The following is a 60,948-nucleotide window of genomic DNA, read 5'->3' on the forward strand; positions in this document are numbered from 1 at the left end:
AGTTTTAGTCTACAATCATCTCGCTAACTGTAGTTACTTTTATTTTTAAAGTGTTTCTGGTTACGTCCGCTTCCAAAAAAGGAATGGACCACGTGACTTCCGTTTTTGGTTTATAACCGAAAAACGAATTGACAGAAGTTCAAAGACTCACTTCATTCTTTGTTCAAAAATGAATAACGATAAAATGGTCCCCAAAAACGAAAAACGGGCAGTTTTTAATTGGTTTTTCGTTTTTTGAATCTGACACCAAAAAACGGTTATTTGGTTTTTCTATCTGAAACAAAAAACAGAAAAACGGTATTTTCGTTTCATAAGTACAAACGAATTACGGATTATCCAGAGATCCCCTGACCTTGAACTTCTGTCAATTCGTTTTTCGTTTATAAACCAAAAACGGAAGTCACGTGGTCCATTCCTTTTTTGGAAGCGAAACACTTTCAAAATAAAAGTAACTATAGTTAGCGAGATGATTGTAGACTAAAGACTATCTTTTAGCGTTTTTTTGGGGTTTAATTCTGTTTGATGAACCACCGGGTAAAGGCAGTGCTCTGTACTTTTGGTACTTGTGTAAAGTAAAATAAAAGTGTTTAGTTTTTTACTTTTAGTTTTTTAGCATTTAGTTTTTCTCCCTGGTACTCGTGTCAGGGCCTCCCAAAGTTTCCCTAATACCTCTCCTGGAGGATGTGTGTGACGATCACCAGTTGGAGTGCCCCAGAGAATCACCAGAGGGCACTCCACATCTGAACTGATCACTCCCACCAGAACTCCGTTTCCCATAATGCCTCTTCCCTGTGACTGATTACACACACACCTGCACCTCATTTCAGACTGCCTATATAAGCTACACTCATACAAGGACTCTTTGCGAAGTATTACATTGCCACGGCCTGTAATTTCTGAGCGTTTATCCTGTTTCTGGTTTCTCTGGTTTTGATCCTGGTTTGTTTCCTGACTTCTGCCTGTTTGCTGCCTGCCCTGATCTTCTGCCTGTTACCTGACGACTCTCTGCGCTCACTCTCTGATATCCCTGTTTTGCTGTTTCCTGACCCCTGCCTGTTTGATGATTCTAAATAAAGCTGCATTTGGATCTTTATCTACAAGCCTCAGAGCAGTTCGTAACAGAAGACTTCGCCACACCGAGATCCAGCAGTGTTACCAAAATGAATCCAGCAGCCCAAATTATGCGTCTCCGCCAAGGAAATCAAACAGGCAGGGGTCAGGAAACAGCAAAACAGGGATATCAGAGAGTGAGCGCAGAGAGTCGTCAGGTAACAGGCAGAAGATCAGGGCAGGCAGCAAACAGGCAGAAGTCAGGAAACAAACCAGGATCAAAACCAGAGAAACCAGAAACAGGATAAACGCTCAGAAATTACAGGCCGTGGCAATGTAATACTTCGCAAAGAGTCCTTGTATGAGTGTAGCTTATATAGGCAGTCTGAAATGAGGTGCAGGTGTGTGTGTAATCAGTCACAGGGAAGAGGCATTATGGGAAACGGAGTTCTGGTGGGAGTGATCAGTTCAGATGTGGAGTGCCCTCTGGTGATTCTCTGGGGCACTCCAACTGGTGATCGTCACAATGTGAGCCTGTGCACTGTGTGCAGGGTTTAAGGACTGATGATAGTAGCAGGACGGCCCCTTCACCTACCGTCACTCTCTCTTCAAATAAATGCTGGACAAGCAGGACAAAGCAGAACACCAGTCCTTCCTCTGGCACCATAAAAGGGCCTTGTTGTCACTTTCAGATATGTATGGTTTATGTTAAGCCACATCTTTGTGGATTTTGTGGCACTACTTTTGTGGAATTGGATGATGTCAGCTTATGACTTTAATCACAAATGTACATCTTAATGTACAACGGTACAGTGAATCTCTGTATTGCAACTCTTGCACACACAACCAACACCACACTTTATGTGCACACACAACCAACACCACACTTTATAAAAAAGATTGGAGAGCATTATTTATTATCTTTAACTTCAGTAGATGTAAAACACTACAAGGGGAATGTGTTGCTCTCAGGAGGAGGCTGTATTTGTACAATGACATCCTGGCTCTACATCTGTCCACTACAGAGGCTAATAACCACAACCTGGAGGAAGAACTATATAAATGTGTAAAAGTATAATATAACCTTATAACATTTACAGTAGGTTAGTCTTCACTCACCCACTATGCTTGTAAAACATGTTAGGCCATATATGCTAGTGAAAGAGTTTCAATGCAAAGCCCTGCTCATGCATAGGCTACATAGCTGTAGGCCCTATTCACCAATGGTCTTACAAATGTTTAATTCTCCCTAACAACCAGAGCAATTATTTTATAGTTTAAATTTTTATTTTAGTTAACTAAAGTGTTTTTCACCCAGTGCTACTTTAGTTGTACTAAAAAAAGTATTATTATTTCAGTTTTAGTCTACAATCATCTCGCTAACTGTAGTTCTCTTACGAGAGGTTCTCTCGTATTGCGTAAGCTAGCTTGCGCTATGGGAAAGATTCATCTTTGCTGAGAAGTTGAAGCCAAAAAATTATTCCATAATTTTGTAATCATTGTCAACGCAGTCTCTTCTGAGGCAGACCATGAGCGGGCTAGCTAGCGGCTCATCGGTTCGCTCAGAGAGAATGCACGAACCTATGGGAGAGCGTCGCTGAGTCCGCGGCCAATGAGCGGACGGCGCTCGCTCGCTGCGTCAGAGCCCGCCAAAGGGGGCGTGGCTACAGTGTATAAAGGTAGCTCTCCCAGGCTCGTTCGTCGATTCTTCATCATTCAGCGAGCTACACGCATCCGCTGTCCTGGGAAGAAGCCGCCGTCGTCGAGAAGGCATCTTCTAGCGAGCTCCGGAGTCTGAGGAAGGAAGCCGACTGCAGGCGGTCAAAACCGCTCCCGCGCCGCCTCTCACTTCGCCGCGGAAGAAGAAACGCCGCTCCCAGAGGCCGCCGGAGCCCCCTGCGGATCCATGCGGGCCGCTGCCGCCGCCCACCGACCGCTCTCCCTCTCCGCCCCAGCCGGACATACAGTTGCCGCCGAGTGGCCGCTCTGTCGCCTCCGACGACACCGTGGATGAGAAGGACTCCTGTTCGCTGCACGCTTCTGACAGCGAGGATTGGTCGTCGATCGGCTCATCGACGAGAGAGTCTGCGGGGACCCGCGCCGGCATCTAGGAGGAACTAACGCGCCTCCTTTCACAAGCCGTCAACCGCCTGGGTCTCGAGTGGTCTCCTCCCCCCGAGCAACCACCGAACCGCATGGATGGGAAGTTCCTGCACCGGCGCCCGGCCCCCGCCTGCAGCCGGGCTGCTCCATTCCTGCCTGAGCTACACAACGAGCTCACGAAATCCTGGAATGCCCCTCTTTCGGCTCGTAACAGCTCCGATGTGTCCGCTTCGCTGCGCTCAGTGGACGGAGCCGCTGAGAAGGGTTATACTGTCGAGGACCTGGTCGCCGCTCATCTTTGCCCGCCCTCTGCTAGATGGCGTTCTTCCCCTACGCTTCCTTCTAAAGCGTGCAGAGCGACCTCTAACTTTCATGCCCGCGCCTATGCTGCCGCCAGACAGGCCGCTTCAGCGCTGCATTCCATGTCAGTCCTCCAAGTGCTCCAGAGCGACATCTTGTGAGAGATGGCGAACAGCGGTAGGAACCCGGCCATCCTCTCGGATCTGAGAAGCGCTACGGATCTTTCCCTTCGCGCCACTAAAGGCGCCGCACAAGCCCTGGGGAAATGCATGGCCGCCCTCTGTGTCGCTGAGAGACACTTGTGGCTCACGCTTACCGACATGGGAGATTCAGAACGCGCCGTGTTCCTCAACGCGCCTATCTCTCCGACCGGTCTCTTCGGATCTACCGTCACGGGCATCGTTGACCGCTTCTCCGAGGTACAGAAAGCGACTCAGGCCATGAACTTGTTCCTGCCCCGCCGCGCTAGCTCTTCGGCAGGCTGCTCTCACGAGCCACCTGCCAGAACCCCACATCAGCGCCCGCCTCAGCAAGCTCAGCAGCCCCAGCGTAGACAGGGCGGCCGCCCTCGCTCTCGCTCTGACAGCCGCCGCAGACAGCCTCCTCCCCGGGGGCCTCGACCCAAGATCGCGCTGAAGCCCGATCAACAGAAGTCTGCCTAGCACAGCTGAGAAAAAGGCGGCTCTCTCCCGCTGCGGCCGGGCCGCCGTCAAAGCTTCGCCCACTGTTAGTCCCCGTCTCATCGCCGACTGCAGTAGAGTTCACCGCCACAATCAAGCCGGTTTCCCTGCCCGCTTGCGAGCGACTAAAAGCCGTTTTCACGGCTACCCAGAGAGTTCACAAAAAGAGCATAAAAGCCTCAAGTGTAAAAAATGTGCCCACAAGCATGTGCTCACGTATACACACAAGCACCCTATGCCCCGGGTCTCACACAGAGCCCATTCTCACGGAGCGAGCACTATCCGCTCCAGTAGCAGAGAACATAAACACGCCCACGAGCTGGTGCGCGTGTCCCCCCTCTGCCCGCTCTGTCACGGCCCATAAACTCCTCTCTGAGTGTAAGTCCCGTTGCCAACCACATTATAAGCGCGCCCACACCCAGTGTCCAGCCCGCTATGTGCAGCAATCAGGGCGAAATCGCCATTCAACCGCTAGCCGCATGCTGCGAAGCGTGGGAAGCCATCCCTGGCATCTCCCCGTGGGTTTTAAGCAAAATAAAGAATGGCTATCGATTACAGTTTCGTCGCCGCCCGCCACGCTCGCGCGTGCGGCTCGAATCCACTGTCAGCCCGGCTGCTATGAACACGCTTCGCTCAGAAATAGCCAAGCTACTGCAGAAGGGCGCTATAGAGAGAGTCCCGCCATCTATGACCGAGTCGGGGTTTTACGGCCGTTATTTTCTGGTTCCCAAGAAAGACGGCGACCTCAGGCCGATCTTAGATCTCAGGGCTTTGAACAAAGCGCTCATGAAGAGACCGTTCAAAATGCTCACAGTCAAGAAACTCCTCGCGCACGTCCGCCAGGGGGACTGGTTCATCTCTCTAGACCTGAAAGACGCCTATTTTCAGATCCAGATAAACCCTCATCACAGGCCATTCCTACGTTTCGCCTTCGAGGGTCAAGTTTACCAATATGCCGTTCTCCCGTTCGGCCTATCCTTAGCACCCCGTACGTTCACGAAGTGCATGGATACAAGTCAAGTCAAGTCACATTTATTTATATAGCGCTTTTCACAATACAGATTGTATCAAAGCAGCTTCACAGTGATAACATGAAAGTAGCACAACACAGATCAACAACATTGCTAAACACTAAATAACCCCAACTGAGCAAGCTCAAAGCAAGCCAAAAGCAAGGCGACAGTGGCAAAGAACCAAACTCCATCAGATTGGATGGAGAAAAAACCTTGGGCTCAGACCCCAGGCTCAGTCGGGGGCCAGTTCTCCTCTGGCTTACATTCATATTGTTTAAATATAAATATTAAATATAAATATTGTTTATGAATCAAACGGCGCCATAACATATCGTTAAGTACATAGGTGCTAAACCATTTAGGGCTTTATAGGTCAGTAGTAGTATTTTGTAGTTGATGCGGAACTTAATAGGTAACCAGTGTAGAGATGATAAAATCGGTGTTATATGATCATATTTTCTTGACCTAGTAAGAACTCTAGCAGCTGCATTTTGTACTAACTGTAGCTTGTTTATTGAGGATGCAGGACAACCGGCTAATAAAGCATTACAGTAATCTAGTCTCGAGGTCATGAATGCGTGAACTAATTTTTCTGCATCAGAAATAGATAGCGTGTTACTGTCACGGATCCATCTGCGTCAGCACCAGACACCTTCACTCCGCCCACTCGTTCCAGCTCCCCAGCCTTCTAATCACTGTCACCTGCCCGCTTCAATCACCGTCCCAATCATCCTCCCTTTATAAACTCACTCCTCACAGTCACTCACCGTCTGGTCGCGTCGACACTTCGGCTACAGACTCCCGCTACGCTACTACGTACTACAAGGAATACTTACCCGCTTCATTCAGCCCCGTCTGCTTCTCTTCCGCTCCAGATCCCCGGTTTTCCTCTGGTCATCCGTCCGCTGCCTCCGCTCACCTACTTCCAGCCCTGCTAAAGATAAGAATTCCATTATCAGACTGTTTCCCGCTCCTGAACCGAACTTTATCCATTTCCTACTTACCAGCTGTCTATCATACCACCTGTCTCAATAAACCTGGTTATACTCATCCATCTGTGTCCTTCTAGTCTTTGACAGTTACGTAGCTTAGCAATGTTTCTAAGGTGGAAAAAGGCTGTTCTTGTAACATATGAAATATGATTTTCGAAAGACAAGTTGCGGTCTAGTATAACACCCAGGTCTTTTACTGTAGTGGATAAAGTAACAGGACATCCGTCTATATTAAAGTTGTATTGTGAGAGGTTTTGTGAGTAGTTTTTTGGACCAATAAGTAATACCTCCGTTTTATCTGAATTTAATAGCAGGAAATTACGCGTCATCCAGCATTTTATATCTTTGAGACACTCTGTCATTTTAGATGAGTTAGTGTTTTCATCTGGTCGTGATGAAATATATAATTGAGTGTCGTCAGCGTAACAGTGGAAATTAATTCCATGTTTTCTTATAATATTACCAAGTGGCAGCATATATATTGAGAATAGCAGAGGGCCTAAAACCGATCCTTGCGGTACTCCATAGTCTACTGACGTTATCTTTGATTTTTTCCCATTTAAACAGACAAAATGAGAACGGTCCGATAAGTACGATCTAAACCAGCTTAATGCCTGTCCCTGGACACTGGTGGAGTTTTGTAGTCGACAGGGGCGAAAATTTTATCAAAATGTTGGGGGGGACAATAAACATAACAATTCTCAAGAGCAAATTTTGAAGGGGACACCAATAATACAGGGGCAAAAAAAATACAGAGGAAAGCCTTACTACTATTATTAGTGTAGCATGGAGATCATTTCATTATACTTCTTAAAATTTCTTTCTGGTTTAAGCCAGCGGCGAATCTGTTTACATACTCTCCTCACGCAGCGCAGTGATTTCATTTCATTCATTGACTAATTCTTTAACTATATTAAATGATATAAACCAACTAAATCACAGTGAAAGCGTTATCTAAATGCACAGCGCACCCGGACTTTCTCATCAGTGTATGGCCAATATTGTAATGTTTAATGACATGATAGTTATTATTGTTATGTACAATTAAATACAATCGTTGCTGAGTCTGCGGTCTGAAAACTTTACCTCAGAGCATCCGTTCACTGAATGAATTGAGAATCTCACCTGAAAAATCCAATAACATCAGCAATTGTCATTCAAGCAGCTGATTTCTGTAAATTAATGCAAAACTAAATGTATATTGCAGCATATAGGGCGAAGTCAGGATCCATCAGCACCGATTTGAGAGAAAAATAATTTAAATTGTTTATAAAACTATGTAAATGGCGCTCTGTGGCGCAGCAGGGTTTTGAACACGGTCCTGAGCCGTCGCTGGGCGCCGCGGACAGACGCCGAACGGCGCCGCCGGTGTGTGTACACTCATAGAGAATAATGTGTTCGAATTGTAAAGACGTGACGCTGCGCGACGCGACGCTTCTCGTCCGGTGTGCGACCCCTTTACTGGAGTTCCACAACTACTCAAAAACTATGTTTTTCTCTCCCGCTACCGGAATGTGTGTGTCTGAGGTAAAAGGGACGGAGGCGGTGGACCCACGCACTGTGAGGCAAGGGAGGGGGGTCTCAAAATGTTTAGAACGCTTTTTTCGTAATTGCCCCGTTTGCATTTGTGTTATTTTATTTCTTAATTATTTTAAGAATATATCATTACATTATTTACAATATACATATTTTAATGGTTTTTTGGGGGGACAACCCTCAGATAGGGGGGGTCCTGACCCCCCCGACCCCCCCGCGATTTCCGCCTATGGTAGTCGATCCAAGAGTATTATATGATCTATAGTGTCGAACGCAGCGCTAAGATCAAGTAGGACTAGTATTGAGATACAGCCTTGGTCAGAAGCTAAAAGTAAATCATTTGTAATTTTAACTAGCGCAGTTTCTGTACTATGATGCGCTCTGAATCCTGACTGGAATTTTTCATAGATATCATTTTCTTGCAAAAAAGAGCACAATTGAGCGGACACTACTTTTTCAAGTATTTTGGACATAAATGGAAGATTTGAAATGGGTCTGTAATTTGCCAAGTTATTTGGATCTAATTGCGGTTTCTTAATGAGCGGTTTTATTACAGCCAGCTTGTATATTTTTGGGACATGACCTAAAGATAAAGACGAGTTAATAATATTGAGGAGAGGCTCTTCCACTACAGGTAATAGTTCTTTCAGTAGTTTAGTGGGTATTGGATCTAATAAACAAGTTGTTGGTTTAGATGCAATGATAAGTTTATTTAGCTCCTCCTGTCCTATCGTTGTAAAGCGGTTTAGTTGTTCTAGAGGGTCCATAATTGAAGCTGAATCATAAGACACCATAGCGGATTGTACATTTATAATTTTGTTTCGGATGCTTTCTATTTTCGCATTGAAGTAATTCATAAAATCATTACTACTAAACTGTAACGGTATATTTTGCTCTGGTGATGTCTGTTTATTTGTTAGTCTAGCCACGGTGTTAAATAAAAACCTTGGATTATTTTGGTTATTTTCGATTAGTTTGCGGAGATGCTCAGCCCTGGCTGTTTTTAGTGTCTTTTTATAACGTGACATACTGTCTTTCCACGCGATTCTAAAGACCTCTAAATTAGTTTGTTTCCATTTACGCTCTAAGTTGCGAGTTTCTCTCTTGATAGCATGCGTAGCACTGTTGTACCATGGTGCTTTAATTTTCTCTCGAACCTTTTTTAATCTAATTGGCGCAACAATATCTAATGTACTATGGTGCTTAAACTGCTAGTCATTTCCTCTAATTCATCTGTTTGTTTGGGTTCACTTTGCAGCTTAGATAGATCAGGTAAGCTATTTGAAAATCCATCTATAGTGGTTGGAAGGATTGTTCTGCCTGGTCTATAACGTGGCGCAACATGACATATTTCAGCAGTACGTATTATGCAAGTCACCATGTAATGATCAGTGACATCATCGCTTTGCGGTATAATATCTATATCAGTTGGATCGGTTCCATATGATATAATTAAATTTCCCACATAGCAAACAGACTTGGCCCAAATGTGGCCTCATCATGGCACTGCTGGCGTGTTGCCGGCAATGGCATGCATCATGTCAGCCAACTGTGGGCCAAGTGTGGCAATGATGGCACTGCGTGCATGACGGCAGACAACTTCTGGGCCGATTGTGGATGGGAGGTGTGTGGCCCACATCTTGTCAGCCAACTGTGGGCCAAGTGTGGCAATGATGGCACTGCATGACGGCAGACAACTTTTGGGCCGATTGTGGATGGGAGGTATGTGGCCCAGATCAGTGTAGCGATTGTGGGCCATATTCTGTGTACTGGACAATAAGCCTGCTACTATATTTTCAAGGCAAGATTATACCCCACCCCGACCCCTCTGAAAAAGGTGTTAAGATTTTAATAATAAATAATTATAATATAAATTGACTTAAATGAGTCAGTGAAAAAATATATGTCCAATTGTTTAAAAAATGATTAATAATGAATAAATATAGCATTTAGTTTTCAGCAATGTTTACAAAATGCTGTATCATTAAAAAATATACATTTACTAACATGATAAGTATTAGACCTATGATTTTTTTAAGTATTAAACCTATTATTTATTTGAATTTGTTTTTTTTTTTTATAAATTTGTAATAAAAAAAAAAATCCACATCCAAGTCTAAGTTTTCCATACTTTTTATTTTAAGCACCACAAAATCATGTTAAAAATGTAATATCTGGATTTTTTTTCTCGAAATAACAGTTTATTTAAAACAGCAGTCAACTATGTTTTATTTCGGCGCGATCTCCATGGTAACAGCAGCTTTTCTGGTTGGTTCACGTGATGCGTCTTTTGAAATTTCTCCCGCTGAAGATTGAAGAAGAAGACGACATCTCAGACAACCGCTGTACGGGTAAGTGAAGTTCACTCTCTTTTTGGCGCTTTTTTAATACCTGATTTCAAACTCGGATGCCACTTTTTTTCTTTATTGAAGTGAACTTTTGCCTGGTAGCTGATTCAGTTGCCCCTGAACATGAGAATGCCTATACAGACGCGAACGGGGTGCGATCATGTGCGATAGACCGGTGCGGAACGTCCTAGGCGAGGCGTGGTGCTTCATGTGTGCGAAACAATGTAATGTTAATGCTTTTAAAATTATAGGAAGATCACAGCAAATCCAGTAACCGCAATTGACTTAAAGCTGAAAGTGATTCAGTGGTTGTATAATTGTATGATATCTAAATCTAATCGTGGCTTGTTTCACATGAAAAGTACATGTTTTTTTTTATTTGTGATCACAGACTGCTTATTTATTTTTGCTTGTCATGTATTGCTAGTCATTTCAGTATGCTATATTTGTAGGCGATTGAGAGAAAATAATAATACTGTACTATTAAAATATCTACATTGAATGAATGAAATTGATCACATAATTTTTATTTTTTGTCTAAAACAATAGTTCTCAACCTGGGTAATGTTTAGAGGTTAATTTAAATGCAATAAACAATTGGCAACTTTTCAATTTGCTAACCATTGACGCATGGCAATGTTTTTCTTCCAACATATTGGGCATTATAAGGAATGAACGACTCTATAAAGTTGTCTTTTTCCCCTCCTTTCATATTGTTTAATTATTGATGATATGTACTGTAAGTTGCTCCCCCATTCCTGTCTGTTTGTTTGAGTGGATGTTATTTTATTTCTAAAGACTATAAGGAGTTGAAACTCTGGCCTAAGGCACTCACTTTCCATGATCTAACAAGATGATTAATACAAATGAGTTTTAGAGCTACATTAGTATCCTATATTGGTAAATCTGGAATAGTTGATGCATTTTCAATGTTAATTTTTTTTTTTTTTTTTTACAGGACTGGTTGGGCCAGAAAACTTGACAGACTGTTGGTATGGCTGGTAATTGGAGTTACAATGAGAGGAGCAATAAGAGAAGAAGGGCTTTTACAGGTTGTAATAAGATGTTACACTTGGAATGTACAAAATAAAATAGCCTTCACACTGTTACACAATTCTAGGTGTAATATTTATTTGTGGTATTATTGTTAAATAAAATTTAAATTGAATAAAATATAGAATTTTTCTGTGACTTATTTGTTCACATGGTTTGGGTAAGGTTAGGCTGGGATATGGTTCAGTTTGGGGGTTTGAAAAGGTGGTATTGAAACGGTTAGCTTAGAATTGGTACCAATAATAAAACCAGTTTTGGCCCAGTTCAGGGCTAGTTAAGGGTGATTAACTGGCTGAGATTCGGGCCAGTTATGGCCCATGTGTGACCCTTGTCTTTAAACCAGTTCTGGGCCACTTCAGCGCCGTCATTCTTTGCGGTACTTGGGCCGAGGATTGGGTTCACATGGTTTGTGTAAGATTAGGCTGGGTTATGGCTCAGTTTTGGGGTTTCTGGTTAAAGGGTGGTGTCGATATGGTTAACGTATGGCTGAGAATTAGTACCAATAATAAAACCTGTTTTGGCCCAATTCAGGGCCAGTTAAGGGTGATTAACTGGCTGAGATCCGGGCCAGTTATGGCCCATGTGTGACCCTTGTCTTTAATCCAGTTCTGGGCCACCTCAGCGCCGTCATTCTTTGCGGTACTTGGGCCGAGGATTGGGTTCACATGGTTTGTGTAAGATTAGGCTGGGTTATGGCTCAGTTTTGGGGTTTCTGGTTAAAGGGTGGTGTCGATATGGTTAACGTATGGCTGAGAATTGGTACCAATAATAAAACCTGTTTTGGCCCAGTTCAGGGCCAGTTAAGGGTGATTAACTGGCTGAGATTCGGGCCAGTTATGGCCCATGTGTGACCCTTGTCTATAATCCAGTTCTGGGCCACTTCAGTACCGTCATTCTTTGCGGTATTTGGGCCGAGGGAAAAGTGATTGTGTGGGCCGGAGCTGGGCCAGAAAAAATTTGCTATGTGGGTTAGTGTATGATTTAGACGACGAGTGGGACCACTGACGTTTTGTTTGACCCCAAAGGAGTTTAATAAATCTGTAAACGCAGCCCCTAAAGCATCATTTGTATTATCTACGTGTATGTTAAAATCTCCAGCAATTATTGCTTTATCGACATTTACCAATAGATCCGAGAGAAAGTCTGCGAATTCTTTTAGGAATTCAGCATATGGCCCTGGAGGTCTATATACAGTAGCCAGGGCTAGAGATAATATGGATTTCCTTCTTACATCTAAGAGCGTAACATTTAGCACAAGTACTTCAAATGAATTAAACCTGTGACCTGTTTTCTGAGAAATTTTAAAAATATCTTTATAGATTGTTGCAACACCGCCGCCACGACCGATCAGACGAGGCTCATGTTTATAACAGTATCCTGGCGGAGTAGATTCGTTTAGACCGAAATACTCATTTGGTTTAAGCCAGGTTTCAGTAAGGCACAGAACATCGAAGTTATTGTCTGTGACCATTTCATTTACAATAACCGCCTTAGGTGTGAGCGATCTAATGTTTAGGAGACCTAGCTTTAGAAATTGTTTTTGTTCACTGATATTTAGATTTTCTGGTTTAATTACAATAAGATTTTTGCTAGATCCTACACTAGATTTATTGTTTGGCTTCACTAAACGAGGAATAGACACAGTTTCTATATAATGTTCCACACTATGCTTATTAGTTAAGTTTGGACCGCAAAGGCTGTAATTTTGACTTTGACTCATTAGTCATCTGGTGCGTAGTGTCTTGGAAATGTTGTCCGACAGCACAGCCGCTCCGATTCGGCTGGGATGGAGACCATCTGTGCTGTACAGCCTCGGTCTTTCCCAAAACAGATGCCAGTTATTTACAAAGTGCCGTGTGTGGATAAGCGAGCCGTCATTGTGATAGAGTTCAAATCTATTCCAAGGAATGAAATAGTTTGACTGGGCTGGAGAGATCTCTTTGTCCAGTTGACAGAGAGTCCCAGCGCTTCCAGATGGTTGAGGAGAACTCTGCGGTGCGACAGAAGCTCCGTCTGGGAATCTGCTAGAATCAGCCAGTCGTCCAGATAATTTAGAATGCGCAGCCCCTGACTTTGCAGGGGAGCGAGTGCTGTATCCGTAGGCGAGAGACGCGTGCCCTCTCGCCTATTGATCGTCTCATTTTACACCCGTTTCACTGAATCCTGGTTATTTCCGACATTTCAATCCTAAATTAGTAGTGATAGTTGTAGTATCACTACTAATTTACTGATCATCCGTTATAATGGCGAACATATCAGATGTGTGTCTAACATTACCTTTGAGTGCAGGTGAAGACACATTCGAGCTCTTCACGGTGAAGCAGGAGCTGGAATACGTCAAGAAACAGATCCGCGGTCTGCTGGTGAAGCAAGCCGAGCTGTTGGATCGGCGCTCAACGCTTGAAGCATCACGCGCCGACGCTAACAAATCAAATCACTCTTTGACTCCGAGTTCATCTACTCCGTATGTTACTCTGCCGAGGAAGATGCGACCATCTCAGGCTTCATTCACTCCGGCACCGAAACAACATGGACCATGGATCACACAGCGGAAGACACGAGCCAGGACCAGAGCTGCCTCTCCGCCCCTCCCGGTCTTCGAGATCTCCACCCGGAACCGCTTCTCCCCTCTTCGCGAGCCGGAACGCGATGACGCCGTGATCATCGGCACATCCATAGTCCGCCATATCCGCGCTAATTCGGATAAAGGTAAGGTGCGCACTCACTGCTTTCCTGGTGCTCGTGTTCTTGATGTTGCTGCACAGGTTCCCGAGATCCTGAACGGGGACGAGCGCGTCGGAGCTGTTGTGCTGCACGCGGGAGCGAACGACATTAGGCTGCGGCAGACGGAGGTTCTGAAGAAGGACTTCAGGAGCCTGATCGAGACGGTACGCAGCACAGCGCCTAAAGCAGCGATCATCGTGTCTGGACCGCTTCCCACGTACAGACAAGGACAGGAAAGGTTCAGTTTGTGGGCCTCCTCCTCCACTTTTGTCAGATTTTATAACTTGGAAGTTCCCGCCTTACAGGCTAGAATTCTGGCGGTCTAGTACTATACAGCTCTCCTATAGCCACACTATCGGGAGTTCCATCACAACCGGCTCACCCCTTGTGTTCCCCTATGTGCTTATGCATTATACGTTCATGGCCCGCTACGCCGGCCGCCTTAGGGCGTTTTGCACTAGATGATAACGGCCGCTATGCTGGCCGCCTTATTGTCTTCGTCCACTTAAAGATTCCCCCGGTGTTGTTCCCCCCCTGGGATGCTTAGTGGTTACATAGCGTGCACGGCGTTGACCAGGTGTTCCCGTAGCGTAAGCTAGCTTACGCAATACGAGAGAACCTCTCGTAAGAGAACGAATCGGTTACCTAACGTAACCTCGGTTCTCTCTAGATGAGGGAACGAGTATTGCGTTCCCGGCCGTGCTTGCGCCACCAGCGTTTCGCTTCATGCTGACAGAATCGACGAACGAGCCTGGGAGAGCTACCTTTATACACTGTAGCCACGCCCCCTTTGGCGGGCTCTGACGCAGCGAGCGAGCGCCGTCCGCTCATTGGCCGCAGACTCAGCGCCGCTCTCCCATAGGTTCGTGCATTCTCTCTGAGCGAACCAATGAGCCGCTAGCTAGCCCGCTCATGGTCTGCCTCAGAAGAGACTGCTTTGACAATGATTACAAAATTATGGAATAATTTTTTGGCTTCAACTTCTCAGCAAAGATGAATCTTTCCCGTAGCGTAAGCTAGCTTACGCAATACTCGTTCCCTCATCTAGAGAGAACCGAGGTTACGTTAGGTAACCGATTCGTTACTTTTATTTTGAAAGTGTTTCTGGTTACATCCGCTTCCAAAAAAGGAATGGACCACGTGACTTCCGTTTTTGGTTTATAAACGAAAAACGAATTGACAGAAGTTCAAGGTCAGGGGATCTCTGGATAATCCGTAATTCGTTTGTACTTATGAAACGAAAATACCGTTTTTCTGTTTTTTGTTTCAGATAGAAAAAACAAATAACCGTTTTTTGGTGTCAGATTCAAAAAACGAAAAACCAATTAAAAACTGCCCGTTTTTCGTTTTTGGGGACCATTTTATCGTTATTCATTTTTGAACAAAGAATGAAGTGAGTCTTTGAACTTCTGTCAATTCGTTTTTCGTTTATAAACCAAAAACGGAAGTCACGTGGTCCATTCCCTTTTTGGAAGCGGATGTAACCAGAAACACTTTCAAAATAAAAGTAACTACAGTTAGCGAGATGATTGTAGACTAAAACTGAAATAATAATACTTTTTTAAGTACAACTAAAGTAGCACTGGGTGAAAAACACTTTAGTTAACTAAAATAAAAATTTAAACTATAAAATAATAGCTCTTGTTGTTAGGGAGAATTAAACATTTGTAAGACCATTGGTGAATAGGGCCTACAGCTATGTAGCCTATGCATGAGCAGGGCTTTGTATTGAAACTCTTTCACTAGCATATATGGCCTAACATGTTTTACAAGCATAGTGGGTGAGTGAAGACTAACCTACTGTAAATGTTATAAGGTTATATTATACTTTTACACATTTATATAGTTCCTCCTCCAGGTTGTGGTTATTAGCCTCTGCAGTGGACAGATGTAGATTTAGCCAGAGCGAGGATGTCATTGTACAAATACAGCCTCCTCCTGAGAGCAACACATTCCCCTTGTAGTGTTTTACATCTACTGAAGTTAAAGATAATAAATAATGCTCTCCAATCTTTTTTACATAAAGTGTGGTGTTGGTTGTGTGTGCAAGAGTTGCAATGCAGAGATTCATTGTACATTATGATGTACATTTGTAATTAAAGTCATAAGCTGACATTATCCAATTCCACAAAAGTAGTGCCACAAAATCCACAAAGATGTGGCTTAACATAAACCATACATATCTGAAAGTGACAACAAGGCCCTTTTATGGTGCCAGAGGAAGGACTGGTGTTCTGCTTTGTCCTGCTTGTCCAGCATTTATTTGAAGAGAGAGTGACGGTAGGTGAAGGGGCCGTCCTGCTACTATCATCAGTCGTTAAACCCTGCACACAGTGCACAGGCTCACATCCTCCAGGACAGGTATTGGGGAAACTTTGGGAGGCCCTGACACGAGTACCAGGGAGAAAAACTAAATGCTAAAAAACTAAAAGTAAAAAACGAAACACTTATTTTACTTTACACAAGTACCAAACGTACAGAGCACTGCCTTTACCCGGTGGTTCATCAAACAGAATTAAACCCCAAAAAAAAGCTAAAAGATCTGAAAGTCCCAGCTCATTTTTGACCGAGTAATGCTGGGTTTCACACACAAGTAGGTCTACATAACTAATGAGAACTACAAGCTGCATTAACCCTTGTGCATCCTTATGGACATTTTTGTCCTTTTCAGTTTTTTTATCACTTTACCTGTGTTAATGCTAATTTGGCACAGGTGTGTATTTTTCTATTACTATTTCCCCGCCATTTTCTTAAAAAAACCCCCGAAATAATAATTTTGCATTAGGTACAGAAAATATTCCGTATCAGCGCCTTTTGGACAAAAATGTCCCCATTAACCCATTGAAACCGCAATTTTTAATCCCAGGGCCATTTAACTATAAATGTATAGCATAACTATAAATTATGCAATCTTTGTTAAGAGGCTTTTATTTTGTTGCCAAGGCTCCAAAAATTTTATTTTTACTATTTTTCTTTTTTTTTACCAGATGGTTTGGCCTATAAAACAAATATTACTTTATTCCTGTTTTCTGCTTATTAACGATAATTGTGTGGGTGGATGTCAGAGTGTGGTTTGTATGTGTGTAATACATTTTTATGTGTGTTTATAATGTGTTTGTGTGCTTGTAATATTTGAGAGAGAAAAACTCAATTGCAAATCTAAAATCCAATCACTGTGTGCACCAGTGGAGTTTTGCTGACACCCAATGGGGGAAATCTGTTACTGCACCCAAACAAACTCTTACCGAAAGCTCATTTTTTTGAGATCCAACTCAAATTTGGAACACAACCTATTCAGATGCATGGCTTTGATTTTCTTGCAGTTTTAGAGTTCAACCTGATTTATAAAATATATATTTTATAAATCATATTTTTTTTATAAATAATTTTCATAAACTTATACCTAAGTATCAAAACTTTTTTGGATTTACTTATTATTTTAATTAAGCTTTAGTTTACGTCAGCAATAATCTGCCATGGGTCTTCTTTAAAATGATACCTGAAGTCTGTGCTCCAAGCTTAAAAAATTAACTTAAGTCTGTGCTCCAAGCTTCACATTTTTATGACAGTTTTTTGACACGGACATTTTTGTCCTCTATATAATTGATGCACAAGGGTTAAAAATAGTTCATCTACTTAACTAACATAATAATATTACACTGGAGAAAAATGCAAAGGAAAAATAAAACGTTTTAAAACTTTCTACATTTGTTTTGGAAGAGTTTTGTTTTGACACAGAAGGGGTAACAGTAGATAGTGGAAGCTACTATAGTAGCTTATAATAGCCCAGTGCTACTTTAGTTGTACTAAAAAAAAGTTATAGTTCAGTTTTAGTCTACAATCATCTCGCTAACTATAGTTACTTTTATTTTGAAAGTGTTTCCGGTTACATTCGCTTCCAAAAAAGGAATGGTCCACGTGACTTCCGTTTTTGGTTTATAAACGAAAAACGAATTGACAGAAGTTCAAAGACTCACTTCATTCTTTGTTCAAAAGGAATAACGATAAAATGATCCCCAAAAAACGAAAAACGGACAGTTTTTAATTGTTTTTTTCGTTTTTTGATTCGGACACCAAAAACGGTTATTTGGTTTTTCTATTTGAAACTAAAACAGAAAAAGGTATTTTCGTTTCATAATTACAAACGAATTACGGATTATCCAGAGATCCCCTGACCGTTCAAAGACTCACTTCATTCTTTGTTCAAAAGAAATAACGATATGGTCCTCAAAAACGAAAAACGGGCAGTTTTCAATTGGTTTTTCGTTTTTTAAATCTGACACCAAAAACGGTTATTTGGTTTTTCTATCTGAAACAAAAAACAGAAAAACGGTATTTTCGTTTCATAAGTACAAACGAATTACGGATTATCCAGAGATCCCCTGACCGTACACGGACCCTGTTAGCCTGATCTGGAGCAGGCTAGCTGCACAGAATAAATCGCCATGGTAATTTATGTGCTACTGCTTTCGTGAAACCGAGTCCCGGCTTAATTCAGCCAGGATATCTGGAAAATCCCGGCTTAATCCGCTATCTTGGTTTTGTGAAACAGCCCTCTGGGGCTCGTTCTTCGTACGTCGCTAACTCAGTTAGCTGGATTTGATTGTTGGCGATTTGCCATGATCTTGGATCGTTTGGTTCTTCGACGCTCATCCTGGACTTGCTGTCATAGCAACAGGTCCGTCAGTTTGAACCTGCTCGCGAGCAGGTTTATTTCAGGATTAGATCGCGGCTGATACGGGAAGTCCTTCAGCGCAGCGCGATAGTGTAGCCTAATTTCTGAGATTTATTTTTGTTTTCTCGTGAAACGATCGTCGTGAGGGTGTCGTTTAATACATTGTTATTTTGTTGGAAATGCACATTAATGTTCGATTCGATTCGGGCTTCAACAACAGCACAAAATGTTTGCATTGCCCTAAAATTATTTGCGAGTGGCTTCCTTTACACTATTGGAGATGCGGAGAACTTGATAAGCTTTCTGTTGTGCCATTCACAAAGTAGTGCTCTTAGTTTTTTTGTTTTGTTTTTTGCCAACTTAGGGTATATTATAATTTTTAATGAAGATAATGCAATCATGATGACCATGCGGATTATGACTTACAGTCCCTCAGGCTTAATTTACGTGATTGGTGCCATAGACTAGACTACACACATGTTCCCATCAAGGCCTCAATGAAGAGATTTTGTGAGCAGAAAGGGGGCTTATACAGTGCAGCCAAATTACTATTACAATTTTTAATATTCCAGATTTGGAATATTAATCCACTTTTTTAAAAATCCACTTTTTTAAAAAGGCATTTGACTGAGTAAAATCTTTTAGATGGTGTGTGACCATGTTCTATATCACAAATCAGTGTGAAAGCAAAATGGCCAGGATCTGTGCATGACTCAAGAATTTTAAGAGATTCACATTTATGAACATTATTTGAACATGGTAAGGAAAATTATAAATATCAAACTCACGGTATTACATACACTTACGCTGAGAACTGCATTTTTCCATTAAACAGGTGATTACAACAGGATCCTGCATGGAGACAGGTGTTTTATGACCCCATTCCCTGACCCAAACCCCAGACCAGTTACAATGCAGCTCTAGGGCACACAATGAAATGAGCTTTGGCCAACTAAAGGGAAGATTTCAGGGTCTGGGGTCTGATTTCAGGGTCTTTTTCAAAGCCTTAAAGGTTGCACCTGACAGGGCCTGAGACATTGCATGTGCCATATTACACAACACTGCCAACATCAGAAAAAGAAAAAAAAATGTTTAATTAAGCCTAAAATAAAAGACAAGACAAATTTGCAAAACTCTATTTGCTTAGAGTTTTATTTCAATAGTTCTTCGTAAAGAAAAGCCAGTTATTCAGTCAGCTTTTTAAAAGATATTATGCAAGGTCAGCAATAGTACTCTGTGTTATTTTTGTCACAGGTCGAGGGGAGGAACGCTCGGGTGACCAACCACCGCCCCTCTAACCGAGTCACCACCGTGAGGAGCTGACACCACAGGCACGCAACAGAGGACCCGGAGACAGAGATAAGTTTCAAAGGAGTAACAATCTTTATTAAACCAAGGGTTTCTCACAGTTTAAGATACTCTTGTTGATGCACGATAATGGAGCAGGGGGTTGCAGCTTACTTTTCCCCCAGCGGTGCTGCAGACTTCCAGACTCATACAGTAAGTATGGCAGGTAAGGATTCTTCACAGTACAGGGTACTCTCGTTGGTGCACAGTAATGAAGCAGTGGATTAAAAGCTTACTTTTCCCCCAGCGGTGCTGCAGACTTCCAGACTCATACAGTAAGTATGGCAGGTAAGGATTCTTCACAGTACAGGGTACTCTCGTTGGTGCACAGTAATGAAGCAGTGGATAAAAAGCTTACTTTTCCCCCCAGCGGTGCTGCAGACTTCCGGACTCATACAGTAAGTATGGCAGGTAAGGATTCTTCACAGTACAGGGTACTCTCGTTGGTGCACAGTAATGAAGCAGTGGATTAAAAGCTTACTTTTCCCCCAGCGGTGCTGCAGACTTCCAGACTCATACAGTAAGTATGGCAGGTAAGGATTCTTCACAGTACAGGGTACTCTCGTTGGTGCACGGTAATGAAGCAGTGGATTAAAAGCTTACTTTTCGCCCCAGCGGTGCTGCAGACTTCCGGACTCATACAGTGTAGAGAATCGAGGCGAATCAAACACAACTTAATCAAATTAATCTCTCATGGGAATTAATTCACATGGCTTCAACACTCCAAGTTCTGGAGCCCACATTCCAGAGTCACGGAACGACTCCGTGCTGTCTGCAGATAAGGACTTTTATTGCCCCACAGGCCCAAGAGATGGGCACTAAACAGGACGAACGTGTCAATATGCTAATGTTTTACTGGGACAGGTCAGCTCCAAAATGGTGGAACAGAGGCTCACAACAAAGACCTCTTTGATCTCCTGACAGAGATGTTACACAGAACACCTTCCTCTACCCCTACTCCTTGAACCTACCACGACCTCACTGTTGAGATCGGAGATCTCACACATAAAATCATATAAACTCACCACAGAACAATTCTTGGACCTATAACCAATCATAATTGTTGTTGTTCCTACACTTCATGTGTTATTATGCTTATAGTCTCGCGTAGCCAGACCTTCAGACTGACGGCTGAAGGTCTGGAATTCATAGCAGCTTTCTTTGGCCAAGGCCCGCCCATAAGGCCGTTTGACCGACATGTCAAACAACCAATTAGAGTTCGTTTCATTCAGCGTCACGTTTCGGGGCGTGTAAATGTCCCCACAACAACAGACCGGCGTGCAACAAGTCAGTCAGCAGTCAGCAGCAGTTACCGGAGGCGCTCGTTAACAACGCTCCGCGTTGATCTTCAATAATAGATAGGAGGGGACATACAACTACGTTTAGCTGATCTTGATTAATGCTCATTGTAACTCACATAGGTCACTCATATAAACACAACAGTTTTTATTCCGCAATCACAAATCTGCGCTTTTTTCCCGGCGGACCGAAAATAAACGCGACACTGACGCCCCCCGGAAATCCGATAAAATTCAACCAATCAGATGACGACTTCGACATTCCTGAAGTGTTTCCAGTTAAGTGTACCATATGCATCAGACGTTTAGCCAACGTTCCGTGGGCGTGACGTCTGAGGCTGAGACTATTATGCTTAGATCACATAATAACCATGTAATTGTTGTTAACTATTAACTCTTGTAATTGTTATACAACCATTAAAGTGTGAATGCCTCGTTTGCTCTTAAACAAACCGTATTCTCCTAATTCAAAAGATGGCTTGATTGAAATCTGCGTAAAAGGTTTTGTTTTATGATTATAATAATCATAAGGTTTAAACCATGGTCTTTTGTCTCTGCTAAGTGCTGGAGACCAGCTCACAGACCATGCATAAATTATGATAAGTAAAGAAGTAGATCCACCTCCTGAGATCATGCCATTACCCATTGGCCTGAAGTTTCTTGGAGGTTGGACTAGAGTTTAAGTTAAAGATCCGAACAAAGGAACAAGACCTCATGTTTTGTTTTTGTTATGTTCTTTCTTTTTGTTTGTGTTCAGTTCAGTTCGTTCAGTTCTGTAACTGTTAAGTTAGTGCCTCTCTCTAAAACCAGCAAGAGAGTGTTCTGTTCGTGCTTATCTCTGAAACAAAGAACATGTCCGCATGCTTCTACATCGACTAGACCAAATTCGACCCGCAGACGAATAACCCATCAAGATCAGGGTTACAATTCAGCTCAGTCAAGCCATCCGACTCGTCTTACTTTCATTTCTTTCCTTTATTTCCTTTTTCGTAAAAGTCTCGTTTCAAAGTTAAGTTTGCAACACGCTTCGAACTGGAAAAGACTCTCATTCGCTTGCTAATCACACGTGACCAGCGGCGAAACTTCCATCCCTGCACTTCAAAGACAACAAACCACGCAACGGACCAGGCCGGGAAACCCCCCTTTCGAAGCGACGCAGACAAAGGGAATTCCCTCAGCCACTACAAAGTGCAAGTACTCCAGGCTCTAACTGAACTGGTGCTTTAATGTTAATTGAATAACCTCTCTAAGAAATGAAGGTTCAAATTAATGCTTGGTGGTCCTTTCAGGTTATGTCTTACATGCATATAGAAAGTTAAAACTTTCTCTCTCACTCTTTCCAACTCACTCTTTCCCTTTCGCGACTGTATGAATGTGTGTGTGTGTGTGCGTGATTATGTTTAGACCTTAGAGTTGTGTTTAGAATAGCTAATAAAGTCTCCCATATATTTGAAAAGTTAAATCTTCTTGTGTCGTGTTTGCACATTTAATGTCTTGTACTGTTCGATTTAAAGTTACCTTGCTAAGACATAGTGTTTCACTATAGATTTGGTTATAATTACGGCCCGTTCAAATGAATTCTAAGCGAGTCATTTGCTCGGTTCAGTGATTCGGTTCCATAGATTCATTGCAAATCAATGAATCATTTCCCTTTGAGCTAAATTGGCCTTCGGCCCCCTTAAATACATTTTATGTATATTATTAAATGTTGCATTTGCTACAACAGTAAGTATGGCAGGTAAGGATTCTTCACAGTACAGGGTACTCTCGTTAGTGCACAGTAGTGAAGCAGTGGATTAAAAGCTTACTTTTCCCCCAGCGGTGCTGCAGACTTCCAGACTCATACAGTAAGTATGGCAGGTAAGGATTCTTCACAGTACAGAGTACTCTCTCTCTCTTCAGTTCACAGTAGGGCGACAGTGGGTTAAACAATTACTTTATCAGCATTGCTGTATACTTCTGGGCTCAAACAGCAAGTCGAACAGGTGGGGATCTTCACAGTACAAAGTACTCTCTCTTCAGTTGACAGTAGGGCGACAGTGGGTTAAACGATTACTTTACCAGCAATGCTGTATGCTTCTGGGCTCAAACAGCAAGTCGAACAGGTGGGGATCTTCACAGTACAAAGTACTCTCTCTTCAGTTGACAGTAGGGCAACAGTGGGTTAAACAATTACTTTATCAGCGTTGCTGTATACTTCTGGGCTCAAACAGCAAGTAGAACAGGTGGGGATCTTCACAGTACAAAGTACTCTCTCCTCAGTTCACTGTATCACTCTGGGCTTCTGACGGGGGGGGGGGGGGGGGGGGGGGCAGATATAATAACCTTCCACGAACATGTAAGCATGGATAGGGCTACTTCTCAGCAAAGACACATCACACTCGTGTTCACTTCAATTCCACAGCCAAAAATCAATGTGTATTAATAAGGCAAAAGCACTGCAATTCACTCACACGGTAGGGCTGATCAGAGGCCTCGCTCTGTTTGTTGTGCTCACTTTACATGGGGTTTCACTTTCAATTCCTCCTCCACACTCTCTGAAACACATAGCTTCTCCAACAGTCAGATCCACACTCACTGTATCCTCTTCAAGCGGTTTAAATGTTCATAAGATAAAATCAGTTCACTTATCTTTGCTCTCTTCTTTCCCAGCACAGATCCAGTCGATAGCTCAGACCAGCAGGCTTCCTACAAACGATCACTCTGATCCAGCAAGCTTAAATGGGCGTCTCTCCCTTTCCCCTGTCCCTTCCCTGTCAGTAGGTCCTCCATCTGAGCCTTCCCCGTCTGTGTCTCCCCCGTCTGAGCCCCTCTCTCCCCTCTGTCTGTCTCCTTTTATCTTGTTTATCTTGACTCGTCAAACAGGAAACCTGTGTGAGTGCCGCTCCTCTATCTCTCGCACCTGCAGTGCATTAGCGCTAATCAGTGCGGGCATGATTCCATCACGCCCGGAACCGCAGTGGTGTGTTGCACACAATCCGCTCCCCTAGGAAACTCGGGACTCTCAAGAAGGTTCCATTTACTGAGCAATTTTTGTCACCCGTGACATCCCCCCTTGCCAATCGGTTCCAGTCCCTGGAACCGGCGTTCCTCAATTCCATTCGCCGTCCCTCTCAGGTGGTTGTCCTCGGGTGTTCCGTTGAGATCGTCGGGGTGGCGAGGGCGGAGCCGCTCTGGCTTCAACTTCGGGGTCCCTCGGGACCACTGCCCACCCTACCATAGGTACCTCTTCGTCCGTCATCGCGTACCTGTGGCCGCTACAACTCACGGTGTGTATTCTGCCGACTACGCCACTTTGATGTCACAGGTCGAGGGGAGGAACGCTCGGGTGACCAACCACCCCCCCTCTAACCGAGTCACCACCGTGAGGAGCCGACACCACAGGCACGCAACAGAGGACCCGGAGACAGAGATAAGTTTCAAAGGAGTAACAATCTTTATTAAACCAAGGGTTTCTCACAGTTTAAGATACTCTCGTTGATGCACGATAATGGAGCAGGGGGTTGCAGCTTACTTTTCCCCCAGCGGTGCTGCAGACTTCCAGACTCATACAGCAAGTATGGCAGGTAAGGATTCTTCACAGTACAGGGTACTCTCGTTGGTGCACAGTAATGAAGCAGTGGATTAAAAGCTTACTTTTCCCCCCAGCGGTGCTGCAGACTTCCGGACTCATACAGTAAGTATGGCAGGTAAGGATTCTTCACAGTACAGGGTACTCTCGTTAGTGCACGGTAGTGAAGCAGTGGATTAAAAGCTTACTTTTCCCCCAGCGGTGCTGCAGACTTCCGGACTCATACAGTAAGTATGGCAGGTAAGGATTCTTCACAGTACAGGGTACTCTCGTTAGTGCACGGTAGTGAAGCAGTGGATTAAAAGCTTACTTTTCCCCCAGCGGTGCTGCAGACTTCCAGACTCATACAGTAAGTATGGCAGGTAAGGATTCTTCACAGTACAGGGTACTCTCGTTGGTGCACAGTAATGAAGCAGTGGATTAAAAGCTTACTTTTCCCCCAGCGGTGCTGCAGACTTCCAGACTCATACAGTAAGTATGGCAGGTAAGGATTCTTCACAGTACAGGGTACTCTCGTTGGTGCACGGTAATGAAGCAGTGGATTAAAAGCTTACTTTTCCCCCCAGCGGTGCTGCAGACTTCCGGACTCATACAGTAAGTATGGCAGGTAAGGATTCTTCACAGTACAGGGTACTCTCGTTAGTGCACGGTAGTGAAGCAGTGGATTAAAAGCTTACTTTTCCCCCAGCGGTGCTGCAGACTTCCAGACTCATACAGTAAGTATGGCAGGTAAGGATTCTTCACTGTACAGAGTACTCTCTCTCTCTTCAGTTCACAGTAGGGCGACAGTGGGTTAAACAATTACTTTATCAGCGTTGCTGTATACTTCTGGGCTCAAACAGCAAGTCGAACAGGTGGAGATCTTCACAGTACAAAGTACTCTCTCTTCAGTTGACAGTAGGGCGACAGTGGGTTAAACGATTACTTTACCAGCAATGCTGTATGCTTCTGGGCTCAAACAGTAAGTAGAACAGGTGGGGATCTTCACAGTACAAAGTACTCTCTCCTCAGTTCACTGTATCACTCTGGGCTTCTGACGGGGGGGGGGGGGGGGGGGGGCAGATATAATAACCTTCCACGAACATGTAAGCATGGATAGGGCTACTTCTCAGCAAAGACACATCACACTCGTGTTCACTTCAATTCCACAGCCAAAAATCAATGTGTATTAATAAGGCAAAAGCACTGCAATTCACTCACACGGTAGGGCTGATCAGAGGCCTCGCTCTGTTTGTTGTGCTCACTTTACATGGGGTTTCACTTTCAATTCCTCCTCCACACTCTCTGAAACACATAGCTTCTCCAACAGTCAGATCCACACTCACTGTATCCTCTTCAAGCGGTTTAAATGTTCATAAGATAAAATCAGTTCACTTATCTTTGCTCTCTTCTTTCCCAGCACAGATCGATAGCTCAGACCAGCAGGCTTCCTACAAACGATCACTCTGATCCAGCAAGCTTAAATGGGCGTCTCTCCCTTTCCCCTGTCCCTTCCCTGTCAGTAGGTCCTCCATCTGAGCCTTCCCCGTCTGTGTCTCCCCCGTCTGAGCCCCTCTCTCCCCTCTGTCTGTCTCCTTTTATCTTGTTTATCTTGACTCGTCAAACAGGAAACCTGTGTGAGTGCCGCTCCTCTATCTCTCGCACCTGCAGTGCATTAGCGCTAATCAGTGCGGGCATGATTCCATCACGCCCGGAACCGCAGTGGTGTGTTGCACACAATCCGCTCCCCTAGGAAACTTGGGACTCTCAAGAAGGCTCCGTTTACTGAGCAATTTTTGTCACCCGTGACATTTTACTCTGAAGTTTATTTTGAAGCAACTCTATTTCTAGTGCAATTTTTTCTTAGTCAAGTTCTGTTTCTCCCCCTGATTTTTGTTTTTTCAAAATACTCTATTTTCTGTTGAAGACTCATATAGGGAACAAATTTAACCCTGTGTCGTTTGTGTCACACATGCCTCATGCAACAAATAAAAAGCAAAAGTTGTCTCCACACTGCCCACTGCTGTGTGCAGACTCTTCTGTAGGCCTTTCTGTACATGTGGACTCCTGTCAGAAATAATATAGGCACAAGTAGAAATCAATTAAAGCCATCAATTAAATTAAAGTACTTCCTCCAAAGGACAGTCATCTGAGAAGTTTTCTTCACTCTCCAGTGCAATGTGATTGATAACTCATGGCAAAATATTTTTACATTAACATAAGTTTATCAGTTTTTACTTTCACAAGACAAAGCAATTTATCATACTCAAGATTTAACAGTTGAAATGACTAAACTAGACAATTTGGATTATAGGTCTATTTCATTTAATGCAGCAACAAATTATTTCACAGTGTACAAAGATAATTTAAATCTCATTTCCCAGTAATGAAGGTGTTGCTGCTGCTGGTCCTTGATGTGGCTCTGGAAGAGCTGAACCCAGGGATGCCCTTCACAACAGGCCAATTCCAACTACCCAGCCAACATTTGTATGTGGGGCCCATATGGGTATGAAATGGGCTGAAAAATGGGCCCCATGTAGGATTGTCCGCGGGTTACATAATGGCCCCATGTTAATTGCCCAGATAAATTTCATGTTGGATTGCACTTGGTACTACGCCGGACCCAAGTGGGCAACATGCACAAGACCCATCTCGGTCCCAGCTTTAACCCAGCCAATATTTATATGTGGGGCCCATGTGGGTTTGAAATGGGCTGAAAAATGGGCTTTGATTGGGATTGTCCGCGGGTTACATAATGGCCCCATGTTAATTGCCCAGATGAATTTCATGTAGGATTGCACTTGGTACTAGGCCGGACCCAAGTGGGCAACATGCACAAGACCCATCTCGGTCCCAGCTTTAACCCAGCCGATATTTATATGTGGGGCCCATGTGGGTTTGAAATGGGCTGAAAAATGGGCTTTGATTGGGATTGTCCACGGGTTACATAATGGCCCCATGTTAATTGCCCAGATGAATTTTATGTAGGATTACACTTGGTACTAGGCCGGACCCAAGTGGGCAACATGCACAAGACCCATCTCGGGCCCAGCTTTAACCCAGCCGACATTTGTATGTGGGTCCCATGTGGCTTTGAAATGAAAAGTGGGCTCTGTATGGGATTGTCCACGGGTTACATAATGGCCCTATGTAAATTGCCCAGATGAATTTTATGTAGGATTACACTTGGTACTAGGCCGGACCCAAGTGGGCAACATGCACAAGACCCATCTCGGGCCCAGCTTTAACCCAGCCGACATTTGTATGTGGGTCCCATGTGGCTTTGAAATGAAAAGTGGGCTCTGTATGGGATTGTCCACGGGTTACATAATGGCCCTATGTAAATTGCCCAGATGAATTTTATGTAGGATTACACTTGATACTAGGCCGGACCCAAGTGGGCAACATGCACAAGACCCATCTCGGGCCCAGCTTTAACCCAGCCGACATTTGTATGTGGGTCCCATGTGGCTTTGAAATGAAAAGTGGGCTCTGTATGGGATTGTCCATGGGTTCCATTATGGTGCCATGTAAATCGCCCAGGTGGGTTTAATGTAGGATCGCACTTATAAACAGGTGGGCCCCAACTGGGCCACATGCACAAGACCTATCTTGGTCCCAGCTTTAGTTTTTTGTGGGTACTACAAGGTTACTATATGGGCTGAAATATGGGCTTTAAGTGGGTTTGTCCATAGGTTCCATGCTGGCCCCAGCAACTTGCTGGATTTCAGGATTCAGGATTTCTTTTATACAGGATTTCACAGGGCTTTAGGTGGGGCCCAACTAGGAATCATATGCATGTGGCCCAATTAGGGATCATCTGGGCTCCATCTAAATGAGTAGCAACACCACACAAACAAGTTTTAAAGCATTAGAGCACACAGTGATATTGAAATATTTTCAATTTTATTAAAATTACTCATCATCATATTATGCTATATTCTGAAATTCCAGGGACAATATTTAAAGAAGCAGATTTATGTCAGATTAAAGAGTATCTATTTAATACCTATTTGTTAAAATACATATTTTGAACCTGTATTTGACCCAGTCTTTACTGAACATTTGAACAGGATATAAATTGGTGACAGTTAGAAGAAGCAGCAACTATACAGTACATTTATCAGTACAGCTTACACTGCAGACAGTCATTTGCGCATCTAGACACTCTCCTCCTCCATCTCTTGTCCTGGACTATTTTGAGAGTTCCCTCTCAGTTCCTTGCCAGTTGATCTGTGTTGTCTTCTTAAGAGCCTCTGCAAAACATTTTTTTTTTTTTTTTTTTAGGGATTTTGATTTTAGAAAAATCATGTTACTTACACGTCACAATACCTTATGACAGAATAACAATTTTTACTCAGGATAAAAAAAAAAAACAGCAAAAAAATTATATAGGAATGGTGACGGTTTTGGAATGTCACTGGAAGGGCATTTGGGAAATCAATAAAAAACAGTTTATAAAGTATGCATAATAAGTATAATGATTTATGATTACTTTTAAAGTAAAATTAGGAATGCTCCGATCAATCGGCCAGATATTAGGGTTAGGTTAACTAAGTAAGTAAGTAAAAGTTTATTTATATAGCACCTTTCACAGGTACAAGGCAACAAAGTGCCTTACAACAAAAACATTAATATCATAAAATACACACAATAAAAGCATAGACAGTACATGACCATATCATGTAACACAGGTACCTAATTAAAAGCCTGAACAAATAAATGAGACTTTAGTCTGCATTTGAAGGCATCAACAGAGTCAAAAGAGCGCATATACAGTGGGAGGGGGTTATTAAACGCCTTCTGAAGCAAAGCCATGAGTTTGTGTAAGAAAAATATTCGGTAACGCTTTAGATTACAGCCCGGAATGTACTATGTAATTAAGAGGAATTTACAGTGTAACTTTCTGCAATTATAGTGTACCTATAAAGGACTTGCATGTAAGTATATGGGTAAAGTTTTGGGAATAATGGGGTAACAACCAGGAGAATTAAAAATATATATTTATACTGTAAGTATTATAGAAATAAGGGTTACTTATTCTACTATTATGATACAACAGTCTTACATTTGGGAGCAATTTAGCGAGTACATACACTGCAAACCTTTTTGTAAAAATTGTGTATCAATACTGTATAGGCTTTTTTTAAAGGACAGGGTACATATATAGGCATTTATACAATTCTTTAATATTTTTTAAAAAAAATTATAGCAAAAGTGCAGATGTTTAAGTTTTGGCTAACATGTTTCAAGGCAAGAAAAGCTAAGACTATTGCATTTTTTTTTAAATACTGGGACATATATTTTGTTTGATGTGGTTACAGGGTAAGTGGTGCTTGTATAATAAATAAAGGTTTCCAAGTCAGTGATATAAAACTGTGTATGTATTTTTATTGTACTTACCCTGTAACTACATGGAACAAGGGGGTAACAAGCACCACCACATGAAACAAGTGTATCTTTCCCCAATATTTAAGCAAAAGTTGCAATAGTTTTCGTTTCAGTGCACTTAAGTAAAAAAGATGACTTTATAAATGCATATGTACCCTGTACTTTTTTTTAAAAGCCTGTAATTTTAGAGTAGGTATTGGTTCACCTTTATTTCAAAAAGGTACGCAGTGTACAATTTTCTGGTGAAATTGCTCCCAAATGTAAGATTGTTATCACAATAGTAGGATAAACACCCTTTAGTCCTTTAATACTTACAGTATAAATAATTGTTTAATTCTCCTGGTTGTTACCTCCTTATTCCCCAAACTTAATATATTGTTCCTTTATACTTATATTGTAAGTATGTTATAGGTACACTATAATTACCAAAGGTTACGCTGTTAAATCGCTTTAATTACGCAGTACTTTCCAGGCTGTAATCTAAAGCATTATCAAATATTCATATTTAAAACTTTATTAAATAAAATAACCAGCTTCCGGCCAAGCAAACATACAGATTGCACTTAAGTGTAAAGTGCAACTTATGTGGTTTTAAGTTGATATTTACTCTACACCATTATGCACTACGCTACTTCTGACGTCACAAATTGACCTATGGCTAAGCCATTCAGTCAAACGCGATGAGCAGTGCGCACCTAACCTAATACACTCGGACATTCTCTGCTTCCACGTCCATTGAAATGCATTGCAGTTAGTCAGTTTTCATTAGGTTTTTTTGTCATTTTAAGTTTAAAATGGTCAAACGGTGTGCATGGGGTACATACAACTCCGACACTAGGTTCCCGAGAGACTGGGCGACGGTGTGTATTTCTTTACCCTTTCCCAAGCCACTTCTCAACAGAGATAAGTATCTGCTCTGGATTAAGTTATGCGATTAAGTCATGCGCCGCGGTAGACCACAACAACAACTAAAGTTAGCCTTCTAGCTGCTTTGTACATCATGTCACTTAGCTTAATTAACGTATCTGTAAATAACCGAGATAACAAATGTTAACAATGTTGTGCTGAATGATTCATGTAAATACTGTAGCACCAAACGGTGATGGCAACGATATGCGGTATATCACGTTTACATTGTGACCTGTAAATTACATTTTTGCCTGGAGCTGAAGCTTTTCATCGACCTTCTCAACAATAAAATTATTAATATAACCCTCCAATGCATAGTTAAGGCCCTTAAGGTGACTTTGAGATGATATATATTTCTGTCTCCAAAAATCACCAATTGCCTCCTGAAAAATGTCTGCCATAGCGCCTGTCCCCGAATGTTGACTGTTTGTCCAAGTGAGTGGAGGGGGCGTGGCTTAGCCATAGGTCAATTGCATAAGTTTGCAAGTAGGCTGCTTATGGCCATTTAGTTGGAAGCTAGTTGTTTTACTTTAAAAAGTTTAAATATGAATATTTTTCAAACAAAATTTTTGCTTCAGAAGGCCTTTATTAACCCCCCTGGAGTCGTGTGGAGTTTATGATGGATGGATGCACTTTTTTGAGCTTTTTTAAACTAATAGTTGCAATCCACTGCCATTACGAAACTTGGAAGCGTCAGGGTGTTTATTAATAAAACTCTGATTGTATTTGTCTGAAAGAAGAACGTGGGCTAATATACACCAAAGGATGGCTTGAGGGTGAGTAAATCATGGGCTAAATACTCTAATTAAATTATGTAAAATCTAATTTTGAAAAATGTATTAAATTAAGTACAATCAAAACACCTCAAAAAGGTTAATAAATCCATACCGGAAGTGGCAGTACAATGTAGTAGTAGATAAAGAGCAATCCTCCACCAAATTGCCAGTACTCATCTGGATCCTTGGTCAATCTGGGATGGGGTGGGGTGATGCGTCCTTAACAATATTAAAACAAAACGTATCAATATCATACCAACATTTGCCATTATAAAACATTCAGAGAACATGAAAAATAGCCCAATAGCTCCCCGGTCTCCACTGTGTGTGTTTAATACTCACTGCTGTGTGTGTGTGTGTGTGCACTTGAATGGATGAAATGAAGAGCACAAATTCTGAGTTTGGGGAGACATGTCACATCACATCAATTGAAGCTTTAAAAAAAGAAATTGCTACTCCAAAATCAAACAAACCATCAAACAATTTTACCTGTAGCCACATTTATCCTGTTATGACACGTCTGAGGGTCTTTCCCTTGATGTTCTTCCGTGAACTAAATAAAGGGCTCATGATGGTGACATGTTCTCCTTTCTTTGTCACTTTAGAGGAAGAAAGACATAAAGATAATTAGTTACTCAGATTTGTCACTGGTAGAGGATATGACTTTTGATGATGAGTATAATACTTTTGACAACATAATGTATTAATCCCAATGTAAGGTTTAGAAGCAATGGTTAAAACTGACTTACATAATGAAGTTGATAATCATGCCGTTGTGGATTTGTCTCTCTGTTGGGTGCCTGCTCTCCCCCCAAAAATCTTCTTCCAGTGCTTGATATATAAAAATAATAAAAAAATAAACAAATCTCTTAAGATTAGCAGTTGTCAGTTTTTTAAGAGGTGATGTCAAAATATTTAGAAACGGGCATCTACTAAAATATAAGAGATTTAACGTTAGACCAATAACATTTCTCAACTCTTCTGTAGATTCCAGTGTTTCAGAGAGTAAATGACCGTTTTATCAGTCAAATCATATTTATATAGCGCTTTTCACAATATATCAGTCACTTTACTCATTTGGATTCTACTTCCCTAGTAAATAAATAAATAACTTCTACCAGAATATATTAGAACACATTTCATACTAATTATACTTCAATTTCATTAACATAATTATTGACACATCACCTAAGAAGACTTTATTACACAATGAACATTATATATATAGCTGCTATATATTACGACCAAAAAATAAAGTAATAACGTTACCACTATTAAGTGTACCAAAAGTATATTTGCAATAGTTCCACTTTAGCACAATCAAATACACTTACTCAGAAGCACTAACGTTGCTTTCAGATAAATATGGTTAGCTACCCGTTATGTTAACGTTACAAACACAACTGCAGGTAACTTAGTAGCCTACGTCCTTTATCCGTTTATAAAACTCTCGTATGTGACGTTAACGTTAAGTTACACAGAACATTTCTGGGTAGTTAATGAACTCCATTCACACACGTTTTGTTTATCTGCATTATATATTCAACCATGAACTATATTAACACTCTCATCCACTTATTTGAATGTAATACCTAAACGTTTATATCTCCGTTTTTCTAAAATGATAGTGGAGACAGAAAAATGTTCTCTTACCTGATCGCCAATATTGCAGGATCTCACGCATCCAGTCTGAGCGTCTTCTGTGTGTTCACATCTTCTGTTCTCCTTCGTTTACATGTCACATCGCAAATTAGTTCAAAATAATAATTGAAAGACCGAGTAACCTTGCTGAGCAGCCGTCGTCATCAACTCAAATGTATTTGATTTTTCAAACTTGACCAGTAAAAAGGCGCGCACAGTTGTCATTGGCCAGTTACATAGATGACAGTCAGATTAACCAATCATGATCAAAGAAGGTGAAACAACCGAAGTTACGACGTCACTCTGTAGGCCAAAACGCAGAAGTGAATTTGCATTTTAGCATTACAGTTCCCTCGCTCTAAAGCCTATGGGTTTTTTGAATGGGTTTTTGCTAAATCTCCTGAAATAAGGTCTCTGGTGAACAGAGCCTCTAAATATTTTCACGTTTTGATCTATGACAGAACACACAATTATAACCTGCTTGTGTTTTTTTTTTTAAACTTTATTGTGTCGGATTGTGTTTTTTAAAATCTTTAAATATACTTCAAAATGTATATAAATTTTGGATTAACTTGTAAAGATTATCTTGCTAGACAAAACGTGTAAGGGTCACAACCCTCTGTTAAACACAGATCTTATTTTTTGCGATTTTCCAAAAGTCTATGGGGAAAATGCATTGCTTTTTTACCGAGGGAACCCATGCGCCGCTAGCTTCCGGGTTGTCCTACAAAGTGACGTCATCACTTCGGCACTCTATTGTTTCAGTGGTAATGATTAAAAAAAAAAAAAAGTGGTAATGATTTTTTTTTTTTTTTTAAGAAATCCGTGTTTAATTTAATTTGTAGGCTATATTATTTGATTACTGTTTTTATGAAAGTGTGTGAATAAAAATGTAATCCTTAAGCTAAACTTTAGGCACACACACAAAATTGTAAACCCCAAACAAAATCGCACAAAGCAAAAAAAGTTTATTCTGCACTTGTTGAGATTGAAATTATATCCATTATTTTTATTATTGTTAATAATATACTGATTCTATTTCAACACAAATTTATATTTTTGAAGTGGTGTTTTGATCAAAATATCATAAAATGCTACAATAATAATTAGAAATTAATAATTAGAAATAATAATAATTTAAATGTAATGGATTTCTCGAAGACATGACATGATTCAACAAACAGATAAAAAAATTCAACTGTTTAGCATTAAAATGTTACATTTGTGTACATTGTGTGCATTCTGTACTCCCGCTGCAAATGTGATTTTTGAATTTAGTTTTGATTTTCCCTTCAAACACTGCATGTTGCATTCTAACTTTTTTTACTTGGGCTATTTCATCATCTGGACTGAGTCTCTTTCAATAATCAAAACCCTAACCCTAACCCCAATATTTAAAATCTCTAGAATTACATTGTCACTAACTGACTGACTAGAAAACTCTTGAGTATTTCCATTGAATAAGGGCATTTGGCTGATGCTAGGGGTTTGATTTATTCTAGCCATCTCAAGTCATTAGAATATTTTGATAGATAAGTAGCTTCTGTAACCCGTTCTTCATATTGTACAGTGACCATTTTCGGGATATTTTGAACCATTTGTATAACTATATTGAGATAAGCATATTGCAGTAACTCAGAAGTTTGCAGTAACAAAATTAAACCACTAAAAGTTGACACTTTGAATATTTAGTGTCAATGATTAGGGTTGGAACTAATATCTGCTGAACGCCAACACTCCAGGACTGGATTTGAAGAGCCGTGGCCTATACTGTATCCTATTGCCAACAGTATTGGGACACCCATCCAAGTTATTGAATGGGGGTGTTTCAATCACTTCCATTGCCACAGTTGTATAAAATCAAGCACCTAGGTATGCAGGTGCTTCTACAAACATGTGTAAAAACATAGGTTGCTTTCAGGAGCTCAGTGAATTCAAGCATGGTACCATGATAGGTTTCCACCTGTGGAATAAGTCAATTTGTGAAATTTCCTCACTACTAAATATGGTCAACTGTTAGTGGTATTTTAACAAGGATTATACTGTAAATCATAAATATACTGTATATAAATGTTTTAATGATTGCACAGATATGTTTTTTTTACAAGTGTATAGTTTATGAAGTCATTTACAGATGCACAATTTATATTTATTCCATAGTTCATTATATTCACAATTATACTTGTATATATTTCCGCATTAAGGATCCATATAGAGATTACTTATGTGGAAACTACTTTGGGCCCATGTAGGCAGCCTATATGGGACTGTTTGTGTTTGCCCATGTCTGACCCATGCGGTTTATCAAAATGGGCCCCATATATTTTTCACATTCAGAACCCATATAGAGATTACCTATGAGGGAACTACCTTGAGCCCATGTAGGCAGCCTATATGGGACTGCTTGTGTTTGCCCATATCTGACCCATGCGGTTTATCAAAATGGGCCCCATATGTTTTTCCCATTCAGAACCCATATAGAGATTACTTATGAGGGAACTACCTTGAGCCCATGTAGGCAGCCTATATGGGACTGTTTGTGTTTGCCCATATCTGACCCATGCGGTTTATCAAAATGGGCCCCATATATTTTTCACATTCAGAACCCATATAGAGATTACCTATGAGGGAACTACCTTGGGCCCATGTAGGCAGCCTATATGGGACTGCTTGTGTTTGCCCATATCTGACCCATGCGGTTTATCAAAATGGGCCCCATATATTTTTCACATTCAGAACCCATATAGAGATTACTTATGAGGGAACTACCTTGGGCCCATGTAGGCAGCCTATATGGGACTGTTTGTGTTTGCCCATATCTGACCCATGCGGTTTATCAAAATGGGCCCCATATATTTTTCACATTCAGAACCCATATAGAGATTACCTATGAGGGAACTACCTTGGGCCCATGTAGGCAGCCTATATGGGACTGCTTGTGTTTGCCCATATCTGACCCATGCGGTTTATCAAAATGGGCCCCATATATTTTTCACATTCAGAACCCATATAGAGATTACTTATGAGGGAACTACCTTGGGCCCATGTAGGCAGCCTATATGGGACTGTTTGTGTTTGCCCATGTCTGACCCATGCGGTTTATCAAAGTGGGCCCCATATGTTTTTCCCATTCAGAACCCATATAGAGATTACCTATGAGGGACCTACCTTGGGCCCATGTAGGCAGCCTAAATGGGACTGTTTGTGTTTGCCCATGTCTGACCCATGCGGTTTATCAAAGTGGGCCCCATATGTTTTTCCCATTCAGAACCCATATAGAGATTACCTATGAGGGAACTATCTTGGGCCTATATAGGTTGCTTATATGGGATTGATTGTGTTTGCACATGTCTGTCCGATATAGTTTGGCCATGTGGGCCCCATATGTATTGCCCCATTCAAAACCCATATAGAGATTACCAACGTGGGTGCCACATTGGGCTCATGTAGGCAGCCTATATAGGACTGATTGTGTTTGCCCATGTCTGACCCATATGGGTTATGAAAGTGGACCCCATATATTTTTCCCATTCATAACCCATATAGAGATTATCTATGTGGGTACTACCTTGGGCCCACGCAGGCAGCCTATATGGGACTGGTTGTATTTGCCAATGTCTCACCCATTTGATAAACCCAAATGGGCCCCATTTGTGTTCCCCATTTTGAGCCCATGCCCTCATTTCCCATTAGTGACCCAACTAGGACCCACATAGGGAGCCCACCTATTTTTGCCCATGTGGGACCGACGTAGCTGACCCAAGTGGGCCCCAGAAAAGATGCCCATTTTGGGACCATACCCACTTGGTACCCACGTAGCCCAAGCATAAACCATGTGGGGCCCACATATACATGTTGGCTGGGTAGCCTGGTTCAACCAGACTCTAGTTCATTTCATTTCCACATAGAGTCTGGAACCGCTCCATTGAAAAACGTTTCCTTCCTTGTAGGCGGGTTCACTATTAAAGTTCAAATCTATTGGATCTTCCCAAAGTCACTCACGATCTGCCATAGCCAATCGCTAACGGGGTGTCGTGAGTGACGTATGTCACGCGCCGAAATGGCTGGAAACAACAAGTCAGAATGATCAGAGGATTATGTTTACAATAGGATTTCAGTCAACGAGCACCGCAGGTTTTGTTAATCTAGGAACAATTATTAATTCGAAATGTATATTTGACACGAAGGACAGTGATATATTCATTCAATGGTGGAAGCTGTGTCTAATCATTACAAATACGCCGCTGTGGTCGTTTCTGATCTGCCGCAAATGCTATAGCAGCTACAGTGAATGATCAGTCTGTCTCTATCTGCAGATGTGTAATAAACAACAATTTTTCATATTACGTCTTATTGTTTTTTAATTACCTTAATTATGGTCTTCAAAGTATGTGTTTGTACATTTTTATGTGGCATTTATTTTTTTTTAGTAAAACAAATCAACCATTGCCATCTAAAACTGAAAATCAAATATCTTCAAAGTATGGTTTTTCACATTTTTATTTATGACAATTATTTTTTTTTAAATCACAACCAATTTGTATGATTTACAACATGTAAAACTGACACACCAACCTCCTGCACGAGTGCACAAGGGCTCAAAATGTTCTATCCATCACAAGAATCAGTAAATTTACAGTTGGGAATATGAGCGACTGACATGACTCCTGAGCGGATCTTCAACCATAGTTTAGCAGCCAAGACTCGGGGCTTCCGAACACCGCGAACACCAGGCTAAACCGTCCGTCCAAAATGTCACAGTCATCGTGCACGAACTGCCCAGCACAAACCTCCAAACTTTCTGCCTCCTTCACTTGGTCCTCAGTTGTGCAACAAGAGGTTAGACGATAACAATCCGGCTTTAAATTCTGTATATTCGGCAGTTCCCTTTCGTAGTCACTTCGAGTTACGTCAGAAGTGACGGAGATTGGGGGTTTCGCATAGAAAGCCAATCCTCTTCGAGTATTTAAACACGAGCCAATGGCATGCAATGCCTTGGGGCTGCGGAAATTTGCATAGCGTACTCCGCCCTACTCCGTAAGTATAAAAGGAGGAAGTGAACGCAACCGCAGTATGTTTTCGCTTCGGAGCCAAGAGAACCTCTTCACTCCTGAAAGCACTGTTCAAGACTCTTCGAGACGAGCGTCCTCTTCAGTGTTGGTGTGACGGCGGTACCCAGCGAGATTCTGCATCGCCTGCGATCTGAGCAGTGGTCTGCCAGACTTTGCGCTTCTCCCTGGTCGCTTCAGCGCTGAAAGAGTGAATTTCCTCCTCTCATTGAAAGAGCTGCACGCGCACGTCTTTTTAAAGACGGTTCGCCCGTGTTCTTCTGGGTGTGGTTGATTTCTGTCGTCATCTGATGGTCACGATCGCTGCTTTGTATGCCTGGGCATTTCAGCATGCAGCAGCAGCGTTCGTGGATGACTCATGTTCCTTCTGTGGGAACATGACCATCTCTACACTGAGGTCGAGACTCAATGATCTCACTTGAGTGAGACTCCCGGTCCCCCCCGCTCGATCGGTTTCCTCCATAGGGGGCCCGTCGACCCGGGGACCTGGTGATTTTACGGTGATGGTGTGGGATAAAGCCCCGACGATTCCTCGGGCCACACCTCCCGCCTCAGTGCGAGAGCCAGCGAGCGTTAGTTCGATTCAGTCGGTTGCTTCTTCGGTGGCACCGGCTGCTTCGGGCAGCGCTCCAGATGATGATGCGATGTCGATCACAGCATCACTAGGCGGGCTTGACTCCTCGGGAAGTGAGGATGCGGCCGCGTTGCCTCCCTCGGGAGCGTCAGCGCCGCCGTGTCTGATCCCGCGATGATGGCCGTGCTATCTCGGGCGTCCGTGAGCATCGGGTGGGGGTGGAACTCCGCCCCATCCCGATCTCTCGCGGCTGAATAATTGGTTTTTGGGTAACGCTGCCACCTTACGGCCACGGCCAACCCCAATTTCCTTTTTTCCCCGAGTTGCATGCGGAACTGACACGCACTAAAAAATAAATAAATAAATAATAATAAAAAAAAAAAAAAAAAGCGTGCTTAGTTCCCCGCCCTTCCTCCCCTCGGCGATGCGGCTGTCTGTGGGTACGCTGGGGCTCCCCCGGTCAACCGGCGGTTGCTCTCAGATGCCCCTCCAAAGCCTATGGGTTCTCGTCGTCTATGGCGGCGCGATTCTGTAGAGCGGCGGGACAGGCAGCCTCCGCCCTGCATATGATGAGCACCTACAAAGCTAGCTGCTCAGGAATGTGCACGAGGAGGTGACGGACCAAGCGAGCTGCGAGCCTGCCGCCTACCTTGTCCTTAAACGGGTCACGGAGGCGGTCGCTCGCTCCCTTGGTCAGGTGATGCCCACCGCTGTGGTCCAGGAGCATCATAATGTTCGGCGGTGCGGTCCAGGACTTTGCCCAGCACTTCTCGACCGCCTAGGAGCAGACGAAGGCGGTTTCTCTGCCCCGACGGCCAGCTGCTGCCTCCAACCAGCCGTCGGCTCGGACGCCTCCGCCAGCTCGCCGCCGAGGACGCCCCCCTGCGGCTCCCTTCCCTCCCACGCGGCCCCAGCAGCAGCCTTCAGCCGGTTCGCGTCGCGGAGGAGGCCACAGGTAAGCGTCCCAAGAAAAGAGCCCCCCCCTCAGGCCGCGTGCCCCGCTAGACGCCAGGCGAAGCGATGTTCCTGAGGCGGGCCGCTCAGTGATAGTGTCATGGTTTTTCTCAGGAGGCGGTGGCAGGGCCCCTCCTTCCCCGGTGGAGGGCCTTTGGAGAATCTTTTGTTCTAGCTAGCTCCCTGAGCTGGTTGAGGAAAAGCTGACACTGTCATTGAGCACACAAACTGGAATGAGCGCGCACGACGTCCAGTGCGTCGCCCCGTTCATTCCTCTCTGTCTCGGAGGGCGCGGAAGGGTGCGTGTGTCGTCCCCGGGCTACGCCAATCCCTTCCCCCTCTGTCGCCAGACCCCCGGCAGAACAGACCCCCGTGGAACGCTCTGCCTTCCCTGGTCTCTTCTGTCGGGGAGCGGGTTTCGACGGTGCATCCGGACGGGGTAACTCCTGCACGCATGCCGGTCGACCCGCCTCGCTGCCCCTCCGGGGGGACGTCTGTGGTTCGCATGACCCCGTTGGCTCACTTCCTGGAAGCCTGGCTAGCGCTTCCCGGGGTTCCCGCTGGGTCATCAGAACGATCAGATTCGGCTACGCGATTCAGTTCGCACGGTCTCTTCCCCGCTTCAGGGGAGTTCGCTCCACGATGGTTGGTGGCAATGCCCCACTCTTGAGAGCGGAGATTGCGACCCTGCTGGCGAAGGGTGCAATCGAGACGGTCCCTCCAGCCGAGGTGAGGTCCGGGCTTTACAGCCCCTACTTCATTGTCCCCAAGAAAGACCGGTGGGTTACGACCGATCCTGGACCTGCGCATTTTGAACCGTTCTCTCCATCGACTACCGTTCAAAATGCTCACGGCCAAACGCATTTTCGAATGTGTTCGGTATCAGGATTGGTTTGCAGCGATCGACCTGAAGGATGCGTACTTCCATGTCTCCATTCTCCCTCGACACAGACCGTTTCTTCGGTTTGCCTTCGAGGGCCAGGCATACCAGTACGCCGTTCTCCCATTCGGGTTAGCTCTGTCCCCTCGCGTCTTCACGAAGATCGTCGAGGCAGCCCTTGTTCCCCTTCGCGAACACGGGGTTCGCATCCTGAACTATCTCGACGACTGGCTGATACTAGAACACTCTCGAGCTCAGGTTTGCGAACACAGAGACCTGGTGCTACGGCACCTAGCCCGTCTGGGCCTTCGGGTCAACCGGGAAAAGAGCAAACTTTGCCCCGTGCAGAGGATCTCTTTTCTCAGCATGGAGATAGACTCGGTCGCCATGTCCGCGCAGCTCACGAACGAGCGTGCGCACTCACTGCTGGCTTGTCTTCGACAGTTCGAGGGCAAGAGTGCGGTTCCACTGAAACTATTTCAGAGTGTGAGAAAGTGAACCTCACTTCTCACTGTTGCGCGCTCCCGCATTGACTGAAGGATTATACGCGAGAGCGGGAGAGACTCTGGACATTTGCATACACATTTGCACACACACACATGCTCCTAGATAAAAATGATGCCGGGCTAATTATATTATTCTGTGAAGGTGTAAGGATCGCTAGTGAACACGGTCGGGAGGGGTGTGTGTAAAGAGAAGGCTGGCGCGAGGCTAGGCGCCGTTAACTCATTCGAGTTGGTGTGTTTGTAACGCGGGTAGTCCGCAATTTCATTCATAAAACTCAAACCTAATTTGTCACTGCTTATAATTTCCTATTTTACCATCTACATGACATATAGTGCGGTACCCACTAGTTCATGTCCCATTTACTCAATGTTTCTGTCTAAAATCCTAGTAAATTCATACATATTGTGACTCACGCATTTCCTGCATCCCGGTCCGGTTCAACTGATTCCTATGCGGATGCGCGCGCCGCTGTAGGGGCAGTATTTATCCGTGTCATGGGACAGAGGGTGCAGAGCATTGTTCACAGGGGTGTTTGTTTGTAATAATGTTTTGTATGTATGTCGGTGGTGTGAGTAGATGGTATCAATGTGGTATAAAATGATGGTGATATGGTGATTATTATTTTATTTACATGTAATGTTTATTTACTATTTAGATTAGAGCTTATTTGTGGCCTTAAGCTTAATGTTATACCCTGATTGTTGGTATGGTCCAATTTGGCTTAATGCTTTGGCCTATTTAAGAGAGCCTCATTTTGCCTTTGGGAGAGAGAGGAGTACTAGCTTGTTGTGAGGCTATGTACAAAGTGTTGGCTGTAATATTGGTGAAAGCCAGAGGCATTATGCTGTTTTGATTTTTTTTATTTTTTTTTGTTTTCTTGACTTCTGAGTTAAAATCTAAATAAACTTTATTCTGTTTTCTGGAAACAATTGAGTTGTGGTAACCGTCTTTTCCACCTCCACCACCTAAAGTCAGTGAGCCTACACATCCCAGTATTTGGGGTGCCCTCGGTACCCCACACAGAGGCTCCTGGGGCATATGGCATCCGCGGTACGCCGCTCGGTTTGCTTCATATGAGACCGCTTCAGCTGTGGCTTCGCGATCGAGTCCCGAGGTGGGCATGGCATCGCGGCTCGCTCCGAGTTCCAGTGACTCCGACGTGCCGCCGAACCTTCTTCCCGTGGTTGAACCTCAGCTTTTTACGGACAGGGTCCCTATTCAGCGAGTTTCCAGGCATCTCGTTGTCTCCACGGATGCGTCTACCACGGGTTGGGGTGCCATGTGCAATGGGCATGCAGCCGCCGGTTCCTGGACAGGAGCCCAGCGCCTCATGCACATCAATTGCCTCGAGCTGTTGGCAGTACGGCTCGCCCGGCACCGCTTCCGAGCGTGCTCTAGGGCCAGCATGTGCTTGTCCGCTCAGACAACACTACGGCAGTAGCGTACATCAACCACCAGGGGGGGTCTACGCTCGCGCCGGTTGTCGCAGCTCGCCCGCCACCTCTTGATATGGAGTCAGAAGCACCTGAGGTCCCTTCGTGCAGTTACATTCCTGGAGACCGGAACCGGGCAGCCGACGAGCTGTCCCGGGCCCGTCCCATCTCCGGCGAATGGCGACTCCATCCCCAGTCGGTCCAGCTGATTTGGGACCAGTTCGGGGAGGCACAGTTAGACCTGTTCGCCTCTCGGGACTCGTCCCACTGCGCCCAGTTTATTCTCTGACCCGCGGCTCTCTCGGCTCGGATGCGCTGGCGCACAGCTGGCCACGGGGCCCACGCAAGTGTGCCTTCCCCCAGTGAGCCTCCTTGCACGGGTGTTGTGCAAGATCAAAGAGGACGAGGAGCAGGTCTTGCTGGTAGCCCCCTACTGGCCCACCAAGACGTGGTTCTCCGAACTCATGCTCCTCGCGACAGCACCTCCTTGGCCTATTCCTCTGAGACCGGACCTACTCTCTCAGAGACGGGGCACTCTGTGGCACCCTCGTCCCGATCTTGGAGGCTGCACGTGTGGCTCCAGGACGGGACGAGGCAGGTTTGAGTTCGCTGCCACCTGCGGTGGCGGCAACCATCACTTCCGCAAGAGCGTCGTCCACGAGACACCTTTATGCGTTGAAGTGGAACCTCTTCGTCAATTGGTGTTCTTCTCGCTGAGAAGACCCCCGGAGATGTTCGATCGGAGTCGTGCTTCCTTCCTGCAAGAGGGGTTGGAGCGCAGGCTGTCGCCCTCCACCCTTTGGATTTATGTCGCGGCCATTGCCGCGTCTCATGATGCAGTGAAAGGTAAGTCTATGGGAAGCATGACCTGGTCATCAGGTTCCTGAGGGGAGTGAGGGGGCTAAATCCGCCTCCCTCCCCTCCTGCCCTCTGGGGACCTCTCAGTAGACCTGGGTGCTCTGCAGAGGCCTCCCCTGGAGCCTTTGCAGTCGGTAGAGTTTTTGCCCTGTCCTATGTGACAGCACTCCTGATTGCATTGGTCTCCATCAGGAGAGTAAGGGACCTGCACGCACTCTCTGTTGACGAAGTGTGCCTGGAGTTCGGGCCGGCTTACTCTCACGTATTCCTGAGACCCCGGCCTGGATATATGCCCAAGGTTCCTACCACTCCCCTCCGGGACCTGGTGGTGAACCTGCAAGCGCTGCCCCTGGAGGAGGCAGACCCAGCCTTGGCACTGCTCTGTCCGGTACGTGCTCTCCGCACCTATGTCGACAGAACGCAGTGTTTCAGGACCTCAGACCAGCTCTTTGTCTGTCATGGGGGGAGCCAGAAGGGAAGGGCTCTCTCAAAGCAACGGCTGTCCCACTGGATAGTGGATGCCATTGCTTTGTCTTACCAGCAGCAAGGCCTTCCGTGCCCCCTTGGTGTGACGGCCCATTCCACTCGGAGTGTAGCCTCCTCTTGGGCTTTAGCGCACGGCGCCTCGCTAACAGACATCTGCAGAGCTGCAGGCTGGGCGACACCCAACACCTTCGCCAGATTCTATAATCTGCGAATTGAGCCGGTATCCTCTCACGTACTCGTTTCGGCCAGTTCTGGATCCGCTCAGGTGTCTTCGCTTGCTCGCCACTCCACTCCCCGGACTGGATAAGTGCGATATTTCCTCAGTTCTTCCATTGAAGTCTTGAGTCCTCCAGCACCGACGATGCGGGCACCACTGCTGTTGCTCTGGATGCTGGCTAGGTGCCTCCATGCGCACGGTTCCCCTTGGTAACCGTCTCATGTGTATTATCCACTGTAAGCCTCTCTGAGCATGTGTCTTCCCTTGGCAAGCCATCTGCCACCCCTGGAGTTGAAATTAGTAGCCACCTGCGGTTGGTACTCCAGTGTTCCATATGTGTTCCTATGTGGCCATATGTGTATTCGTAAGTCCTCCCTTCGGTAGGCAGCTGGTAGCATGTCCCTTCCGGGATATGTTTCCCAGTGTACCTTGGTAATCCTGTGTCAAAGTCGGATCCCCAAAAAAAAAAGAAAAAAAAAAAAGAGGTAAGGCTCGGGGGTCCGGACTTTCGCAGGGCACTGGAAGAGAGCTTGAAGATGGCGTGATGGCACAGACCCCCAATCTCCGTCACTTCTGACGTAACTCGAAGTGACTACGAAAGGGAACGTCTCGGTTACGTATGTAACCCTCGTTCCCTGAGTAGGGAACGGAGACGTTACGTCTCCCTGCCACTTCTGCTGTATCGCTGGGTAGACGCCGAGTTCAGTCTTGGCTCCTCAGCGAAGACATACTGCGGTTGCGTTCACTTCCTCCTTTTATACTCACGGAGTAGGGCGGAGTACGCTATGCAAATTTCCGCAGCCCCAAGGCATTGCATGCCATTGGCTCGTGTTTAAATACTCGAAGAGGATTGGCTTTCTATGCGAAACCCCCAATCTCCGTCACTTCTGACGTACCGTCTCCGTTCCCTACTCAGGGAACGAGGGTTACATACGTAACCGAGACGTTTCTTTTCCAACAACGGACCGAATAGCTTTTCTCACGTCTTTCTCCGCTGCCATTACTGAATTGAAACTGACGCGCTTACATCAACGCCATCTTTCTCAGCCACTCCCTGTATTCGCTGATTGGTCCTACAAAAAATTGGTTTCTGGAAACCTAAGGATATGGAGCGATCCCAGACGTAGTACAGAAGTAAAATAAAATTGAGCAGAAGTGCGTAGGAGGGCGCAGCCAGGCTAAATTCCAACCCGATCTCACGGGAATTCGTACGAATTTTACAAGGTGGCTAATTCGTAACAATTCGTACGACCTCACTCGTACGAATTAGTACGATTTTGCTAAATCGTACATATTTTACGAATTAGCCAATTCGTATGAATTTGTACGAATGACCTACCCCTGACCCCGCCCCTAAACATAACCGTCACGTGGGTTTAGACAAATCGTACAAATTCGTACGAGCGAGGTCGTATGAATTAGTACGAATTAGCCACTTTTGAATCACTCGTACGAATTCATACGAATTGGTCGTGAGATAGGGTCACATTCAACCCAAGGGTCAGCTCTTCTGCCAGGGTCAGGAGCATCATTATTATTTTTTTCTCAGCCTTTTTCCTGGTTGCTTTTATAAACAGCCAATCATTTATTTAACAGTGCCTTTTTAAAAGAGACTAGTAGGCATAAGGCCTAAAATTACCATTAAGTAGAATATTTTTGTACTTCACTTTCAGCATGTCCATTATTATAGTGTGGTGACTCGACATTACAATGAACAAAGTAATTATGAAATTATGAAAATAAAAATAAAATAATAATAAGTTATTAAAACATCTAACATGGCCACCACAAATGAAACGCATTTAATTTGTCTTCTAGTTTTGCCAGCACTCTCTCCTGGCTTTTGCACACGAGGTGTTCCTGGCGTTTTAATTAAAGACTGAAATTCGGCATAACCTTGCATTAAAAGCGCTTGCTCTGCTTGGGAGAAAAACTGGGCGTCTGCTATCGATACATGTCCCCTTTTAAACCAACGCGAGAACGCGCAGTTATCTCAGATAACTCAATCCAGCGATACTAATCATAAACAACAGGTGTGTTCGAAGAACCCAATTAGCCGGATCATGATTAGCACGATGATATCATCTTAGATGTCTCATTTGATCTCGGATGTTTTAAGCAACGTACTGTGTGCCATTTCAGGGTTAAAACAAAAACATGTCCCTGCAGGAGAAGGTTGAGAACCACTAATATAGTGCTATAAGGTCATCTAGTGGATAGTCATGAAATAGCATGTTATATTATTTTTTTCCACAAGAGGTCAGCAAAGACACCCAATGTAAGATATTTTGAGCTGAATTAGGCAAGAAATTTTGAGTTATTTTGAATTTTAGTTGAAAGAATGTGAGGAACGTGCTTAAATTATGCCTACTAAATTCAGGAGGAAGAGTTCTCTTACGAGAGGTCCTCTCGTATTGCGTAAGCTAGCTTACGCTACGGGAAAGATTCATCTTTGCTGAGAAGTTGAAGCCAAAAAATTATTCCATAATTTTGTAATCATTGTCAACGCAGTCTCTTCTGAGGCAGACCATGAGCGGGCTAGCTAGCGGCTCATTGGTTCGCTCAGAGAGAATGCACGAACCTATGGGAGAGCGGCGCTGAGTCCGCGGCCAATGAGCGGACGGCGCTCGCTCACTGCGTCAGAGCCCGCCAAAGGGGGCGTGGCTACAGTGTATAAAGGTAGCTCTCCCAGGCTCGTTCGTCGATTCTTCATCATTCAGCGAGCTACACGCATCCGCTGTCCTGAGAAGAAGCCGCCGTCGTCGAGAAGGCATCATCTAGCGAGATCCGGAGTCTGAGGAAGCCGGCCGTCTGCCACCTTCAGCCGCCCAGCAAGCTAGCGCCATCCGACGCGTATCCTTTATTCCACCTTTTCACAAAAGAGCCGAGCGTCTTTTTCAAGATGCCTCGAATTTCCTGCGGCTCATGCCGCTCTTCACTCGAGGAAGGAGACCGCCACCCCATCTGCGTTCTCTGTCTCGGAGTGGATCACGCAGAGCTCGCCCTCGCCAACGGAGGATGCGACCGGAGGGCACGACTGCAGGCGGTCAAAACCGCTCCCGCGCCGCCTCTCACTTCGCCGCGGAAGAAGAAACGCCGCTCCCAGAGGCCGCCGGAGCCCCATGCGGATCCATGCGGGCCGCTGCCGCCGCCCACCGACCGCTCTCCCTCTCCGCCCCAGCCGGACATACAGTCGCCGCCGAGTGGCCGCTCTGTTGCCTCCGACGACACCGCGGATGAGAAGGACTCCTGTTCGCTGCACGCTTCTGACAGCGAGGATTGGTCGTCGATCGGCTCATCGACGAGAGAGTCTGCGGGGACCCGCGCCGGCATCGAGGAGGAACTAACGCGCCTCCTTTCACAGGCCGTCAACCGTCTGGGTCTCGAGTGGTCTCCTCCCCCCGAGCAACCACCGAACCGCATGGATGGGAAGTTCCTGCACCGGCGCCCGGCCCCCGCCTGCAGCCGGGCTGCACCATTCCTGCCTGAGCTACACAACAAGCTCACGAAATCCTGGAATGCCCCTCTTTCGGCTCGTAACCGCTCCGATGTGTCCGCTTCGCTGCGCTCACTGGACGGAGCCGCCAAGAAGGGTTATACTGCCATGCCGCCCGTCGAGGACCTGGTCGCCGCTCATCTTTGCCCGCCCTCTGCTAGATGGCGTTCTTCCCCTACGCTTCCTTCTAAAGCGTGCAGAGCGACCTCTAACTTTCATGCCCGCGCCTATGCTGCCGCCGGACAGGCCGCTTCAGCGCTGCATTCCATGTCAGTCCTCCAAGTGCTCCAGAGCGACATCTTGTGCGAGATGGCGAATAGCGGTAGGAACCCGCCCATCCTCTCGGATCTGAGAAGCGCTACGGATCTTTCCCTTCGCGCCACTAAAGCCGCCGCACAAGCCCTGGGGAAATGCATGGCCGCCCTCTGTGTCGCTGAGAGACACTTGTGGCTCACGCTTACCGACATGGGAGATTCAGAACGCGCCGTGTTCCTCAACGCGCCTATCTCTCCGACCGGTCTCTTCAGATCTGCCGTCACGGGCATCGTTGACCGCTTCTCCGAGGTATAGAAAGCGACTCAGGCCATGAACTTGTTCCTGCCCCGCCGCGCTAGCTCTTCGGCAGGCCGCTCTCACGAGCCACCTGCCAGAACCCCACATCAGCGCCCGCCTCAGCAAGCTCAGCAGCCCCAGCGTAGACAGGGTGGACGCCCTCGCTCTGACAGCCGCCGCAGACAGCCTCCTCCCCGGGGGCCGCGACCCAAGATCGCGCTGAAGCCCGATCAACAGAAGTCTGCCTAGCACAGCTGAGAAAAAGGCGGCTCTCTCCCGCTGCGGCCGGACCGCCGTCAAAGCTTCGCCCACTGTTAGTCCCCGTCTCATCGCCGATTACAGTAGAGTTCACCGCCACAATCAAGCCGGTTTCCCTGCCCGCTTGCGAGCGACTAAAAGCCGTTTTCACGGCTACCCAGAGAGTTCACAAAAAGAGCATAAAAGCCTCAAGTGTAAAAAATGTGCCCACAAGCATGTGCTCACGTATACACACAAGCACCCTATGCCCCGGGTCTCACACAGAGCCCATTCTCACGGAGCGAGCACTATCCGCTCCAGTAGCAGAGAACATAAACACGCCCACGAGCCCGTGCGCGTGTCCCCCCTCTGCCCGCTCTGTCACACGGCCCATAAACTCCTCTCTGAGTGTAAGTCCCGTTGCCAAACACATTATAAGCGCGCCCACACCCAGTGTCCAGCCCGCTATGTGCAGCAATCAGGGCGAAATCGCCATTCAACCGCTAGCCGCATGCTGCGAAGCGTGGGAAGCCATCCCCGGCATCTCCCCGTGGGTTTTAAGCATAATAAAGAATGGCTATCGATTACAGTTTCGTCGCCGCCCGCCACGCTCGCGCGTGCGGCTCGAATCCACTGTCAGCCCGGCTGCTATGAACACGCTTCGCTCAGAAATAGCCAAGCTACTGCAGAAGGGCGCTATAGAGAGAGTCCCGCCATCTATGACCGAGTAGGGGTTTTACGGACGTTATTTTCTGGTTCCCAAGAAAGACGGCGGCCTCAGGCCGATCTTAGATCTCAGGGCTTTGAAAAAAGCGCTCATGAAGAGACCGTTCAAAATGCTCACAGGTACCCCTTTCAGGGCGCAAGTGATCTCTCTATCGGCGCTGCCTGCATCCGATAGCGAACGTGACGCTGATCGCCTCTGCCCGGTTCGGGATCTCAGAGTGTACACTACACGCGTTGCTGCGTTCAGACGCTCAGAGCAGCTGTTTGTGTCGTTCGGTGGCCGCACCAAGGGATTAGCCGCCTCGAAACAGACTCTATCCAGGTGGATAGTAGACGCGATTGCCTCTGCTTATGCCGCTAAAGACCTGCCTTGCCCTCTGGGCATCAGGGCTCATTCCACCAGAGGCATGGCCTCATCGTGGGCATGGTCCTGCGGAATTTCCATTCACGACATTTGTGTGGCTGCGGGATGGGCCTCCCCCTCCACTTTTGTCAGATTTTATAACTTGGAAGTTCCCGCCTTACAGTCTAGTACTATACAGCTCTCCTATAGAAAGCCGCACTATCGGGAGTTCCATCACAACCGGCTCACCCCTTGTGTTCCCCTATGTGCTTATGCATTATACGTTCACGGCCCGCTACACCGGCCGCCTTAGGGCGTTTTGCACTAGATGATAACGGCCGCTATGCTGGCCGCCTTATTGTCTTCGTCCACTTAAAGATTCCCCCGGTGTTGTTCCCCCCTGGGATGCTTAGTGGTTACATAGCGCGCACGGCGTTGACCAGGTGTTCCCGTAGCGTAAGCTAGCTTACGCAATACTAGAGAACCTTTCGTAAGAGAACGAATCGGTTACCTAACGTAACCTCGGTTCTCTCTAGATGAGGGAACGAGTATTGCGTTCCCGGCCGTGCTTGCGCCACCAGCGTTTCGCTTCATGCTGACAGAATCGACGAACGAGCCTGGGAGAGCTACCTTTATACACTGTAGCCACGCCCCCTTTGGCGGGCTCTGACGCAGTGAGCGAGCGCCGTCCGCTCATTGGCCGCGGACTCAGCGCCGCTCTCCCATAGGTTCGTGCATTCTCTCTGAGCGAACCAATGAGCCGCTAGCTAGCCCGCTCATGGTCTGCCTCAGAAGAGACTGCGTTGACAATGATTACAAAATTATGGAATAATTTTTTGGCTTCAACTTCTCAGCAAAGATGAATCTTTCCCGTAGCGTAAGCTAGCTTACGCAATACTCGTTCCCTCATCTAGAGAGAACCGAGGTTACGTTAGGTAACCGATTCGTTATCAAATATTGGACGGAATCTATCCATAACGGAGCTGTTATCAAACAATCAAACAATGTGTGCCATGCTATGTGCACAATCAAACAATGTGCGCGTTTTGGCCGCATGTAATCCATCTTCATTTATAAGCTATTTCGTTTACTTTGCTTGTCTATTTTATTGTAATGTTTTTTAGGAAAATGTTATTGTAGTTTTTCAGAAATAATAGCGCAGTAAGCCTTATCTAAGGCCTGTACAATTTGTCTATATGGGAGGGGTTTTTTAGACATTGGGTCTCATTCATGAAACACGAGCAGAACGAATTTGTGTGTAAATCGTGTGTAAAGTGGTTCTGGCGTAAATTTTCGGATTCATTAAAATGTTCGTATTTTCCAAATGTTAGTACGCAATAAATCCACACCTGCTCCCAGCCACGCGTAAATGGTGTGCTTAACATCCGAACATTTGGCTCATTAATACACTGTAAAAAATATTTTCAAGATTTGTCATCACAACATATTTTCTTTTGTCAAATCAACTTTATAATAATTTATTTAGTTGAGATAACTTATTATTTTGAGTTTCTGATGATTAAATTAATCTCCTTCACTGTATTTTTCCAGTTCAATTAACTTAAAATTTTAAGGCAACCAGGTTACTTACTTTTTTAAGTTAAACCTACAATATTTTTTACAGTGTAAGGCTGCATTTTAATTCACCTTAATCGGGTACATATTTAAACAGCATTTTGAAAAAAAATTTTTATATAGTAATTACATATGGGTTTTCTTTTTACTTTTATTTTGAGAACCAATATCAGATGGGGATCGATGGCGGTCTCTCTCCTGTTTGAATACGATTTTTCCGAAGTGAACTAATTCGTTTTTTTGCTGTCAAGCTTAATGTTGAACCATTTTCTTCTCACTTCTGGGACTGTTCGATTAACAGATGAAACTCCATTAACTGCATCTGTAATATGCCAGCAGCCATATCACCCTGTATCTGTAATATGCCAGCAGCCATATCACCATGGCTGCTGGCAACATCTGTAATATTGCCAGCAGCCATATCACCCTGTAGCCCAAGACTGGTTGCCCACTAAAGCTAAGCAGGGCTGAGCCTGGTTAGTACCTGGATGGGAGACCTTCTGAGAAAACCAGGTTGCTGCTGGAAGAGGTGTTAGTGAGGCCAGCAGGGGGTGCTCACCCTGTGGTCTGTGTGGGTCCTAACACCCCAGTAAAGTGATGGGGACACTATGCTGTCAAAAGAGCACCGTCCTTCGGATGAGACGTTAAACCGAGGTCCTGACTCTCTGTGGTCATAAAAAATCCCAGGATGTCTTTCGAAAGAGTAGGGGTGTAACCCCGGCATCCTGGCCAAATTTGCCCAGTGGCCTCTGTCCATCATGGCCTCCTAATCATCCCCATATACACCAATTGGCTTCATCACTGTCTCCTCTCCACCAGTAAGCTGGTGTGTGGGCATTCTGGCGCAATATGGCTGCCGTCGCATCATCCAGGTGGATGCTGCACATTGGTGGTGGTTGAGGAGATCCCCCCCCTCTATGTGAAGCGCTTTGAGTTTCCAGAAAAAAAAAGCGCTATATAAATGTAATGAATTATTATTATTATTTATTATTATTATGCTGCCAAGCTTCCTTTTTTTAGGACCTGATAGGCCACTATGTACGCTTGTGTAGCACACTTGAAGGAATGAACAAGCGTGTGAATGGTTGGGTTCTTTTTATTCAGCCAGCGTCATTCGCAACAGCTCCGTGCAACACAGTACAACATAACTCTACGCTTCAAATCTCGTCATAACCTCGCGTGAACATCACTCTACACTTATAATCTCGTCTAGGTTTTTCCTCTGGCTTACAGCCACCCACTGGACACACCTCACATCGCTGTATACCACGAATATAAGTGCATATACTGACTAATTAAATAACCACCAAAATAACTGAAATAACAAAAACATTACACAGGGGGGTGGGTCTAGCTTTTAACTCACAATTATCTTATAACAATTATTAAATTACATATATTCTATCAATGAATATTCTAGATTTCCCCACATTCTCCCCTACAAAACAGAATGTAGTCCCAACATTCTCAAAATACATTACTGGTTATCCACTCTTAAATTATTTCTTTGGTAGGAGTCATTGATACAACAGTTTTAGTACTTGCGCTATACTGTCACACGACACACAACATGTATCTCCTTTTCCATGAAGTGTGTTTGTAGCAGACATCATTGTGCACCATGATCTTCTACCACCATCACTGTACATTAACAGGAATCTGTACGTTCACTGAAGGAATCTAACCTTACACCATGGAAACAATTTACTTTGTATTTTTTTTTTATGAATGTTACGGTAACCATTTTCTCTTTAAAACTAAAGAAATATATATATATAAACCTGGTCTTAATTGAACTCCTTAACATTTTAGCTAGAACTTATTACTGTAATTTAATTCAACAGTTTACCCATCTACAATACTAGGCTGACCTAAAGTGTGGTAAGTAAACATTTTCTTTTGTTTTCTGTTTCTCAAAGGATATACTCTTTTGCAGACAGGTTGTGAAGGAGGCTCCCAGTCACTTTCTTCGGCATCATCAGTTTCTTCAGCCTCTTCTCTTGAGGAGGACACATCATCATCTCCCTGTCCTGCTCCATGTTCATGTTCCACCCCCGACTCTTCATCATTCAGCATCACCATGTCTTCTGAATCAAGTTCTGGGGGTTTTGACTGTTGACCATTTCTGGTGCTCTGACTCTCCCTGTTGACTGGCACTCCAACCAGGCATTTCCAATCATCCTCACCATCTGAACTGTCACAGAATGTTTGATTTCGCTGTGTCAATGTTTTTTCTGTTTTGCCTCTTTTCTTGTTTTCTTTTTCAGGTCTTCCCGGTAAGTATTCTCTCTCTACAGGTAAGTAGTCACACGGCAACAGTAGGTTCCTGTGTAGTATTCTTGTTTTTCCTTTCCCCTGCTCAGGACGAACTTCATATACTGGGCTATCCTGGTACTTCTTCTTGGTGACAACATAAACTTGTTCTTCCCAAAATGATCGAAGCTTTCCCGGTCCACCCTTTTCCTTGAAGTTCCGAACCAATACTCTGTTCCCAGGGATCAGTTCAGCTCCGTGTACTTTCCTATCATACAAAGCTTTACCTCTTTCTTTCTCTTTGTGTGACACGCTTGAGGCTAACTTGTACGCTTCTGTCATTCTCTTCCTCCAGTTCTCGGCATAGTCCTGGTAAGAGGAGCTTTGGTCCTTTGCTGGTACACCGAACATGATGTCAATGGGCAGTCTGGGTGTCCGGCCGAACAAGAGATAATAGGGAGCAAACCCTGTCGCCTCACTTTTCGTACAGTTGTATGCATTCACCACTTTTGCAAGTGATGTCTTCCAGTCGGCCTTGGCGGTTTCTGGTAAGGTCCTCAGCATTGCTAGCAGAGTCCGATTAAACCGCTCAACTTGACCGTTTCCCTGCGGGTGATACGGTGTCATATGGGAGCCTTGCACACCACTGTACTCTTGCAGCTTTGAAAACAGCTTGTTATCAAACTCCCTGCCTTGGTCGTGATGCAGTTTTGTCGGGAACCCAAACTTCAAAACAAAGTCCCCAAACACCTTCTCAGCCGCTGTCTTGGCACTCTTGTTTCTGCATGCATACGCCTGCGCGAAGCGCGTAAAGTGGTCCATCACAACTAAAATGTATTCATAACCACCTTACACTTTTCTAGATGCAGAAAATCAATAGAGACCAGCTCAAATGGGTAAGTGGTGGTGATGTTTATCAGAGGAGCTCGGGTCACTTTATTTGGACGTTTGCTTCTCAAGCAACTACAAACACGTGTGACATAGTGTTCCACTTCCTTTTGCATATGGGGCCAATAGAACCGATCTCTGATTAAATTCAGCACCCTTTCTGCTCCCAGGTGGCCCATGTCTTGATGCAACTCCTTATAGACAAGCTCATGGTATCTCTTCGGCAATACCAACTGATGACGAGTCGCTGTTTTCCGAAACAAGAGACCATGTTCATCCAGGTATAATTTTGCCCGCTCCCTCATCAGTCCCCGAACCTCTATACCCTTACTTCTGTTCATGGGCTGCGGTTTTAATTTGAGGTATGCTAAAGCTTCTCCAATTTCAGGGTCTTCCTCTTGGGCTTTTCTCAGTACATTCTTGGGGATCTCTGCCACTGAAGTGAACAGCTCCTCCTGTTCTCCCGACAACGCAGTTTCAATTGTAAGTGGACACAACCACGGCCCTCTCTCCTGATTCTGTACTACTGCTGACTGAGATAAGCTGACCATGACTTCAGGGTTCACTTCTTCTGAACAGGATTTCATGTACTGTTCCATTTGCAGCGGCATACGTGACAAGCCATCTGCGTCCCCATTTGACTTTCCTGGGCTGTATTTGATGGTAAATCGAAAGTCAGCAAGTTCCGCAACCCATCTGTACGTTGTGGCATTTAACTTGGCTGTTGACATCACATATGTGAGAGGGTTATTGTCCGTGTACACAATGAATGATGGTGCAAGATAGACATAGTCTCTGAACCGCTCACATATAGCCCACTTCATGGCCAAGAACTCCAACTTTCCTGAGTGAAGATGGTAATTTTTCTCAGGAGGGGTTAGGGTCCTTGATCCGTATGCTATAACCACTAACTTGCCTCTTTGCCTTTGATAAAGCACCGCACCAAGGCCTTCCTGTGAAGCATCGCAATGGAGTACAAAAGGTTCATCCAGATCTGGATATCCCAGCACTGGTGGGTTAGATAAATAATCAATTAACTCACAGAGGGCCTTTTGATGTTCATCTGTCCACGTGACTGGATGTGATGACGCAAGCTGTCCTTGGCCATGTTTCCCTTTTCCTTTCCGCTTCATCTGTACTTTCCCTGTTGGTGTCTTTTTTTCGGCGAGCAGCAGATAAAGAGGTGCGGCTTTGCAAGAAAAGTTTTCAATGTAAGACCGGTAGTAGGAGAGGAATCCTAACAACTTTCTCACCTCACCGACTGTCTTAGGGGTCCTTTCTTTCAGTGCTTGGACAGGAGCAACGTCGGCCGGGTCCATCGTGTACCCATCTTTTGTCACCAGCCTCCCTAGGAATCGTACCTGATTTCGGAACACTTCACATTTTCGAGGTGTTAGTTTGACACCATGATTTTGATAGCACTGCAGCACTTTTCTAATGTCCTGGAGATGATCATCAAATGTTTTAGAATGAACTAAGTTATCATCCAAATATGGTTGACATACCTCATCACGCAATTCTCTCAGGCACTCCTCCATGCTCCTTTGGAATTCAGCAGGTGCATTTGACAATCCGAAAGGGACCCTCACCCATTCATATAGTCCCCACGGTGTAATAAATGCAGTGAGAGGTCGGCTGGATTCCTCTACAAACCCCTGGTGATAGGCTTTGCCTTGATCAAGGACTGAAAACCAGGTGTTGCCAGCCAAGCTATCGAGCATGTCCTGTATGTGGGGAATGGGGTGTCTATCTGGAATGGATTTCTTGTTTAACTCCCGATAGTCACAGCAGAGGCGGAGAGTTCCGTCTTTCTTACGCACACAGACTACTGGTGAAGAATATGGTGACTTAGATTTAGTAATCCACCCCTTATTTAACAGATCCTCCAGGTATTCTTTAACCTTTCTGCGAAGTGGCTTCGGGATGGACATGTATGTGTGTTTCACAAATGTGGTATCGTGGAGACGGATTTTTAGCTGGAGAGATGGGATACATCCTACATCGCTGTCATCACGAGCAAAAGCACCACTCTCCTCCCACTTCAGCTCTGCAGCATATTTTGAATTTTTTAGACAATTCGATATATCTGAATTTAAAAGAGCGTCCTGCCCACATACATTGGAGTAAATGGATAAAAATGGTCTCATTTTACAGAAAACACTCTAAATTTTCACACAGTGGTGGAATATTGCATATATTTTATTGTATTTATTCACAATGTTTTGATAAATACATATAAAATCTAAATTTTTTATAAAAATTTTTAATACTTTTTTTTTGAAAATCTGTAACTTTGGACCTGTTTTGTCTATGCCTCTTCTGAAAGTTTCTTTCGATTCCACTAGGTGGCAGTAAACAGGGACAAAAGGAATTTTTTTGATATCTCATTGTACTGAAAAGTTATTGAGATTTATCTGAAAGGAGTCATAGTGTACTTTTACAGTATCCATTTTTGATTACTAAAAGAATTGGGCATACTTGACTTTAAAATGGTGTCCTACACACATACATTGGAGTAAATGGATGAAAATGGTCTCATTTGATAAAAAACATTCTAAATTTCAACACAGTGGTAGAATATTGCATATATTTTATTGTATGTATTCACAATTTTATGATAAATAAGGACAAAAAGTCAGGTTTTGATTTTTAAATTTAGATTTTTAAATTTTGTTTTTAGTTGAGAATCTGTAATTTAGGATCTGTTTGGTCTATTTCCCTTCAGAAAGTTTCTTTTGATTCCACTAGGTGGCTGTAAACAGGGACAAAAATAATTTTTTTGATATCTCATTGTACTGAAAAGTTATTGAGATTTATCTGAAAGGAGTCACTGGCGTCTCCAAATGTACTTTTGAAGTCTCCATTTTTGATTGCTAAAAGAATTGGGCATACCTGACTTTAAAATGGTGTCCTACACACATACATTGGAGTAAATGGATGAAAACGGTCTCATTTGATAAAAAACACTCTAAATTTTAACACAATGGTAGAATATTGCATATATTTTATTCTATTTACTCACAATTTTATGATAAATAAAAATAAAAAGTCAGATTTTGATTGATTTTTAAATTTTATTTTTAGTTGAGAATCTGTAATTTAGGATCTGTTTGGTCTATTTCCCTTCAGAAAGTTTCTTTTGATTCCACTAGGTGGCTGTAAACAGGGACAAAAAGAATTTTTTTTGATATCTCATTGTACTGAAAAGTTATTGAGATTTATCTGAAAGGAGTCACTGGCGTCTCCAAATGTACTTTCGAAGTCTCCATTTTTGATTGCTAAAAGAATTGGGCATACCTGACTTTAAAATGGTGTCCTACACACATACATTGGAGTAAATGGATGAAAATGGTCTCATTTGATAAAAAACACTCTAAATTTTAACACAGTGGTAGAATATTGCATATATTTTATTGTATGTATTCACAATTGTATTATAAATAAGGACAAAAAGTCAGATTTTGATTCATTTTTAAATTTTGTTTTTAGTTGAGAATCTGTAATTTAGGATCTGTTTGGTTTATTTCCCTTCAGAAAGTTTCTTTTGAATCCACTATGTGACGGCGAATATATAAAAAAAGAATTATCTTTCTATCACCTAAGCGGTAAATTTCTTTACCAGACCAGTAGTCAACAATGTTCTTTGCACCGAGGAGCCCCATGTAGACGACAAGTGCCATGTACGAATACAGTTCATGTGCATCGAAAGGCAACCAATGGAAACGTTTTCCAGCCTCCGACCTCTTTTGTGCAAAGCTGTTGGTGTTCATCACAATGGTTTCCACCACAGAGCTTGAGAAGAAGAGCTGGAAGAGCTGCAACGGGGAATAGATCCTGTCCATTACAAGCTGCGCTCCCGGGTTTCTCTTTGGAAGAAAATTTGGTAGCGCTGGAACCTCATCCTCCACACTGCAGGGTCATTCCACCTTTCTGTGCCATCATCCTCTGACATCGCACTTGCTGACCTTTTCGTCCCACGTACAGATGGAGCTCTGCATGGTAGGAGTTCCACCTCTCTGTGGCCGCCTCACAGAATCACCAATAGATGGTGTGGGGGTCTTGGAGGTTTGAGGTGGGACAACCTCCTTGCTGGTGCATGGCTGATCTGGCTGCCACTCATCGCCACTGTCCAGACTGCAAAACAAAACAAATGTGTAAATACACATTTGATTCAGAAATGCATGCTAATATTACACACAAAAATTATTCACATATGCACATAACAGATTCAAAATAATAATTTGTAAATCCACATAAGATACACAAATACATGTGGGCAAAAATAAAGGAGCACAACTTGTGCATGCACCACATCAAATATGACAGAAACATGCAAAATGCATTTCATGTATAGATAATATATTATGTATACAGCTTTGGTGCATTTGCTTTTTGACACATACACAATTTAATTGATGAACAAATATGTGCATGCATGTTCGTTTTAGTATGTGTGCTAAAATGTTACATGCAGATTTATTTTCCAGGCATTTATTCATCAATTGAACTGAAACATGACACACCTGCATGCATCAATGAAACTGAGGAGCAACACCTGGAAACATTGCATGCAACTAGAGTCCTGCGCGGGACTGTTTTCTTCATCCCGCTCCTGCCCGCACCCGCCGAATTTCTGACCATCACCGCCCGCTCCCGCAACGTATGTGTTCCGCTCCCGCCCGCACCCGCAAAATGTATGTCCACTCCCGCCCGCACCCGCAAAACTCTGAGAATTTATTCCCGCACAATAATAGAGATGCATTGATTTTGTGTCTTCTCCCGTCCCGCAGGAAAAAAAAACACTTATTTGTATTACTATTATTAAAGAGATTCATGGGGTTGTTTGTTTCGTTTCCCTGGCCCGCATGTATTCTGATGCACTGATCAGGAAGATGAATCCTGGCTATCGTTCGGGGACATTTAAAATGCTTAGGCTACCGCACGTTTCTCAAGTACTTTGATTTTGGCTATTGTATTCCGTCAGGCTTGATAATAATGTAATTATTGTAAATGAACAGAAAGCAAGTCTGAAAGCAGCTAGCTTATGAGAACAAGACAAAACACAATACATTCAAATATAATTTCATTTTTATCAAAACCTTTTAAACCTTTTTTTAACATTTATCAAGCACCATCCCAGGGCACATAAAAAAAGACTGCTTTGCAAAAAAAAAAAAAAAAAAATATAGACGAGTATTTTTGCACATTTGTCAGAATGAACAAAGTCCAGTTCCTTTCCGTCTTTGTCACAGACAATTGAGAAACTTCTCCTAATGTCAGACTTGCCTTTCTTAGTTTTTGTGCTGAAAATACCTCTTTTGAGGTTATTTTCCACGTCATTTATTGACATCTTCTCATTCTCCATCATGTGAAGGCTACCTCCTGATCCCGCAGCCGTTTTTTTTCGCTGCCCATTCCCGCCCGCATCAAAGTTCAAACCGCCCGCTCCCGCGAGATTTGCGTTGGGTCCCGCGGGACCCGGCGGGACCCAATCCCAATGCAGCCCTCTACATGCAACCATTGCAATTGAAGCACGTGCAAACTACAAATATGCAACAAAGAAAAAAAAAAAACTTTTTAGCACGTGTGCCCCAAACAGCTTAGCAAAACCACCCAAGCATATTTGAACTATGGCAAAAATATATCCATGGTTATGCTCGTTTATTATTGCATGCATATGTTTTTGGGTGCAAAATGAATATCAAATATACATGCACAAACATTTACGCAAAAAAAACAAAACGAAGAAAAAAATGCACATGCATTAGCAAGACCACCCATGCTAACGCATGTGCGTTTTTGAATTAGAGCGCGCATAGTTTGCGACATTTCTCGATGTCTAATGCATGAATATTTTAAACAATTGTTGCATGCATTCGTTCATGAAATAAAAAAATATAACGTTTATAAGTTTGAATGTGTACTTACTCAAATCCTGGATCCTCTCCAAGTTCAGAAGCAGCCAGTCTGACAGAGTCGAAACTTGCATTACAAGTCGCTCTCTCGATCGAGCTCCGCCAAAACAGCCTCGACACCGACAAAAACCTTTCTTGAAGCCATTGTCCAAAGACAAAACACTCCAAAGCACGCAATAACTCGAAAAACACTGTCCAAATCACCAAACTATCCCGAACTTTACTCCAACTCGTCTGCGTCAATCGCTGGCGCCAGCTGAAATTTGAAGATGAAGCCCCGCCTTCTCGTCTTTAGAAGGCCAAATCTCAGCATCTGAGTGGCTTAGAGACATGATCGAGGTGTCTATTGGTAGCTGAGAAGCTCAGCTTTCCTGACGTACAACGCAATATTTGATGACGTCATCAAAAATTGCGGCTATCGAAGACAATCAAACCTAAGATTTATCAGAGGATTTGCTCTTATCTTGCACCGCATGTTTTGATCTGGACATCGGTGACATATTACAGTGTCATTTGACCATGCATGCTCGTAGACATGTGAAAATGGTCTCATTTTGAAGAAAACAACCTAAAGAACGAGCTGATATAAATTTTGTGGC

At 44.2% G+C, this 60,948-nt stretch overlaps 2 long non-coding RNA genes across 2 annotated transcripts; both read right to left on the minus strand.

Annotated features, from left to right (window-relative positions):
* Nucleotides 1-28,556: 28,556 nt before the first annotated feature.
* Nucleotides 28,557-33,552, minus strand: LOC120484959 (uncharacterized). Its single transcript, XR_016147323.1, has 5 exons — nucleotides 33,399-33,552; nucleotides 32,495-32,576; nucleotides 32,235-32,344; nucleotides 31,858-31,964; nucleotides 28,557-28,925 (listed from the first exon to the last, which is right to left on the minus strand). It is a non-coding gene; the product is annotated as an uncharacterized LOC120484959 (long non-coding RNA).
* Nucleotides 33,553-56,474: 22,922 nt separating this feature from the next.
* Nucleotides 56,475-60,719, minus strand: LOC148970947 (uncharacterized). The gene is made up of 2 exons (XR_016147367.1): nucleotides 60,363-60,719; nucleotides 56,475-58,568 (listed from the first exon to the last, which is right to left on the minus strand). It is a non-coding gene; the product is annotated as an uncharacterized LOC148970947 (long non-coding RNA).
* Between the last annotated feature and the right edge of the window lie 229 nt (nucleotides 60,720-60,948).

Source organism: Pimephales promelas, chromosome 18 (genome assembly GCF_988280905.1).
Source record: "Pimephales promelas chromosome 18, fPimPro1.hap1.1, whole genome shotgun sequence".
In the NCBI taxonomy this organism is placed as follows: domain Eukaryota; kingdom Metazoa; phylum Chordata; class Actinopteri; order Cypriniformes; family Leuciscidae; genus Pimephales; species Pimephales promelas.